The sequence below is a fragment of the Schistocerca cancellata genome, chromosome 1 (genome assembly GCF_023864275.1).
Source record: "Schistocerca cancellata isolate TAMUIC-IGC-003103 chromosome 1, iqSchCanc2.1, whole genome shotgun sequence".
Taxonomy (NCBI): Eukaryota; Metazoa; Arthropoda; class Insecta; order Orthoptera; family Acrididae; genus Schistocerca; species Schistocerca cancellata.
The window spans coordinates 851,844,382-851,916,470 of NC_064626.1; positions in this window are offsets into that span (position 1 = coordinate 851,844,382).

Genomic DNA, 72,089 nt, shown 5'->3' on the forward strand with positions numbered 1-72,089 from the left:
CCACCTCCATCATCCTTATCTGAACTGGTCACTATTTTGTAGGAAGAATGATATAAAATTCCATTGAAACCCATAATGGACCAATATTCAAGAAAGTTAGTAGGAGTAATCCACTAAATTACAGGCCTATATCGTTAACGTCGATATGCAGGCAAGGTCTTGGAACATATATTGTGCCAAACATTGTGAATTACCTCGAAGAAAACTCTATTGACACACAGTCAACATGGGTTTAGAAAATATCGTCCCTGTGAAACACAACTAGCTCTTTATTCACATGAAGTGTTGAGTGCTATTGACAAGGGATTTCAGATCGATTCCGTATTCTTGGATTTCCGGAAGCATTTTGACACTGTACCACGGCTTGTAGTAAAATTGCGTAGTTATGGAATATCGCCTCAATTATGTGACTGGATTTGTGATTTCCTGTCAGAGAGGTCACAGTTCGTAGCAATTGGCGGAAAGTCATCGAGTAAAAGAGAAATGATTTCTGGTGTTCCCCAAGGTAGTGTTATAAGCCCTTTGCTGTTTCTTACATATATAAACGATTTGGGAGACAATCTGAGCAGCCGTCTTAGGTTGTTTGTAGATGACGCTGTCGTTTATCGACTAATAACGTTATCAGAAGATCAAAACAAATTGCAAAACGAGTTAGGAAAGATAGCTGAATAGTGCGAAAATTGGCAGTTGACTCTAAATAACGAAAAGTGTGAGGTCATCCATGTGAGCGCTAAAACGAAATCGTTAAACTTCGGTTACACGACAAATCAGTCTAATCTACAAGCCGTAAATTCAATTAAATACCTAGGTATTGCAATTACGAACCACTTAAATTGGAAGGAACAAATAGAAAATGTTGTGCGGAAGGCTAACCAAAGACTGCGTTTTATTGGCAGGACACTTAGAAAACGTAACAGGTCTTCAAAGGAGACTGCTTACACTACGCTTGTCCGTCCTCTATTAGAATACTGCTGCTCGGTGTGGGATCCTTACCAGATATGACTGACGGAGTACATCTAAAAACTTCAAAGAAGGGCAGCACGTTTTTTATTATCGCGAAATATTGGAGAGAGTGTCACTGAAATGGTACAGGATTTGGACTGGACATCATTAAAAGAAGGGCGTTTACCGTTGGGACGGAATCTTCTCACGAAATTCCAATCACCAACTTTCTCCTCGGAATGCGAAAATATTTTGTTGACACCGACCTACATAGGGAGGAACGATCACCATGATAAAATAAGAAAAATCAGAGCTCGTACGGAAAGATACAGGTGTTCGTTCTTTCCGCGCACTGTACGAGATTGGAATAATAGAGAATTGTGAAGGTGGTTCGATGAATCCTCTGCCAGGCACTTAAATGTGATTTGCAAAGTATCCATTAGATATAGATATACAGGGTGTTACAAAAAGGTACGGCCAAACTTTCAGGAAACATTTCTCACACGCAAATAAAGAAAAGATGTTATGTGGACATGTGTCCGGAAACGCTTAATTTCCATGTTAAAGCTGATTTTAGTTTCGTCAGTATATACCAATTCCATGGCCTCCACGCTCTCCTGACGTCAACCCTCTTGACTCTCATTTATGGGGGCATTTGAAAGCTCTTGTCTACGCAACCCCGGTACCAAATGTAGAGACTCCTCGTGCTCGTATTGTGGACGGCTGTGATACAATACGCCATTCTCCAGGGCTGCATCAGCGCATCAGGGATTCCATGCGACGGAGGGTGGATGCATGTATCCTCGCTAACGGAGGACATTTTGAACATTTCCTGTAACAAAGTGTTTCAAGTCACGCTGGTGCGTTCTGTTGCTGTGTGTTTCCATTCCATGATTAATGTGATTTGAAGAGAAGTAATAAAATGAGCTCTAACATGGAAAGTAAGCGTTTCCGGACACATGTCCACATAACATATTTTCTTTCTTTGTGTGTGAGGAATGTTTTCTGAAAGTTTGGCCGTACCTTTTTGTAACACCCTGTAGATATAGAGACGTGAATTTGGTCATTTCGAGAGTGCTAGAAGGTATTTTTAATTCCAGTAAGTTTCCTTCAACCGTATTAGGCATGGTAATGTGTTGTGCTTTTGATGTTTCCATATTTTTGTGCGTCCTCTGTATTTAGCAGTAACAGAAAGAAGCGATGTGAAAGGGGCGACCACGTAAAACGAGTGTTAGGAAAGGCGAATGGAAGGCCTAGATTTCCAGGAAGAATTCTAGAAAAATGTGATCCGTCTGTAAAGGAAATTGGATACTTGACACTAGTGCGGCCAATCCTAGAGTACAGTGTTCCAGTGTTTGGAATCCTTATCAAGTAAGCGTTATAACGGACGTGTATCGAATTCAGAGACGCGCAGCTACCATCGTCATAGGTCGGCGGAACCCACAAGAAAGTGTAACGGAAACGCCCGAGGAACTTAAAATCAAATCGTTGGAAAAAGAGAATGTAGCTCACCGGAAACCCTGTTGGGTAGATTTAAAGAGTGGGTATTCGAAGAAGACTCTGAGACTTTTCGTGCTGCCGCCATAGCATGTTATGTATAGGGAACATGAGGATTAGAGATATTATGGCGCCTCCTGAAGCACGTAGACAGGAATTATTTCCTAGCTCGATACGCTAAGAGGACAAAACATCAAAAACATTCGTACGACGTATCCTCCGCCATGCACTGTACAACATATTGCAGAGTAAATATACGGATGATATAAAATTCGTATTATACAACCTGTCGATGAAGAATAGATTCATCGAGAGAAGGTGATTACATCACAAAAACCTGGTCTTTTAATACTGGAGACATCTCGTACACCTCTAACACAATCAGCGAGGCCCAAGTATTTACATGCCGTGTAGATAGTATGGACAGGAAACCGCTTGAGGGCGCAGCCGCCCACGGGCGCTCTGCAGGGCCCCCAGACCCTCCTGGCAGGGCTTGGAGAGCACCGTGGGTGTGGGAGGGGGGTGAGGGAGGGAGGGTGGGCAGGGGTGGAGGGGGAGGGAATGGAAGGGAAGGGGTGATGCAGAAGTTGGCCTGTCGCTCGCGTGAGCGTGCCGCATTCAGCGGAACGGGCCGATCAATACCGAGTGATACATCGGCCAACAAGAAGAGAAACTGTATTTTGTGCCAGACCAGAAATCACTTACAAAATGGGAAAATGGACGCCGTTTAATATCCAGCTCTGGCTATAAATCGAACAAACGACACACTTTGTCGATGTAATCAAGACACCCAAGAGACCTCTAAAGTTATAAAGCGATTGCTACTAGCAATATATTACACGTTATTCCCGAATATAAAATGGCGTGTTTCTGCCAGAAAGCTGCTCAAATTATATATCACGTAGTACGTGTAATTTCACATCGAATAAATTCAGCGGGCAAACCTAGTCGGTCTAAAGTCCATGAGGTACATTGTAAAAAGCTACGAACCCACGGACTGTTCCCACAACCTATCGCATGATAGTACCCACCCACTACATAGAGGCACAGCGAAGTTATATGAGGTCAAAAGTAATATTAAACAACCTAAAATAAAAAAGAAATCGGCACTGGCAAATATATAGAGCCAAAGCAGACATTTTATGACCTGTGTAAATTTGTACATTTATTCTATACTACTGGCCATTAAAATTGCTACACCACGAAGATGACGTTCTACAGACGCGAAATTTAACCGACAGGAAGAAGATGTTGTGATATGCAAATGATTAGCTTTTCAGAGCATTCACACAAGGTTGGCGCCGGTGGCGACACCTACAACGTGCTGACGTGAGGAAAGTTTCCAACCGATTTCTCCTCGTGTAAGGAGGAGAAACGCGAACCACCACGTTTCCGACTTCGATAAAGGTCCGATTGTAGCCTATCGAGATTCCAGTTTATCGAATCGCGACACTGTTGCTCGCGTTGGTCGTCATCCAATGACTGTTAGCAGAATAGGTGGATTTAGGAGGGTAACACGGGACGCCGCGCTGGATCCCAACGGCCTCGAATCACTAGCAGTCGAGATGACAGGCATCTTATCCGCATGGCTGTAATGGATCATGCAGCCACGTCTCGATCCCTGAGTCAACAGATGGGGACATTTTCAAGACAACAACCATCTGCACGAACAGTTCGACGACGTTTGCAGCAGCTAGGACTATCAGGTCGGAGACCATGGCTGCGGTTACCCTTGACGCTGCGTCTCAGACAGGAGCGCCTGTGATGGTACACTGAACGACGAAGCTGGGTGCACGAATGGCAAAACGTCATTTTTTCGGATGAATCCAGGTTCTGTTTACAGCATCATGATGGTCGCATCCGTGTTTGGTGACATCGCGGTGAACGCACATTGGAAGCTTGTATTCGTCATCGCCATACTGGCGTATCACCCGGCATGATGCTATGGGGTGCCATTGGTCAGACGTCTCGGTTACCTCTTGTTCGCACTGACGGCACTTTGAACAGTGGACGTTCCATTTCAGATGTGTTACGAACCGTGGCTCTACCCTTCATTCGATCCCTGCGAAACCCTACAGTTCAGCAGAATAATGCACGACCGCTTGTTGCAGGTCCTGTACGGGCCTTTATGGATGCAGAAAATGTTCGAATGCTGCCCTGGCCAGCACATTCTCCAGATCTCTCACCAATTGAAAACGTCTGGTCAATGGTGGCCGAGCAACTGGTTCGTCACAATACGCCAGTCACTACTCTTGATGAACTGTGGTATCGTGTTGAAGCTTCATAGGCAGCTGTACATGTCCACGCCATCCAAGTTCTGTTTGACTCAATGCCCAGGCGTATCAAGCCCGTTATTACGGCCGGAGGTGGTTGTTCTGGCTACTGATTTCTCAGGATCTATGCACCCAAATTGCGTGAAAATGTAAACACATGTCAATTCTAGTATAATATATTTGTCCAATGAATACCCGTTTATCATCTGTATTTTTTCTTGGTGTAGCAATTTTAATGGCCAGTACTGTAGTTTCCATAAAACTCAGAACGATATTCTTGGAGCCCACATCTTCACATCCTGCTGTATAATAGCTGAGATCTGAAGAAAGTACTCTAAAAACACGATAAAAACTATTTTAAGACGTGGTAATGTTGTAGCACAATCAGAATTGCAATCAAGTTGCACAAACACTACATGTGATGTCGCAAGCGCTTGTTGAAGGGATGCGCTCGCTTCCGTAGCGGAGGTCACTATCGCACGCTTGTGCGGTGGAGGTCAACTCGTAACTAAACTGGTTCGAAACCTGATAGCGGAAGCAATTTTCACGACCACTATTTGACCAGCGAGGGGAGGACAGATGGTGGTGTAAAGTCCCTGATCACCACAATATTCGCGAAAGTTCTGGATTTAATTGCATGTGACACAGTTGTGGTGTCTGTCGCCTGTGGGCGTTAAGGGCGGCGGCTCATTGGTGGTAATCGAGAGAAGACTACCAGAAGGCACGTTGCATCTAAAGCTAAGGCTGCTGTCTATGGAATACAACACGATCATGATTTAATTATGTGTAGAAAACACGCTGTTTTGTACATTGTTAACGAAGAATATTGATTGCTACGCAACTGGAGACTGCTTCGTATACCGCGGCCGTTGAATCTTTTTATACGAAAGTGAGTAATGGTACCTGCTTCATGGAAACTGTCCGCAGTAAAACAATGGTCACAATGTAACCTCCGATAAGTACAACTTATTACAACTAGCAGAGACGTTGGCTGGATGCCACTGAAACATGCACTTCATAGTAATAAGCAACCTAGCAATGCTTTTAGAGAGCTCCTTTGTCGCATCGAAAAGAAGTTCATTGGAAATGAAATAACATTGGCTCTGAACAAATAATAATTTCATAGCACTACAACCGACCTGAAACGTGATATTATTGCTGTTTAAATAGAGGTACTGAAGTTCAAAAATTTTCAAATGTGTGTGAATCCTTACGGGACTTAACTGCTAAGGTCATCAGTTCCTAAGCGTACACACTACTTAACCTAAATTATCCTAAGGACAAACACACACAGCCATACCCGAGGGAGGATTCGCACCTCCGCCGGGACCAGCCGCACAGTCCATGACTGCAACGCCTTACACCGGTACTGAAGTACCAAAGCTACAACACTCTAATAAGGTAATCGAAAAGTGCTACGGCAAAGTGCTATGTCATTAATAATTAAATGTACTAGGCGAGGAAGAACTGCAATAGTTATTTATTCGAAATTAGTACCTGGTTCAGTTTTTCATTACTTAAATCATTAATGACACAGTTGCAGGTTTTCCTGGAACATCGAGTATAATGCACAAAACTAAATCTAATATACCTTTATACTGTTATTTTTGTTAGTGTAGGGAGAGAGCAAATGAACATTTAAAGTAATAAGTATTTCGGCTTAGTCGGGCGATACAGCACTGCTTAAAAAACATAATCACTTTCGCTTGTGAGACAAATCTGCCTGCGCTTGTCTCTGATTGGTTGCCGTTTTATGGCGTATGCCCAGAAGCGTGCCTTTTCGACATAGTATCAGGCTGTTTTTGTACGCTCTGTAGAATCCCTACAAATGCAGTGTCTGACAAGGAAAGTAGGGCAGAGAAGACATGGGTGGAGTTCATCGTAACTTCATACATGTACACACCATCGATAGATATCGTAAATTATTAGAGCTGCACTTCTGTAACAGTAAGAGTGGCCACCGAAGTGTATTAGAGTTGTTCGTGTTTAGCGTTGTTACCAAGACTGGAAGGGGATATAAGAGCCGTGAACAGGTTCAGACGTTGATTGATCACTGGGACGGAGTCGGAAACGCTGCGTACTCATTTGAGACAGCGTTATCAGCACCCGACAAGAGTTTGAAAGAGGCTTCACTGAGCGTCTACAGTTGGCCACGTGGTCGAATCGTTCAGAATGTAAATCTGTAGGGCAATCTGATAGGATAATGACCCGATGCTGGACTGCACAGGAACGGCAGCGGAGGCATACTCATCGTCAGGTTTTCGGTTGACCACGTCTGACCACCACCACGGACGATCGCAGTATTGCGCACCAAGCGCGTCGTAACCCTTTCACATCAGCGCCTGCCTTCCAAGAACAATTAATGACGTTGCTTCTCTTCAGCACTATTTTTTCAGAACTGGATGAAAATGGCCTAATACACTCCTGGAAATTGAAATAAGAACACCGTGAATTCATTGTCCCAGGAAGGGGAAACTTTATTGACACATTCCTGGGGTCAGATACATCACATGATCACACTGACAGAACCACAGGCACATAGACACAGGCAACAGAGCATGCACAATGTCGGCACTTGTACAGTGTATATCCACCTTTCGCAGCAATGCAGGCTGCTATTCTCCCATGGAGACGATCGTAGAGATGCTGGATGTAGTCCTGTGGAACGGCTTGCAATGCCATTTCCACCTGGCGCCTCAGTTGGACCAGCGTTCGTGCTGGACGTGCAGACCGCGTGAGACGACGCTTCATCCAGTCCCAAACATGCTCAATGGGGGACAGATCCGGAGATCTTGCTGGCCAGGGTAGTTGACTTACACCTTCTAGAGCACGTTGGGTGGCACGGGATACATGCGGACGTGCATTGTCCTGTTGGAACAGCAAGTTCCCTTGCCGGTCTAGGAATGGTAGAACGATGGGTTCGATGACGGTTTGGATGTACCGTGCACTATTCAGTGTCCCCTCGACGATCACCAGTGATGTACGGCCAGTGTAGGAGATCGCTCCCCACACCATGATGCCGGGTGTTGGCCCTGTGTGCCTCGGTCGTATGCAGTCCTGATTGTGGCGCTCACCTGCACGGCGCCAAACACGCATACGACCATCATTGGCACCAAGGCAGAAGCGACTCTCATCGCTGAAGACGACACGTCTCCATTCGTCCCTCCATTCACGCCTGTCGCGACACCACTGGAGGCCGGCTGCACGACGTTGGGGCGTGAGCGGAAGACGGCCTAACGGTGTGCGGGACCGTAGCCCAGCTTCATGGAGACGGTTTCTAATGGTCCTCGCCGATACCCCAGGAGCAACAGTGTCCCTAATTTGCTGGGAAGTGGCGGTGCGGTCCCCTACGGCACTGCGTAGGATCCTACGGTCTTGGCGTGCATCCGTGCGTCGCTGCGGTCCGGTCCCAGGTCGACGGGCACGTGCACCTTCCGCCGACCACTGGCGACAACATCGATATACTGTGGAGACCTCACGCCCCACGTGTTGAGCAATTCGGCGGTACGTCCACCCGGCCTCCCGCATGCCCACTATACGCCCTCGCTCAAAGTCCGTCAACTGCACATACGGTTCACGTCCACGCTGTCGCGGCATGCTACCAGTGTTAAAGACTGCGATGGAGCTCCGTATGCCACGGCAAACTGGCTGACACTGACGGCGCCGGTGCACAAATGCTGCGCAGCTAGCGCCATTCGACGGCCAATACCGCGGTTCCTGGTGTGTCCGCTGTGCCGTGCGTGTGATCATTGCTTGTACAGCCCTCTCGCAGTGTCCGGAGCAAGTATGGTGGGTCTGACACACCGGTGTCAATGTGTTCTTTTTTCCATTTCCAGGAGTGTATGAAGGCTGCAATCGGTAGTGAACTCTGTTGTGGTTGTGACGTCTTATATAATGTTTTGTGGTTCCTGGCTGGATGAGGCGAGGGTGGTATGACAGGTGGGTGGCCGGTTTCCTGTCACTACAACACAAAATGCACACGTGGAAAATAGGAAATTTGTGGTAAGGACTCTGGAACCAAACTGCTGAGGTCATCGGTCCCTAGGCTTACACACTAATTAAACTTTCTTTCTTTCTTTCGCTTACGCCACAGTCCCGCAGCCATCACAGGGTCGGCGTGGCTACAACGGATTTGGAAAAGTTAGTTTTAGGGGTGGCCGGATGCCCTTCTGGCCGCCAGCCTGTACCTCCTGGGACGGAATTAGTGTACCGCTGCTGTCTGCGTCTAGTCGAATTCATAGAAGAGTGCGAATGTGTTCAGATATCTGCGAGTCGTGTAACTGAGGCGGAACCTCGGGACCAGCCCAGTATTCACCTAGCAGGATGTGGAAAACCGCCTAAAAACCACATCCAGGCTGGCTGGCACACTGGCCCTCGTCGTCAATACGCCGGGCGGATTCAATGCGGGGCTGGCGCGCCTACCCGAGTCCAGGAAGCAGCACGTTAGCGCTTTCGGCTACCCTGGCGGGTTTACAAACTAATTAAACTCATAATGTTACTTAAAATCCGTCTTGATTGCAAATTTCTTTATTATTCATATGACCGGTTTCGGTTCATTCAGAACCATCTTCAGATCTGATATTTCAGTTACAGGAGTAACCCGTCCAAATCGGCAACTTTCACATGCTACGTCACATCAATATATGTGACGTAGCATGTGAAAGTTGCCGATTTGGACGGGTTACTCCTGTAACTGTTATATCAGATCTGAAGATGGTTCTGAATGAACCGAAACCGGTCATATGAATAATAAAAAAATTTGCAATCAAGACGGACTTTAAGTAACATTATAAAATCACTGATTGCGGTTATCCCGTAAGACATTATGTCTGTTTTTGCATAATTAAACTCACTTAAACTAACTTACGCTAAGGACAAGACACACACCCACGCCCGAGGGAGGACTCGAACCTCCGACGGGGGGAGCCGTGGGAACCGTGACAACACGCCATAGACAGCACGGCTACCCCGCACGGCTGCACACGTGGTTAAATACACTTTATTAAAGCAACCAATTGAGTACTTAACTTCAACGATGTCCAGTCTGAAGTTCTGTGGTTAACAGCAACGGAATTTTGTCCGTGTCGATATCACAACTATATACAATGACTAATGTTCCCTCACAGCTAGCTAAGGTGCGAAGCGACGACTATCACTGTGGAAAACTACAGCACAGTGCGGCGTATTGACGAGGATTGCGAACTGAGTTGCGATGCGCCATACTGTGATGCTAAGATTAAGAGACTGAGGCAGCTCGGTCGTCGACGGCAGCCTGTATGCACGCTACCCAGTGGGCGTTATCGGCACGTAGTCTGGGGGCGTGTATTGGTCTTCTCTTGCTATACAATGTTTCCTAGTGCCGACCGGTGTGCTGGCGGAGGCGTAAGCCAGCACAGACTCAGCATAGCTCTCAATATTTTCTGGCATGGTGATAACATTCTGTGTCACCCCGCACCATTGGTCAGAGACTGGCTACAGCTGGGCTAGGGAAATACCACCACATGCCTAGGCTGCCGTTACCACCACAACACAGACAGCCGTGTTTGGAGTGTTGCCGTGACCGGGAAGCGTGCAGTGGCGACCTGGACGAAGGTCCCAGTCTTCCAAGGTTGGGAGAGCCTTAGTGACGCTGCTCTCGGTGTCGTAGTGTGGGGAGCCATCGGGTTTGCCTTCAGGAGACGGCTGGTTGTGATTGAGGGAATTCTGATGGCACACAACTGTACGTCACGGACAACCTGCGTACTCGTGTGTTACACATCTCAAGCGACTGTATAGCATCGCTACTTTTAACAGAACGACGCTCGTCCACACACGCCGCATGTTGTTGTTGTTGTGGTTTTCAGTCCTGAGACTGGTTTGATGCAGCTCTCCATGCTCCTGTGCAAGCTGCTTCATCTCCCAGTGCGTACTGTAGCGTACATCCTTCTGAATCTGTTTAGTGCATTCATCTCTTGGTCTTCCTCTACGATTTTTACCCTCCACGCTGCCCTCCAATACTAAATTGGTGATCCCTTAATGCCTCAGAGCATGTCCTACCAACCGATCCCTTCTTCTAGTCAAGTTGTGCCACAAACTTCTCTTCTCCCGAATCCTCTTCAATACTTCCTCATTAGTTATGTGATCTACCCATTTAATCTTCAGCATTCTCCTGTAGCACCACGTTTCGAAAAATTCTATTCTCTTCTTGTCCAAACTATTTATCGTCCATGTTTCAGTTCCACACACGGATACACTCCATACAAATACTTTCAGAAACGATTTCCTAGCACTTAAATCTATACTCGATGTTAAGAAATTTCTCTTCTTCAGAATCGCTTTCCTTGCCATTGCCAGTCTACATTTTATATCCTCTCTACTTCGACCATCATCAGTTATTTTGCTCCCCAAATAGCAAAACTCCTTTACTACATTAAGTGTCCCATTTCCTAATCTAATTCCCTCAGCATCACCCGACTTAATTCGACTACTTTCCATTATCCTCGTTTTGCTTTTGTTGATGTTCATCTTATATCCTCCCTTGTTGATGTTCATCTTGTATCGTCCTTTCAAGACGCTGTCCATTTCATTCCATTCCATCATAATGTTGTTGTCAAGTACATCGCCATTGTATAGACCCTTTGTATACTTCTTCCACCTTTCTGCGTTCCCTTCTTTGCTTAGAACTGGGTTTCGATATGAGCTCTTAATATTCATGCAAGTGGTTCTCTTTTCTCCAAAGGTCTCTTTAATTTTCCTGTAGGCAGTATCTATCTTACCCCTAGTGACATAAGCCTCTACATCCTCACATTTGTCCTCTAGCCATCCCTGCTTAGCCACTTTTCACTTCATGTCGATCTCATTTTTGAGACGTTTGTATTCCTTTTTGCCTGCTTCATTTACTGCATTTTTATATTTTCTCCTTTCACCAATTAAATTCAATATTTCTTCTGTTACCCAAGGATTTCTACTAGCCCTCGTCTTTTTGCCTACTTGATCCTCTGCTACCTTCACTATTTCGTCTCTCCGAACTACCCATTCTTCTTCTACTGTGTTTCTTTCCCCCATTCTTGTCAGTTCTTCCCTTATGCTCTCCCTGAAACACTGTACAACCTCTGGTTTAGTCAGTTTATTCAGGTCCCATCTCCCTAATTTCCCACCTTTTTGCGGTTTTGATCTACAGTTCATAACCAATAGATTGTGGTCAGAGTCCACATCTGCCTCTGGAAATGTCTTACAATTTAAAACCTGGTTCCTAAATCTCTGTCTTACCATTATACAATCTATCTGATACCTTCACATACACGCCACACATATATATATATGAATTGTCAAAGTGATGTTTAGTTCCCCATATCCTGATCCATCATGTGCAGAATCAGCCTGGTCGCCAACTCTGTCCCAGTTCCAGTATCCAGAACATCAAGAACCAGTTACAATAATTGTGTGCCATCTTGCCTGTAGAGAGGATACAATGGCTTTACGATACCCTTCGCAAACAAATTAATGCATCCATAACAAACAAATATGACTCGATTTTGTGATGACTCCAAAGAACTATTAGCATTCTGTTTACAGCAAATTTTCGGCCCATATAAATACGCATCCCACTATCATTTATGTGGCGACAACAGTTAACCTTCGCAAGCTTAATAGAAAAAAGAGTCTTGAATATCAAAAGTAAATAACTGAGGTTGATAATGATTACTTAGGTCTATGAATAAAGTAAGTGAACCAGGGAGAGCAAATTTAACATTTTAATGTTCGTATAATAAGTTGCCGTCTCTTTAATCTAAGAATAGATTATCAATGCAGCTAGCCGCTATCTCTGTGTAATGTCTTATCTGTATAGACGTGTGTCTGTCGTCTTTAAGATGCTTCACCTTCACACATAAGTCTATACAGTAAAGTAAGGCCCTCCCAGTTCTTGGCTGATCCGTGATAAGACAGGCGAGAAATTAGACTAATGGAGGATTATTAGTATTATCTTTATTTTCATTCGCTATCTCTCTTTCTCTCCTTTATCTACGTATGGGTTTTAGTATAAGATTTCATTACGTGATATAGTGATAAAAAGAATCAGCCAAATAGAATCTTTGGTGGAGTCCTTCGTCTTGGTAATCAGCGGCTGGCTTGCTGTAAGAGATCTTTACATTTATTATTACTGTTAAACACTGCAGTTAGTCGGGAGAATCAATCGTTTGGACAATTTGTTCCTTTTAGGAAAGATTGCGAATTCCAGATGTGTACGAAGCCTTTTTGGACGATTTAAGACAGACTCAGTGATTGCAGGCTCTCTTCGACATAGCTCAAACTTCCCCACTAATTATAGGGCCAACGTATCAACAAATGATTCAGAAAAAACTCATTCCTTCATTCACTCCAGAACAAAAAACGTCGCAAACCTTATTTATGGAGGAAATCGTGTATTAAATCCATCTCCATTCTCCATTGCATGTCCAGATCTTCGGTGATTCCACGCCTTAATTATTTTCCTTTTACAATCTCTTTCTCTTCAAAACAAACCGCTAGCGGCACAAATGTTAATTGGCTCGCTTTAGCGAGAATATGTATCTCTCAGAAACATGTCAATCCCTCGACAGATACTCCAGAAGCTGTCCTAGTTACCCCTCTAATAACCATGGAGAATGCATATATGCATCTCTGTTATTTCAAAGAATAAATTCACTAGAAAATACTTTGGCGTCGACGAGCTGTCGCCGCATATATTACGAGAAAATGAGATCAGATAACTTTTCCATAGTGAATGAATGTGGATGGTTTGATTGAAAATGATTAATTGGTGCGTAGTAGAGGGTATTTGCTGTGGGGACATTACACAAAGATTACGAATTCTTAGTTCATTGGAAGCATCACCCGTGGCACGCACATATTTGCGGCAGTTTGTACAATGTGTAACAACTCTGAACATTACTTGAGTACATAAGCACTAATATCTGAATAAAAAACGAGTTTCTATGTGATCAGTGGTGAGACCTTCTCTATAGCAACTGCTGGATGCACTGCCGCTTTAACCATCAGTCCACTGTGTGACTAATAGCCTGAAAATTCTGTAAGTCGCGTAATATGTAATAATACACCTAGTGCTGTGGAAAGTGCACAATACTTGTGAGCCGTAGTGTAGTTAAGCAGGAGATCGGACCACAGTACGGTCTGTGACAGATTGTGATCATACTTAAGCACGTGGCTGCAGAAAAAAGCAAAGGAAGCTTCGGAAAAACAGTCATATGGACGCCAGGTTTGCAAATAACCTGCAGTGTTACTATAACCACTCCTTTTACAGAGTAATTTCAAGTGCACTGAGCGTCGTCAACCAACATCGACATTCGAACCAAGTGCAAAAAATACATCATCTTACAAGACACATAAAATAATGCAGAGATTTGGACTGATTTGCTACTTAATGAGGGGAGGAGGGGGGGGGGATGATCAAGGATGGCAACGGAATGCATGAGTATACCTGTTTACTTGTGCACATGACTTAAACATATACACAAAGAATTAAGTTCTGTTTCCAGTTAGAAATGTGGAATGCCAATGTCCTCCAAATTCGCTAACGTTAGGTTCCAGCTGGAGATTAAACATGAATGTGCATCCGCACTGAAGGTTGTAGATTCGTTGTCCATTGAGGTGAAGGAATTGTATGAATGAATGGTGTATTTTGTTTCTGTCCAAAAGACATTAAATTACAGAGCACAGAGGTCATGGGCGGTGACTCGAGATACATGGCAATGCATGAGAATGTGGGTCGGCTGAGGGGAATGCCGAGATGGTACATGCATTAGTGATAAACATTGCATCTGGGTGTCTCAGTGGTTAATGCAACTGAAAGGTGGCAAGCCACTCTCTCACATTAACTACTCTGTCGGTCAGATTAATATTCATATTTTAGGTCATGGCCTCCGTGTTCTCCAGTACTATGTTTGATATGTGTGGCTTATGACTTTTTTACATGAGGAAGCTGTGAGCAGGCTGTTCTTATATCTGCACGTGTAGCCTGTAGGAGAACTTGTACCCAAGGGGCCTTAGTGGAGGCGACGGAGAACCGGTAGATTGTGGGCCATAAATGTTGTGTCCAGCAACCTGGCTGTTCGAGTGATTCAGGGAAGGAGCGCTCTGCGAATTGTACCTCAGAGGGCCCTCAGAGCGTAGCACTCCACCCTTCCCACGTAGGGTCAGAGCAGGAGGGCGTCCACTCGAAGTACATTTTACGTGGGCCAGCCGACAGTCAGTCGCGAAGATGGACGATGATGGAAAGTGTGTGGAGGAAGCCATTTAAGAGAGACTACTGTAATCTGAGCTTTTGTGCAAACGGTGGGACAGTCATAAAACTATAAGCATACTCACATTAGAAGCTGGGACGATGCGATCAGAGCGGCTGGTGCACATCTTTAGTAGGGGCAAGACTGTAGCTCCCCTGATGCCAGGGAGTCGCCAGGTTCTTTCAGCGACAGAAAAAAAACATATTTCACAGGCACGACTGTCTGGGAGGCTTAATAGCCTTCTTTCACAAACTAAAAATGGTCAGCGTGGAAAGATTAGATCTTTTCGTAAATGAGGTAGAGTGATCCCAACTAGGTAGTCGTTTTTTGCTGAAACATGGCCATGCTTAACGTGAGAACAACACCTCCCTCGTCTAAAATCTTCTTTTTTCAGACAAGAGGGATTCTGAGCCGCTGATTGGCTCCCCTAAGGATACGCAAAGCAAAGGCTTGGTCCCCCAGTGTGGGAAACTGGTGCTGCATCTGCATTTGCTACCAGGCCATCAGAAAATCCAGGAGGGGAAATTCAATGGATGGAGGACAGTTCGATTGGTTTTTACAACTTGGAGACGTTTTTCTCCTTCTAATTCGGCCCCTGTACGAGACTTGGTGGAAGTTGTTTGTGATTCTTAGTTTACAAGCTTTCGTGCGCACGTCAGAACATTGCAGCTGCAGCCTTGCTCTGCTCCTTACTCACAGCATGCCGTTTTCTGCTGTTCCCTGAATCAAAGTGAAGGGGCAAAGTACTGCTGTACTGGCGTAGGGTTGTTAAATGATATTCACAGCTCCCTGTTCTCCGTGAACCACAGTTAGTGGTGTACCTGGTCGTAGTTGATTCCATTTGAACAAAATCTTGCCTCACAGTGGATTCATGAAAACAAAGTTTGATAACAATGTCAAAGGGATCAATTCAGGAAAGCACTTTTATAGTTTCACCCCAAAGAATCATTTGCCAATCAAGTACCATTCCTTTCCAGATTTATAGTTGTAATATTTTTGTAAGACTATCAGCTCCATTGTTTTTATTTTATTGTGGTATACAAGGGTACAATAGCAATTCAGGATGCAATCGCAGTATATTAATTAACTTGATAATTAGTTTAAGTTCTGAAAGTGACTGCAGACTAAGACAACAAAAGTGGCATAAGAAAATTCACTAATTTGAAATATAAGAAACAATGGTGTAGCTCACGATTTGAAGATCGTTGAGGAGATAATACTTTTCTATATGTAAAGATAATAACATTTAGTATCACATGGACATATATTAACGAAAAAGCAATCGAATACTTGCACAACTTCCTAGTAAGCAAGTGATCATGGGTTCAAGAACGGATCTTGCACACATTTTCGTTCCTTTTGTTACTCCATATCCTCCTTCAATTTACATAATATGTATTTCAGCTGGGGATCCCACGTGTGTCAGTCCTTTGAAACATTTTTGAAAGAACGGACACTGCACACTTATATAAATGGTCAGCTATGTTTCCATCTCATTGTATAAAAAAGTTGTTAATGGGTTGTCTCACCAGACACATCTGTAAATTTACTAGGAAACTATATACCACTGATGTTGAAATATGAGAATCAATATAAAACATACTCTCCATAATTAGTCAAAAACCGACATTTGCTTATGCAGTATATTTAATGAATTAGTCGTAAGCACGTAACTGCATAGGTTTCTGCAGCCAGAGAAGGTTGACATTAAAGTTTCCTGGATATGTACAACATCATGTTGTGTTACTGGTAAAAGATGAGTTTTACTCTGAATACTACTCCAAAAAACTTCAAAAATGTGAAATAAAATCAATTACTGTATTACACTCATTCTGATTGTTATCGCCAACAGATAGTTGCCTGCACTTGCAAATCTTCAAATTTCGATTACTGTACTATAGCGTAAGCCACAACAAAGCCTTAAATTAATCATTGTCATTTGATATGTAAAATATTTGCAAGAAGATGTCAGTGACACAAAAAGTCTAACATTTGCCTCAAGTATCACGAACTTACTTACCATAAACATATGCACACACACTAACGTTGGCATGTTTTCGCATGCACTTCCATCTGTCGAAATGGTGTCTAAAACATGATAATGTATTCCAAAGTCTATGCTTTCCAGTGTTATTTTCATTCCTAAACACAAGTGACTAAAAATAACATGTTAGACAGGTACACTTCCTAGGGGTTGTGACAATGAACGTAAAACATTGTCTACATAAATAGTTAAAAACGAAAAATAGATTAAGTAATGCAGTTAATGAATTAGAAATACATGGTGTCAAAGACAAGTATTACTTCAAATACTATATCGCAGATCTTCAAAAAAGCAAAATGAAATTAACTGCTGCTTTATGCTTCTGTTGTTTGATGTGACCAACAGAGGACTGCCCTTGATAAATATAAAAAAATCGATTATTGTGCCATAGTATCAGGTACAACAGAGGCTCAAATTAATTTTTTCCATATCTGTGAAGCTTGTCATGTATGACAATTTTCTTTGTAAGTCTAAAGTGGCAGTAGCGCAAAACTGCAAAATGTTTAGGCCTAGTATCACTATGTTATCCATCATGTACAGACACACACATATCCATCAAATTGTCGTCTAAATCATGATTGTGGAGCCCAAAGTATGTGCCCCAATGATGTGTCCATGGTTCAGATAACAGACAGTTGACATTTCAAGTTAGACCTAAAAGATCAATGCCAACTAGCCCAGGCGCAAAAAATGTGTTGGCTATAACACTGGACAAATACACATTCAAATACTCAACCTGGATGTAACTAATTAGTCCTAGTCCTAGTGGAAGTCTTCATGCAGTCTCACATTAACTATTCCACACCTGTAACTGTTACAGTGGTATCAGATTATGTGGTGGGCATTGCCATTTCAATTTGATGCTGTATACTGTCACCTAACGTTTTTCAATACCAGTCTAGGAGGGAAGAAGATAATGTATCACTAGAAAAATAGAACTGATGACATAGATTGACGTTATTGATTTGCATTTCAAATGATTGGAACTAGTTGAGATTAATTACAATACTGTCTTATGAGATATTTGCAAATGGGAACTATGTTCTCAAGGCTGTCACAAGCATCTACCAATCCTAATTATGGTGACAAGTCTATCCAAAACGTTTATCAGTTGGAACCAAGGCGCTCTAAAACGTTTGAAGACTGTATTTCCTGTAATAAACTACTAAATATCCCAACACGTAAAATAACCATTCAATGCAAAACATGACACAAACAACATAGCCAACCACCTAATTGTAAAGGAAGGAAGAATATTATTTATTAAGATGTATCACATAAACTGAAGAGCATTTGCTTATTTACATACAGACAATAACAAAAGATGATTACAGAGATTGAACTTCTCCAAAGAAGATGACAGAGTCATTATCTAAAAAGTAGAATTAATTAACACGTACAAAAAATTCATATATACTGCATGCAAATATATTACAGATCTCAAAAAGTCAAACTGTGAATCAAAATAAGATGATACAGTTTTATGGGGAACATTTATACAGTTTTGGTGGTAAATTGATATAGCTCTGAGACAAGTTGATACAGTTGGGCAGCGAGGGGGGGGGGGATAAGCTAACACGGTTTGGGGTAAGATGACATATTTTCAGGACAAGCTGATACATTTTCAGGGAATTTTGATATTTTGATATAGTTTTGGGAGCAAGTTAATGCAGTTTACATGTGCATGCAAAATCTGAAAATTATGTGCAATATTTCTACATGTGCGTCAGCATCATCACTGTAATCAGCATCAGAAGCAGCAGGAGCACCAAATTTCATCTCCCTCATTTATGCAGCACAGTTAATTGACAGGATAAGTCCCAACTCGCTTTTGCCTATTGAGTCAAGTCACAACTTGCCACAATAAGACTCATCTTATACAGTCAGCACTGTCATTAGATCTTCTGAAGTCTGCTTATGTGTACTGATACAATTTCCTGCCAGCTCACGTTTCTCTGAGTACGGGGCAATATTTATCTGTAACCAATTATAGAATATTGACATATGGGCAGTTTGATGCAGTTTGTTGCCATTTGTTGTGGCATAACCCTAGATTTTTCTTGTGAATGCAACATGAGAAATTGCAAAGAAAAGTCAAACAGAGGCAAAACACCAAAAGAAACATGTAGCAAAGCATCAAATGAAATAATTAATACCTTAATCATTGACGAAAACCATTTATAAATATGGAAATCATCTCAGGATGTTACAACGATTCTGTAGAGAATTGAAACTGATTCTGCTGGTAACAATATTTGCAAGTACACATAATTCCACAGTTTAATAAGCAAAGGAAACATTTTATTATGGGCAGCAATTGAGTGGATATTTTAATATGAATTAATTTTCAAATTCTTTGTCATTATCTACAACATACACGGTGAATCAATGTGTAAAAGAACATTAAATACGATAATTATAGTCTCTTACAATGATTTAATGAAGATATTAATGAGATATATTATTCTCAGTTTCATACCCTTATCCAGCTGTGCTTAGTGTTGGATACAAATGTTCTTGCCTGATTTTGTCACAGGAGAAGATGCAATTCAAGAAGCAAGCACTTCAAAATCCTATCAGACCCATTTTCCAGAGGGTGTTAGAGAACGTCAGTTGTTACAAACCGAGACAGATAAAAACGGAGCAGACAATGAAAACAAAGTGTTTATGGAAGTGGAGAATAAGAAGTTGTGATGAAGATGATGATGACAAGGAGAAGGATGAAGAAGAAGAGGAGGGTGATTATGTTGATCATTATTATGTTTATGATGGTCCGATGACGTCCACGAATGGGAGATGCTGTCCAACAAAGAACGAGTGCTTTACACATTCAGAACAATTTGCTCTGTATAGGAAAAGTATAAATGTATTTATTACAATGTAACGGTTCTGTTCCAATATAGCAAAATGGCTGATTGTTATACTAAGCATGTGTCATTCGTATTGTATACATTTTGGTCACAAAATGCAGCAGAAGACGGAAAACATTTTGTACCGTAATATGCAGTTAATACTCTAATATGGAGTCACTGTCCTATTTGGCTGACTTTCAAAGCCGGCCGGAGTGGCCGAGCGGTTCTAAGCTCTACAGTCTGGAGCCGCGTGACCGTTACGGTCGCAGGTTCAAGTCCTGCCTCGGGCATGGATGTGTGTGATGTTCTTAGTTTAGTTAGGTTTAAGTAGTTCTAAGACCTCAGATGTTAAGTCTCATAGCGCTCAGAGCCCATTGAGCCATTTTTTGATGGTTACAAACGCAAGACACACCATTCACGCCAAAAGACATTACAAGCCCATGTGTTCTGTGACAACTGTTTGGTTCGGTGGTGAACGAATTCCAGAGTTCCGAAATCATTTACACCGATGCACCATGCAGATAGCAGAACGTGATACGTCTTCGCACCTACAGACGTCAGCGAACAAGATTTACAACCACAGGAACGTATGTTTTTACTGAGTATTTCTTAGTCGGCATGACTCTCTGTGCGGTTTACAAGCCATAATCCACTGCTAACCAAAGAAACACCGGAAGATAGGTGGTATCTCACCACCTGATTCTGCCGATTCTGTTCCATAACCGGCTCCTGCAGATCAGACGCAAACATTGTGGGTCTCGCTACTCGGCGCTCCAGAGGGCCTTCACTTGTATCCGGCCTGGATATTTCTCCTACATTATGGCACTTTTTCTTTCCTCAATAACTGATTTTATCGTTCCCAGACTTACTATAGGTATTAAATTCTTTATATCGTACAGAAACAAGTCACAAATTGTTTTAAGTTACTCTATTAAAAAGTACCGTTACTGTTTACCAATTATACACCGGTTTCCTGTGAGTTGCCGTGAAATGTCCATCGCGGCATCTCACAGGATACCATTGTACACTCCTGGAAATGGAAAAAAGAACACATTGACACCGGTGTGTCAGACCCACCATACTTGCTCCGGACACTGCGAGAGGGCTGTACAAGCAATGATCACACGCACGGCACAGCGGACACACCAGGAACCGCGGTGTTGGCCGTCGAATGGCGCTAGCTGCGCAGCATTTGTGCACCGCCGCCGTCAGTGTCAGCCAGTTTGCCGTGGCATACGGAGCTCCATCGCAGTCTTTAACACTGGTAGCATGCCGCGACAGCGTGGACGTGAACCGTATGTGCAGTTGACGGACTTTGAGCGAGGGCATATAGTGGGCATGCGGGAGGCCGGGTGGACGTACCGCCGAATTGCTCAACACGTGGGGCGTGAGGTCTCCACAGTACATCGATGTTGTCGCCAGTGGTCGGCGGAAGGTGCACGTGCCCGTCGACCTGGGACCGGACTGCAGCGACGCACGGATGCACGCCAAGACCGTAGGATCCTACGCAGTGCCGTAGGGGACCGCACCGCCACTTCCCAGCAAATTAGGGACACTGTTGCTCCTGGGGTATCGGCGAGGACCATTCGCAACCGTCTCCATGAAGCTGGGCTACGGTCCCGCACACCGTTAGGCCGTCTTCCGCTCACGCCCCAACATCGTGCAGCCCGCCTCCAGTGGTGTCGCGACAGGCGTGAATGGAGGGACGAATGGAGACGTGTCGTCTTCAGCGATGAGAGTCGCTTCTGCCTTGGTGCTAATGATGGTCGTATGCGTGTTTGGCGCCGTTCAGGTGAGCGCCACAATCAGGACTGCATACGACCGAGGCACACAGGGCCAACACCCGGCATCATGGTGTGGGGAGCGATCTCCTACACTGGCCGTACACCACTGGTGATCGTCGAGGGGACACTGAATAGTGCACGGTACATCCAAACCGTCATCGAACCCATCGTTCTACCATTCCTAGACCGGCAAGGGAACTTGCTGTTCCAACAGGACAATGCACGTCCGCATGTATCCCGTGCCACCCAACGTGCTCTAGAAGGTGTAAGTCAACTACCCTGGCTAGCAAGATCTCCGGATCTGTCCCCCATTGAGCATGTTTGGGACTGGATGAAGCGTCGTCTCACGCGGTCTGCACGTCCAGCACGAACGCTGGTCCAACTGAGGCGCCTGGTGGAAATGGCATGGCAAGCCGTTCCACAGGACTACATCCAGCATCTCTACGATCGTCTCCATGGGAGAATAGCAGCCTGCATTGCTGCGAAGGGTGGATATACACTGTACTAGTGCCGACATTGTGCATGCTCTGTTGCCTGTGTCTATGTGCCTGTGGTTCTGTCAGTGTGATCATGTGATGTATCTGACCCCAGGAATGTGTCAATAAAGTTTCCCCTTCCTGGGACAATGAATTCACGGTGTTCTTATTTCAATTTCCAAGAGTGTATAATTTGTTTTAATGAAAGCATGAAAAAACCGTTTGACGATGACTTGCGAAAAACTCAAAACCGGTACGGTACTTTTTAAATAAAGTAAACTAAAACCAATTCGTGGCTGGTTGCTATACACTATCGACAATTTATTTCATACAACAGCCACTGTCTCCAACCATGTCTTAGTTTGACAAAATTGCACAAAGTGTTGTAGGTTGTCTGGGATAATTTTATTGATTTGACACTACAAGTTAGAGAGACCAATGATTAGTTTGGTCCCTTAAATCATCAGTCCAGTCCCATATTAACAGAACAATACCATTATGGTACTTTTAAAGTAATTTATTTAATAATCAACCTTTACCCAGTAAACATCAAAGACAAGTCGCATCTAACGTAATATGCCGTAGATAGGAATTTAAGTTCGCCTTTGTTTGTCTGTCCATGTGAAACTATTATGTTCAGCTAATTTAGTTAGTAACTGCTATCTTCAACACAATGTGTATTAGCTGCGGAAGTTTGGTTAAAGGCACACATTTCCACTGCGTCGTCGCTGACTGCTTGACGATTTATAGCTGTAGCTCCTTCTGACTAATGGTTATATTCTACATCCCCTACCCTGTTGAGACCTAGAAATTAGTTTTGTCTTCTCTCCGCCTTGTATGTGATCCACAGCTCGCAAAATGACGAGGGCGTGCTGAAAAGTAATGCCTTCGAATTTTTAAAGTAAAAATCCTTAAAGCATTGTCAATAAAACGAACGTTATTAACGTTCTTTATTCTTAATATCTGTATATCTTTGCAGCCATCTGCCACTAGAGGCCTCTGAATTGGAGCGTGTATCAAGGCGAAGTGCAACGTAGCTATGTTGGGGCGTGAGAAACAGAGTGCTGTAATCGAGTTTCGGATTAGAAGAGTTGGTCCACACAAGGGTTACCCTCTCCTTCAGCGAAACAAAGCCAGATCACACATGAGCGCTGAGGCATCTGCAACGATCCGATTTTCATCTGTTTCCAAAACTTAAAGGACATCTTCCAGGACTTCACTTTGACAGAGATGAAACGGTGCAAGCAGAGGTGAGGTTATGGCTCCTTCAACACTACCAAACATTTTACAGTGACAGTATGAACAAATTGGTCTCTCGTTGGAAGGAATGTTCGTCTCCAGGGCAACTACGTTGAGAAATAAATATAAGCGCTAAAGATGTAAAATGTTAATAATGTTCATTTTATTTAAGAAGTTTAACAGTTTTCCCACAAAAAATTTGAAGGCATTACTTTTCAACGCGCAGTCGTACATCTAATTGTCTTATCAACTTAGTAGCGAGCAGTCTGCAATTAAGGACGAAAAGAATGCATTTAAGCCAAAATCCGCACCATATAGGAAGGTGGCCCAAATTTTAGCCCCCTCCGTTAATCACTGGCAGCCAATAAGATTCATTCTCTTCCTGAGAGGCTAGCCCAAGGGGTGACGGAAATAAACGTGAAATAGTTCATAAGCAGGTGAGGGGGATTACTTACCGCATTTCAACGTAAATTTTAAGGCGGGATTCCTACTGTTGACATTTGAAGACACAAGAACGGACTGCGGAAGCATGTCGTGTCGGTAACAGAATTGTAAGGAGAACTGTACATCGAAATCGCAAGAAAACTGTGACACAAATGGATGGTTTTGACGATGCTTTAAAGCGCTGCATGTGAATGGTGAATACTGGACGTCACAAAAACTTGTTACAATTGTGCATGAGAAAATTTGCTTCAAAGGCAGCGCTTCGTTAATGTAAAGAATTTTAAAAGACACAGCTTGTAGTTGAAAGAAGTGACATTGGTGCAGCGCGTACCACACCCCTCATAAAGACGCACGAAACAAGAGAAGGAGGTAGTTGAACAGTGCATTATACTGGTGAAACAGGGGTGAATCACAATCATTCCAGGAAGACCAGCTGGAAAATAAGCAATGATAGAGAGGTTTTAAAGCTCCCATAGGAACAGATTCACGGATAATTACTCTACATGCTGGCTCTTCTTCTGGTTTTGTTCCTGAGAGTAAACTTATATTTAGCTGTAAGAGAAACCGTTGTGACTACCATTCTTCGAAGTCTGTCACTGTAATTATCATACCAGTTATCATTTAGCTGTTAGAGAGAAAACATCAAGTACAAACACCAGGAAGCGAATATATAGTCCTAGCTTAAAAATAAAAGTATTTCGCACAGTATATACCAGACTCGTCCCGAACTCCTTCACCTCGTTAATTTATACAGGGTGGTCCATTGATAGTGGCCAAATATCTCACGAAATAAGCTCGCGTGCGGTTGAAGCGGTATTGAATAGCATATATCATGACAGGTGGATTGGTCGTCGAAGCACCATACCGTGGCCCGCACGTTCACCGGATCTGACGTCCCCGGATTTCTTTCTGTGGGGAAAGTTGAAGGATATTTGGTATCGTGATCCGCCAAAAACGCCTGACAACATGCGTCAGCGCATTGTCAATGCATGTGCGAACATTACGGAAGGCGAACTACTCGCTGTTGAGAGGAATGTCGTTACACGTATTGCCAAATGCATTGAGGTTGACGGACGTCATTTTGAGCATTTATTGCATTAATGAGGTATTTACAGGTAATAACGCTGTAACAGCATGCGTTCTGAGAAATGATAATTTCACAAAGGTACATGAATCACATTGGAACAATCGAAATAAAATGTTCAAACGTACCTACGTTCTGTATTTCAATTTAAAAAAACCTACCTGTTACCAACTGTTCGTCTGAAATTGTGAGCCATACGTTTGTGACTATTACAGCGCCATCTGTCACAAAGCGAAAAAAGTGGTCCAACCAAAACATTCATATTTCTTTACGTACTACACGAATATGTAATAAAAATGGGGGTTCCTATTTAAAAAAAAAAGTAACCAGTTGATATCCGTTTGACCTGTGGCATCGCCATCTAGCGGGCCACCCATAGCGCCATCTGGTTTCTCCCTTCAAGCTAGACAAGTTTCGTTCTATTTAGTTTTTTCGTTTGACGCTTATTTCGTGTGATATTTGGCCCGGTCACGATCAATGGACCACCCTGTATAAGTCACGCGACGGAATCTACAAACCTGATCTTCTTGCACGTTTACCCACACGTGACTGTCAGTATAATCCTATGGAATTAATTTGGGCATAGGTTGAAGGCTATGCTGGAGAAATAATAAAACATTGAAAACAACAGACACTGAATCGCTTATGTATGAACGGATAAACAAAATTCCCCCTTCAGCGTGGGCATTCTTTCGTAGAGAGGTGGAGATGGATAAAAGCCTTCTACTTAACATTATAAATTTACAGTTAGATGGCTCGGACACAGACTCAAATAGCAGTGACGATGGTATTACGATGTAGACTTTGGAACAAACTAAAGTAATAATATTTCAGTTTTAAAAATTGAGTACATCGTATATGACATCTTCCTAGGGTTTTTTTTTTATTAGAAATTTGTATCCTATGAAGTACGCAGACTACAGTGTTCGACATATTGCCCAAGAAGAAGTTAATCTTTCCCCAGCGTGTCATATCCTCTAATATTTTGCGAAAATGCGACCGGATAAATTCGTAAGAGCCTCCGATATTTCCACAGATAAGTCCATCTCATTTTCAAGGTACTAATTGGAAAATGCCTCAAAATGACATAGGCGGTTACTTGTCGAGATATCGGTGGTTTTTGATGTTATCGGCGAGCATTCCCTCGAGTTATTTGCAAAAGATGGCTAATTGTTTGCATGTTCAATGGATTATACACTCCTGGAAATGGAAAAAAAAACACATTGACACCGGTGTGTCAGACCCACCATACTTGCTCCGGACACTGCGAGAGGGCTGTACAAGCAATTATCACACGCACGGCACAGCGGACACACCAGGAACCGCGGTGTTGGCCGTCGAATGGCGCTAGCTGCGCAGCATTTGTGCACCGCCGCCGTCAGTGTCAGCCAGTTTGCCGTGGCATACGGAGCTCCATCGCAGTCTTTAACACTGGTAGCATGCCGCGACAGCGTGGACGTGAACCGTATGTGCAGTTGACGGACTTTGAGCGAGGGCGTATAGTGGGCATGCGGGAGGCCGGGTGGACGTACCACCAAAGTGCTCAACACGTGGGGCGTGAGGTCTCCACAGTACATCGATGTTGTCGCCAGTGGTCGGCGGAAGGTGCACGTGCCCGTCGACCTGGGACCGGACCGCAGCGACGCACGGATGCACGCCAAGACCGTAGGATCCTACGCAGTGCCGTAGGGGACCGCACCGCCACTTCCCAGCAAATTAGGGACACTGTTGCTCCTGGGGTATCGGCGAGGACCATTCGCAACCGTCTCCATGAAGCTGGGCTACGGTCCCGCACACCGTTAGGCCGTCTTCCGCTCACGCCCCAACATCGTGCAGCCCGCCTCCAGTGGTGTCGCGACAGGCGTGAATGGAGGGACGAATGGAGACGTGTCGTCTTCAGCGATGAGAGTCGCTTCTGCCTTGGTGCCAATGATGGTCATATGCATGTTTGGCGCCGTGCAGGTGAGCGCCACAATCAGGACTGCATACGACCCAGGCACACAGGGCCAACACCCGGCATCATGGTGTGGGGAGCGATCTCCTACACTGGCCGTACACCACTGGTGATCGTCGAGGGGACACTGAATAGTGCACGGTACATCCAAACCGTCATCGAACCCATCGTTCTACCATTCCTAGACCGGCAAGGGAACTTGCTGTTCCAACAGGACAATGCACGTCCGCATGTATCCCGTGCCACCCAGCATGCTCTAGAAGGTGTAAGTCAACTACCCTGGCCAGCAAAATCTCCGGATCTGTCCCCCATTGAGCATGTTTGGGACTGGATGAAGCGTCGTCTCACGCGGTCTGCACGTCCAGCACGAACGCTGGTCCAACTGAGGCGCCAGGTGGAAATGGCATGGCAAACCGTTCCACAGGACTACATCCAGCATCTCTACGATCGTCTCCATGGGAGAATAGCAGCCTGCATTGCTGCGAAAGGTGGATATACACTGTACTAGTGCCGACATTGTGCATGCTCTGTTGCCTGTATCTATGTGCCTGTGGTTCTGTCAGTGTGATCATGTGATGTAACTGACCCCAGGAATGTGTCAATAAAGTTTCCCCTTCCTGGGACAATGAATTCACGGTGTTCTTATTTCAATTTCCAGGAGTGTATGTGCGGTCTCTCACTGTAACGTCGAACGAGTTAGTTTAAAGCGTAATGCCCGTTGAAAGTGAAAATTATGTCAACATAATGACCCTTTCTACGATATCTTTTACATTAAGATTTTCTATCAACTTAACTACAGTCCGACACACACACATACACGCCTTATACATATTTTTAAAAATTATATGGATTAGAAGCAGTTGCCAAGCAAATATAATGATTTCGGTTCGTGCTTGGAGTTAATTTTCTTGGGCGTTTCATTTTTACTTGCAATATTGTCCAAATCGCTATAAAAGACAATTATTACAAACAGTTTCAATAACTTTGTTGTGAGACAACTGTGTTTTTGAGAAAGATTGTACGTGATGTCTTCACAAAGATCTGTCAGCTGTTGTCGCCTTCCGGCGTCACGCGGACTGAAGCTGTAAAGCGGTGGATGCGTGAATTTCTCTCATGACGGTTGATGGAAATCGGTTTTAGAATTTATTAGTTTCCTCATACTTTTGGACGTATAAGACGATGTACCGTAGGCAACTAAATCTGCCTGTTTTACTGAACAGCTGTGCAATGTTAACTTACTTCAGTACATGTTTTTCTTGTTTAATAAAATATTATGCGACAGAAGTAATGTCAGTGATTCAGTAAGTTCATGCACGTAAGGAAGAATTATTTGTTGTGTTAATGCCAGCTGCTTTCAATTCCTGCTATAATTTCATCCACTGGAATCTGTCTTGATGCTAACAACAGTGGTAGCAACAATGGTCAAAAGGACATGACAGACTTGTTTCCTTCATCAGAAATTTACTGAACAATCTTTAATTTTAAAACATCGAGGTTTTTTCTTGACTGCGAACCCGTGCGTGAATGTATAACAAGGAACTAAATCTAGAATAAGTGATCTGTTCAGCGATTTCTAAGAGAGCAGAAGAAATCTCTTAATACTGAAGGACACGATAGTTAAGTTGAAGATCTTAACACAATATACATATCCGCACTGTGAAAAATACAGAAAACAAAGCAGTATACTACATTCTTTCCATGAACATCAAATAATGTAACTTGAAGAAATTGTAATATTTATCAACACAAATACAGCAACTAACTACCTACTCAATGATGAAATTGAACTGAGAAACAAATATCCTGCACAACTTTGAAGATCTACTACTTCAAAACAAATAACCACTCAACGAACTCTACATCGCCTCCCCATCCCCACCCCCCAAACGACCCCCGCTCTCTCTCCTCACATCCTAACTAACACCGGTGCCAATGTAATATCCTACCACAGAATAAAACCTCTACTATATTTTTAAATTCTAAAGCCCTCTACCGCTAACATTAATCAGTACTTTTATACATATTATTTCTAGCTGGAACAAACGGAAGCTGCCTTTACCAATTTCCAGATCACTTTAATGTTGGAATAAAAATAAGTCAACAATTAAAGAACTTTTGTTCATGGTTTTTAAATATACAGTGTACAGCCATACAAACAGCTTTAGTCCATTACAATCACTATAACATTTATACATATACCTTTAGCTAAAATAAACAGAATCTACTCTTGCTAATATCCCAGATCATGTTAACGTAACAACAGAAATAAATCAACAGTTCATCTGAAGGTTTGTTATTAATTTAAATTTAAATATAAAGGTCCTAGTCTAACAGACAGCTGCATCTCACTGCGATACAATAACTCTGTATCATTGATTCCTGGGTATTCATGTTAATGCCGATCACGTTTAAATAAAAAATAATCTGTAAACTGCCTGTATTATACGTAATATACAAATAGAAATTAGAAATCAGATCACCCGAAGTTGGTTCTCGTAGTAATTTATTTATTTCATTTTGTACTCTCATGTTATCGCCAGTCTGATTAAAATATTTGCCCTTATATCGACTTTAATACATGTGAAGAAGAACAAATTACATCTCTGTGCAAAGTAGGCCTATGTCATATCTTTCTGTCAAGATCTTTATTACAGCAACAGTTGTAAAGCGCATGCTGGATGCAGGAAAAGTCTCGCTGTCAGAGCGTAAATTAATATAGTTTGTGTGGAAGTGTGTGTAGTGATATAGCAACTGGACATCAAAATGGAAGCAGACAGATGGACATTGACGGAAAAAAGCCGCCTATACTGTCACAGTAAGTAAGAAACAAAACTTACATCCATATCCACAGATAAGCTATAATCATAGCGATACATTAAATTGTGTTCCATCTTTTTGTCATAGAGCGAGCACCCAGGATTATGCTAGCAATAATGACGCAACTTCCTGAAACCATCTGAAGATGAACCCGAAAAGGTTCGAAAACCAGTTCATGGAATAAAACGTAATTATTCAAAAAAGTGACTGGTTTCAGTTTTGTATAACTTATTTACAAACAATAATTTAACTATTTCAGAAAGAACAACTGTACATACAACAGTATGTCGTCTTTCTTTTGTTGTAGCATTACAGAGAGAAAGAAAAAAATGTGGAATGTGGAAGGTAAGACTATTAATTTTAAATGCGCTGTGTCGAGCAGCATGCTACGCAGCTGTCATGAGAAAATTTATGTCGTCCAGTCGTGTAGGTGTAAAAAGAGGCGTGCATTGAGAGCGGTTCCGAGGAATGCGAAGTCGACTCGTAAACTCTGCGAATCACTATGTAGCGCGTGGCGAACGGTACCTTTTATCGTTTTTAGGTTCCATCCGCGGATATAGAGTGGTAGTGATGGCTGTTTCTATACCTTTGTGAGAGCTGTTATTAACTAATTTTAACTTCACAAAGTACGTTTTCGATACTCAGCGGGTTGCCGAATTATCGATTTCCGTCATGAAAGTTTATTCTCGAAGCTCGCCAACTGTTTTTTTCAGAATCCATTTGTTCACTAGGAACGGATTAATAGAAATGTTGATATCTATGTTTCGGTTCTGACACACATATTTTTCCAGAGTTTCAGCTTCTTACTTCTCAGAATTCTTGACGGATTCCTTTCAGCTACTTATGAGGCCACAGGGAAAGTCAACGGGTATAGCAGCGTTCATTGATCGTTTTTGTCATCTGACCGGTTTGCTAATTCTAGAAACTAACGTTATGGGGAAGACAATGAACTTAAGTTCGGAGAGTACACCGTTAGTATCAACAACCGACCACTTTAATTATACTGCAGTTTTCGTAAATGACTTGAGACGTATGCCTGGACAGTTCCTTCGTAAAGCTAATGACCAATTTTGTCTTGATCTATGACCACTTGTGCTATTGATCCGCTTCTAAAGTCGTCTGCGAGAGTTTATAACTACTATTTTCTTACTTTTCAGTCGCTTTCCTTCTGATAAGGAAATGTTATACAAAAGAGTTTACAGGCTGCACAGATGTCTTGCTGCCGACCATAAAGTTTACCAAAACCACTGTAGTGAAATGCTGAAGGCGTTCAGAGTATCTAGGATTGACGCTGGGGATGCAAGGTGACCCTGAAAGTAAATATATGCACTTTATTCCGTGTAACTAAGCCAAAACACGCATTACTGACCGTTCACAACACTGGCAACTGAAAACTCGAGAAATTAACAATATAAAATACCTAAGAGTTACCGCCCGAGCGGCCTACAGTGGGATCACCACTTACAACTAGTGTTAGGAAAAATACGTGTCAGGTCGAGGTTCATTGGAGGAATCTTAAGGAAATGTTTGTAATTCACCCACGAAAGAAGAGGCTTAAAAAACTCTCGAGCGACCGATTCTAGAGTACCAGAAATTACTTAATTGTTTAGGGAATCAAACTCTTATGTATGAAAAAGCATCAAACGTGTGATTACTCAGTTCATTATTCTACACTGTATGAATATGGTCTATTAGAGAAACGCTAGCTTTTCACGTATCTCACTGTTCATGATGACATAACTCTCGAACTATATGCAATACACTGATATAAATTTGATGCCCATTAAGTACTATACGTGGATACCATCTGCAAAATCTGTTGTGATTAAAGTTAGTATTAAGTTTTACTGCATCAATCTTATCCTCTTTTTATATCCATTTTTGCTTCTGGTAACACTAAGATGTGCTAATCTAATCTATATAACCCTCACAGCCCTTTACTATTATTATTATTGTTATTAGTATCACTTACTATTACTATTATCAGTATTATTATTAATATCAGTATTGGTGTTATTAATATTGTTATTGTTATTATTATTACTGGTTGGTTGGTTTGTGGGGTTCAAGGGACCAGACTACCAGGGCCATCGGTCCCTTTTTCCACGAACTTGAAACACCCACAGAGAATAAGAACAAACGATGGAGATGACAAGAGACGACACTGGACAAGAAACACACAGACAGAGACCAGAAAAAAGGAATTAAAATCACACCGAGTGAGACAGTGATTGGCCGACCATAGAAACAAAAAAGGAAAAGCCAACCACCAAGAAACGCACTAAAAACCCCAGTCTAAAATCGTAGGCCAAAGGCCAGACTCAACACAAAAAAAAGGACAAACACTTAGATCAAGCTATAAAAACCCCCTGCACGAATAAAACTCAAAACTAAATCTGCCATCGCAACGTCATCTGAGTTAGTGCAAGAATCGTATCAGACAGTGCAAACGTCTGACTGAGCGGAGTTAAAAGCAGGCAGTACAACAAGATGTGGACCACCTTTTTTTTTTTTCACTAGCTGCTTATATTTTATGACCCACCGTCTAATTTCTTATGGTGGGTCGTATATTGCCACTTAGCCGCTGTGACTGGGTCCGGGGTCCGCAGTGACTGAAAGTAACACCACACCGGCTCCCGTCCCCACTCACACCGTTGCCCGTGTCCCGCCACGTGGAGGCGGGCTCTGTTTAGATCCATTTGATATCTTTTTTTTTGCAGCATTAGAAAAACGTATAACTAATACAAAATCAAGTAAGATATTAATAAACAAAACGAAATTAAATATTTGGAAAGAAGGAAGGAAGAGAACTGAATAGAGAAGTTATAGGTATAATATTGCCCGTCACCTGGTTGTGGGCGGCGGCCCGGGTCTTGGAATGAACCTCAAGACGCTGGCCGTTGCTCACCATGCCTTTAACATCTACTATCCTAAAAACTACCTTAACTAGAAGAGATTAGGGTACGTTAAAGCTAGAAACTAAGACTAAGACCTCCATGTCCAGCCTACTAATCTATTTACGATATACAATAGAGAGGTAACTGATTTTGTGCTTGGCTCAAAGTTGCTAATGAAAGGGTACTTGTAGTAAAAGTAATAAGGTAATGACGCTAACGGTTTGTGTTGAGCCTACAAGGCTCCTAGTAGAGTACATCAGGCGCAAGCACCTCCCGGCCCCGCCGACAACACGACCTGAACGGTGGTTTTCCCCGATCTACCATAGGTATCCGTCGGGTTGGGCTCAAAAGAGAGGAACCACAATTAAGATCCTTCCATCCAGGACGTGCGCCGCCTCTTACCAGGGGGGCGTGGGTCCCTTGAAGAGGTGCCCAACTTTAAGCTTCAGATGAGAAGTTCTTAGTATAGTGGAGGTTGAGGTATAGGCTGTGTAGGTTAGTTGTACAAACAGTTCACACTGAGCCAATGAGACTTACAATGATACGTGGTGTGGCAGTTAGCACCTTCCGGCCCCGCCAGCAACACAGCCTGAGCGGTGGTTTTCCCCGATCTACCATAGGTATCCGTCGGGTTGGGCTCAAAAGAGAGGGACCACAATTAAGATCCTTCCATACAGACTGTGCGCTGCCTCTTAACGGAAGGCGTAGGTCCCTTGAAGAGGTACCTAGCTTTAAGCTCTTATTGAACATGGAGATGCTGTTAACTGTTTATATATAAGGTGCAATCTGTTTTTAGGATTGTGTGTGACTTGTGCACCTCTTGCCGGTTGTTCCACTCTATTCTTTGAATTTAACTTGGTTGACACTATGGATCATCCGCGCTGGACGCTTCAATATTTGTGTTGGTGTCCTGGTCTGTATCTGTTTCTTCTTCATCACTCGCGGTGCTAATCATATCTGTGTCCCCCTGGGCATCGTGACGTCTGTTTGGACCGACTTGCCTTCGGTAGGGTCTGTTGCGCAAGTATTCTATTTGTTGGATCTTCGAGATTTCGTCCGTTAGTTTGTTGAGTTCAGTCCACCTTTCCGGGTCGCGTATTATGGCATGTAGTTCGTTCTGTGTGTTCAGGCGATTTATGTGTACTGTGTGTCTTATGTTCGTGCGTTGTCCGCAGAAGAAGACAGTATGTTCAGGGGAACCTTCTTCCCCGCATGTGCATCTATTAGTCTGCTGCAGACTCACGCGGTACAGGTGCGTGGGATAAGGGCCATGTCCTGTGATGAAATGTACCATACCGCGGCTGGGATCAATATGTTTTAGTTTTAGTCTTTCCCGGATGTCAGGGAAGAAGTTGTATACACGGCGGCCATTATCGCTGTTGGCCCACTCGATCTGCCAGGTATCCACTCGCCATGCTCTGAGTTGGCGTGTTGTCTCAATCGGTACACCAGTGATCTGCCGAACCTGGTCTATTCTCCCCATCCTAAGCCAGTACATTGCTGCGCGGTACCTGATGGTGATATCTATGGGGAAAATTCCCATAACGACACATAGTGCGTCATTTGATGTTGTGTTAAATGCCCCTGTTAGTCGAAGTAGAACACTTCTTTGGCCTCGACGTACAATGGTTCTGTTGGTTGAGAGATTTAACCTGTGGGCCCACGTACTGGCAGCAAAGCATAGTACTGACTCGAAGAGAGCGCAATGGTGTGTTCGTGTCACTGACAGGGGTAGTCTCAATTGTTCCGAATTTAGCCTAGCCAGTTTGTGTAGTATCTTTTCTGCTTTGTTTGTGCATATTCGCATGTGTTCGTGGAAGTTCAATCGTTCATCAATGTATACTCCTAGATAGCGTGTGACTGCTAGTCTTTTTATGTTAGTGTCCCCGATTTTGACTATTGGGTTCCTGCGCAGGACACCCTTTAGCAATGTATAAGTTGTTTTGTTTCCTGCTATCTTTAATTTATTATCTGTGCACCATTGGGTTATTGTCCTAAGTGTTCCATTGGCTCTTTCTTCTAGCTGGGCACGGTTGGTTATTTGCTGAAACTACGACGAGTAGATCATCAGCATAAGCGACAGCTCCATCTGTCAAGATGTGCTCCTCTAGTAACAGTAGGAGCGGTTCTATAACTATGTCCCAGAAGATGGGGCCGCAGATCGACCCTTGTGGACAGCCTTTTGTAATTCGTTTAATCACTTTCTGGTTGTCCATTTGCCAAACGACCGTTCTGTCTCTGCAGTAGTCCATGAAACTATTATACAGAGACTCCGGTACCTGCAGGTGTCTGAGCCTCTTGAACAAGGCCGGCCACCAGAGGTTGTCGAAGGCACCTGAGATGTCTATCATAATTGCAAGTGTGTATTTGGAGGGTGTGTCGTGTACTATTTGGAGTGCTCTGTTAATTGCGTCGTCTATAGATTTCCCTTCCCTGAAGGGGAAGCGTCAAAGCGTCAAAGCTGACCGGCAGCGACATAAAGGTGGGTCCTCACGGAACCATAAATAGCTGTGTGTTATCCAGGTGTGGCCAACGCACAGCCGGCAGAAGACAACAGAATCCTTGCGAGAGACCCGCAAAGATGAGCGCCACGCACCGGTAACCTCCTTGATGGCCCAAACTTTGTTGGGTGAAGGAAGGGCCATTCTTCACCCCAGGTGCGAAGTACCTTCTGGCACAAAACTGACCTGAGGTCACTCTCTGAAAGTCCAATCTCCAGGGTTGGTGCACTGACAGCCTGTTTGGCCAGTGTGTCAACACATTCATTTCCCAGGATGCCGACATGACCCAGGGTCAACACAAAGACCACAGAGCAGCTACAACAGTCAAGAGTATGGACGGACTCCTGGATAACCACCACCAGACGATCGCTAGCTTGTATACTGCTCAAGGAGTCACTACAGATAACGAAGGACTCACCTGAGCAAGAGCGGATATACTATAGGGCGCGAGAGATGGCGACCAACTCGCCAGTGAAAACACTGCAGCCAGCCAGCAATGAGTGTTGTTCATAATGATCCCCTAGACTAAGAGCATAACCAACACGACCAGCAACCATCGAACCGTCAGTATAGACAACGTCAGAGCCTTGAAAAGCGGCAAGGATTCAAAGAAAGTGGTGGCGGAGGGCCTCAGGAGGGACTGAGTCCTTCGGGCCCTGTGCCAAATCGAGCCAAAGGCATGGACAGGGCGCAAACCACAGGGGTATACGCAGAGGGGCCCGGAAAAGAGGTGGAAGAGGGAAAACCTCAAGCCCAGAGAGAAGAGCTCTGACGCGAACTGCTATCATACACACTGACCGGGGCCAATGTTCCGGAAGATGGACGACCGACTGAGGGAACAGGAGATGATAATCGGGATACCCGGGCATGCTACAAACGTGTGTAGTATAAGCGGCCAGTAATAGTTGGCGTCGGAACCGCAATGGAGGGACATATGCCTCCACAAGTATGCTGTTGACAGGGCTTGTCCGAAAAGCTCCAGTGGCGAGTCGCATCCCGCTGTGAAGGATGGGGTCAAGCAACTGCAATATGGAAGGTGATGCCAAACCGTGAGCCACGATCCCATGATCTAGGTGGGACTGAATTAACGCCTAGTACAGCCGTAGAACGGTAGACCGATTCGGCACCCCAGCTGGTGTGACTCAAGCAACGAAGAGCGTTAAGATGCTGCCAGCACGTCCGTTTAAGTTGCCGAATATGACGGAGCCAAGTCAGCTGTGTATCAAAAACCAATCCCAAAAACCGATGTGTCTCCACCACAGCAAGATGTTCGCCATCAAGATAAAGCTGTGGCTCAGGGTGAACAATGCATAACGCTGGTCTTGGCAGCCGAAAACTGGAAGCCATGCGCTACAGCCCAAGGCTGCGCCTTGCGGATCGTGCCCTGCAGCTGCCATTCAGCAGCTGCAATGCCAGTGGAGCTAATGTATATGCAGAAGTCGTCAGCATAGAAGAAAGCTGAGACAGACGTTCCCACCGCCGCAGCGAGCCCATTAAATGCAATTAAAAAGAGGCAGACACTTACGACAGATCCTTGCAGTACCCCATTCTCCTGAACTTGGGAGGAACTATGGGAGGCCGCAACTTGCACGCGAAGAAACGAAGCGACAGAAAATTTTGTATGAAAATCGGGAGAGGACCCCAAAGACCTCAACCAAGAAGCGTAGAGAGGATGTGATGTCACCAAGTCGTATCATATGACTTCTGCATGTCAAAAAAGAAAGCGACCAGATGCTGATGGCAGGCAAAGGCCAAACGGATGGCAAACTCCAGGCACACCACATTATCGGCGGCAGAGTGGCCCTTATGGAGACCACCCTGAGAAGGAGCCAGAAGGCCCCAGAACTCAAGAAGCCAACTAAACCTCCAGCTCCCCATGCATTCGAGCAAATTGCAAAGAATGTTGGTCAGGCTAATGGGGCGGTAGCTGTCCTCCTCCAGTGGGTTCTTGCCAGGTTTTAACATGGGGATTACGATGCTTTCCCGCAATTGCGACGGGAACACACCCTCAACCCAGATACGGTTGAAAAGGTCTACAAGGCGTAGCTGGCAGTCCACCGTGTTTGAGCACCTGACAGTGGATATGATCTGGCCTGGGAGCCGTATCAGGGCAAGCGGCTAGGGCACTTAGGAATTCCCACTCACTGAACGGAGCATTGTACGATTCAGGGTGGCGCATGTGAAATGAAAGGCTCCTACATTCCAACCGTTCCTTCAGGGAGCTGAAGGCCAGTGGGTAATTTGCAGAAACGGAACTCTGAGCAAAATGCTCCGCTAAGCGGTTTGCAATTGTGCTGGAGTCAGTCCAGACTGCTCCATTCCGTGAAAGTGCAGGTACACTGATGGGGATCCAATAGCCATAGAGTCGCCTAATCTTGGCCCAAACCTGTGATGGAGGGGTACGGAGGCCAATGGCGGAGACATACCATTCCCAGTACTCCTGCTTGCATTAGTAAATGAGGTGGCAGGCGCGCGCATGGAGCCATTTAAAGGCGATGAAATGTGCCAATGAGGAATGCCACGTGTGATGCTGGAGTGGCCACCTGCGATCTTTAATCTCCTCAGCGATCTCGGGCGACCACCAAGGCACAGTCCTCGGCTAAGGGGACCCAGAAGAACAGGGAATGACAGATTCTGCGGCAGTAACGATGCTGGTGGTAACTGAGTGAACCACCGCATCAATGGCGTCATTGTAAAGACGCTCAATAGTGGCAATGGAGGTGAACAAGTCCCAGTCGGCTCATTTGCAGGGGCGCCCAGAAGACTGATGCTGTGGCAGTGACAGAAAGATCGGAAAGTAGTCACTACTGCACAAGTCGTCATGCACACTTCATTGGACAGATGGTAATAGGGTAGGGCTGCAGATCGAAAGGTCGATGGCTATGTGCCATGCACCACACTGAAATGTGTGAAGGCACCAGTATTTAAAAGATAAAATAAAGGTCGAACTGTGCCAATACATGCTTAATGATGCTGCCTCAGCCTGTTGCGACTGATCCACCCCACAGAGAGTTGTGGGCGTTGAAGTCGCCCAGTAACAGAAATGGTAGCGGCAATTGGGCTATCAGCGCAGCCAGGACATGCTGCGGGACATCACCATCCAGTGGAAGATAGAGACTGCAGAGGCGTCCATACCCGGACAGCGACAGCCTCTAAAGGTGTTTGTAGAGGGACAGACTCGCAGTAAAGAGAGTGAAGGACGTAGATGCAGACACCACCAGATACCCTCTTATAAGCTGCCCGGTTCTTTCAACAACCCCAATAGACATGGAGGGCGGGGGTTAGCATCGCTGGAAACCAAGTTTCCTGAAGTGCAACGCAGAGGAAAGGGTGAATGCTCAGAAGTTGTCAGAGCTCAGTAAGATAATGGGAAAAACCGCTGCAGTTTCACTGGAGAATGGCATTGTCCATGGCCGAGAAAGGTCGTGAAGGGACCGAGGAGGCAGATTACGCCACTGGGTCACCTGCTGCCACTGATTGAGTAGCGACAGGAGTGACACCCATCATGTCTGAGGGACTAGTGAGATCTAGGTCCTCAGTGGATACCAGAATCTCCACTGCATCCTCAGACGCAGAGCTTGTAGGTAGTGGTGGAGTAGGTGCCACCGCAATTTCCTTGGTCTTAGGGGTCTCCGATTTCGATTTCCCACACTGTTCCTTTGGCTGCCCTTGCAGGGAGGGCTTCTCTGATACAGGACTTCAGGACTGAAGAGGACCGCAAAGACCTATGACCATCTATCTGGGGCTTCTACAGCCCCTGGTGGGTGTCTGGTTTGCCACTAGTAGGAACCTGGGAAGGAAATGACCCAAGGGATCCCTTCCTATTGAGAGAAGCCGAAAAAGACTTACACTTCTCTGGCTTAGAATTGGGGACTGGTGTCCCCGACCGTTGGGGGGGGGGGGGGGGCAGGTGCTGCTCCCAAGGTAGGTGGTGTGGGAGCAACAGGGAGGGAAGTGTACCACCATCAAGGGGGCAGATATGGTTCTTCAGCTCTGAGCGCTAACTGTATGTGGTGCAACGGATGGAGCTGTAACAGGAGTGACAGTGGCGGCATAAGGTGACGTCATGCACATGGGATGAAGCCGTTCAAATTTCTGTTTAGCCTCACTGTAGGTCAGTCGGCCCAGGGTCTTGTATTCCATTATTTTCCATTCCTTCTGTAGAATCTTACAGTCCAGCGAGCAAGGGGGATGGTGCTCTCAACAGTTGATACAGGTGGGAAGTGGGGCATATGGAGTATCGGGATGGGATGGACGACCACAATCGCGACATATGAGGCTGGAAGCACAGTGGGAAGACATATGGTCGAACTTCCAACACTTGAAGCACCACATTACAGCTTGACATCACAGCTGTAGACCATCACCTTCACCTTCTCGGGTAATTTGTCACCCTCAAAGGCCAAGATGAAGGCACCGGTGGCAACTTGATTATCCCTCAGACCCCGGTGGACATGCTGGACAAAATGGACACCTCATCACTCTAAGTTGGCGCGCAGCTCGTCAATGGGGGTGTACAAGAAAGTCCCTGTGGGAGATAATGCCCTGGACCATATTTAAGCTTTTATGGGGCGTGATAGTAACAGAAACATCCCCCCCAGCTTCTTACAAGCGAGTAATGCCCATGACTGGACAGACGATGCTGTTTTTATCAAGACTGACCTGGACCTCCCCAAAGTTGTCCTCTAAATGCTCTACGAAGAACTGAGGTTCATGAACACAAAGGATTCCCCATCAGCTCTCATAAAGACTAGATACTGGGGCAAATACGTCTTGTTGTCATACATAGCCTTTTGTTCCGCCCATGGTGTGGCCAGGGTGGGGAACGATTTGGTGTCATATATGTTTGCGTTAAAGTGAGCCCTCGAATGCTTAGAGACTGCTGGTGGTTGGCCACCAGCAAGAGAAGATGTGCCACACTACATTGCATGTCATCCACCCTGATGCCACCTACTCCGAGCAAGGGCCCTCCCCACGGGCGCCAACCAGACACAGCAAGGGCCACCTGGCAGGATGGCCATTGCCGGGAGTCCCAATGCCCCAGGGAGATAGGCATCTACTCCTTGGCATACCTGGGGAGTTAATGGCGCAGGCATCAGTAGAGCGATCCCTGTGTTGTCAGGGGGCTACAACCAACAGGGTACATAGTGGCCCCACTACAACGGACTGGCTACCCATACTGGATTTTTAGGTGGCAAGTGGTCCATGGTCGTCGTCAGCACATAAAGCGACACTGCAGAGTGTATGGCGGAAATCGCACCCAGTAATGTATCCTCGCCCAAGAGATGGAGAGCGAGCGGAACTGCAATGCAACAATGAATATGCTGACTAAAGGTCTCAGTGCATGATGGACACAATGCACCAAGTAAGGCAGCCTTCCCCAATTGGCTCGCTCTTCGAAATAATTTTGAAATATGGTGGTCAAACCAAAGATGGGGCCAAAACGTTGGAGATTTCTTTTAGTCGCCTCTTACGACAGGCAAGAATAACGCAGGCCTATTCTTACCCCCGAACCCACAGGGGCTAACTCCTTTGTTATGTGTTTTGCCTGAGCAGATGTAAGAAAGAGCCTTAAGGCTCTACTCTGATCAATCTATAAAAGCAATAAATAAATAAATATAGTAAGTGATAAACTTTTCCCCTTCCTTATTTTGTAGCAGGTGACAGTGAGAAAAAGTTTAGGAAGGGTTTGACATTATGTACAAAACTTGCAGGAAGCCATTAAGTTCTCTCATTCTCAAATACTAGATGAATAATTTCCGAATAATTTGCTCGCCATCAGTTACCTGGCCTCAAGACATATCCATAGTTTCTAACTTTCTTAATGTTACATTATACCTCTCAATTAGTAGAATATGACAGCATTTCAAACATTCAGATTCGATCAATAAGTATATGAAATTTTGCCTGTGGTTTCGCCCGCCTACACATGTATATCAAAATATTTCAGTTCTTTGCTGTACTCATTTCAGATATTTTTAACATATTTAATACAAATTTGTATACCTATTTCATCCATATGCCTAAATAATTTGGTCCTGCATTTTCATCTGAATTCCGAGGAACTGTAATTCTGTCAGTAATTGATTGTTGTTCCCAGATTCCATTTTTTTATTGCAAAATTATTGATTCAGTTTAGTGTTCACTCTCACAATATGGATGATCCATTAAACAACACAAACAGCATACAGATTGCGCTTCATACTTTTTCAGTATCCCAAGTCAGCTAATTACAGGAAATATACTATCAGCTCATTCACCCATTATACCACTACCGTTTATTACTAAATTAGCAATACACCGATATTGTTACTCCTGTGAAAGGATATTTATTTGACCATGGGTGTGCATAATGGAAAGGTATCGGACTATTTTTGTTTCTTTACAAATTTCTATAGAAAGTGACTAGTAGCAGAACAAATGGGAATTGAATCAAGGTTCTATTAGTAATCAAGTAAATTGCAATTACGTAAAAGATGATGATGTTTGGTTTGTGGGGCGCTCAACTGCGTGGTTATCAGCGCCTGTACAAATTCCCAACCTTTCCTCAGTCCAAACTCGCCACTCTCATTAATGATGGTGAAATGACGAGGGCAACACAGACACCCAGTCATCTAGAGGCATGGGAAAATCCCTGACCCCGCCGGAAATCGAACCCGGGACCCCGTGCTCGGGAAGCGAGAACGCGACCGTGAGACCACGAGCTGCGGACAGTTACGTAAAAGGAAACGATCGCCAATCTAATTAGGCAAAGTTGTACCAAGTACTAGCGTGGCTCATAAAGAAAGTTAACTGTTGAGATTAACTTCATTTGATACTGAATTTTGTTTTGCTGGTAACATAGAAGACAGTAACGTAATTAAGCAAGTAATGTGTCATTGCTTTGACGTGAAGTACACAGGAAGAGTTGTTTCGGCAACAACTGGCTGTCAATAACAGTTAATATCTGTACATTACAGTAGGAAGCCAATGATCATTATAGGTAAATGGTTACTAATGTGGAGCGCTACTAACTTGAGCAAGGGGTTTTTCTGTCAATTTAATTATAAGAAAATTATTGCCATTGAAATAGTTATGAAGTAATTGTATCTTTTGCGAGATTTTAACAATCCTTTTAAGAAAATTACTTGAAGTATTTCAAAACTTAAGCTCAGTAAATAATTATTTACATTACAACACCACAACGTTTATTAACTTCTGTTAAGGAAGAAAATTGCTTTTCGGTTCCGTAAAACAGGATACTCGAAATTATCGTAGCACATAGAATAGGGCCCTGTCTAGGTAAACAACTAAGGATAAAATACGATGGCTCAACACAAACTTTACAGAACACAAAACAATTATTGAAAAAGAAGCCACATAACTGGTCCACGCCGTAATACAGTACTCAGCATATAATTTAGTATGAATGTGGTGGCAGTGTTGATCTCTTGTATTATTCAAAAAAGGCAGAAAAAGTATCCATTGCTCTTGCTCTGTACAAAGCTCTGAAAATTCTCGTCTTAGCATCCGATTTTCGTAGTACAGAGCTAATCAAAGCATGCCATGAATAATAAGCGAAATTAAGTCTTCATGCGATGCTATATTATATAGTCTAGCAGTTGTTTTGCCCCGTTCAGTTCACAAGATGCGAACGCTTTGCTCGCTCGGCACCGACTGACTCATGCCACAAGGGAGCTTTGTAGTTCGATCGCGAGATCCATCTGATCTATTCCCGCCAAGGTAGTTTCGTTGCGGAGGGAATACCCTCCAAGTTTTACATGTTTGCAGACTTACTTCCCCTACGCATGAACCAGTACTACAAGTAAATTTTTAACATTTTCGTTCTCTTACAGTATATTACTTTTGAAATTAGGTTCAATAGACTGATTAGAATTGCGTACATGGTAATAAATAGGGAATGAAACAGTTATACAGATGTTACATCAAAGAGTATGGTTATACAGAAGTCTCATTAAATAAAAACAGAAAGAGAACTGAAATAAAACCATTATAGGTGACATCGATAATAGTGTTACGCCCTTTCCACCCCAATCCCCACCGCTAGGAATAGTACAGGTATCTTACCCCCACAATATTTCATACAAATCATATACCAAATCTGATTCAATTTCTGCAAACGTTTTTGAGTTATGCTTTTATGTCACGTGTCTTCATCCCAAACCCTCAGCCGTAGGGTTACTTGGTACGTCTTACAGTTATAGAAAAATTTTTCCACTTGGCAAATGATAAGTTTGCCAAGTTTGGTAAATTCCTTCACACGGTATGCTGATATTTTACTGTCCTTGCAGCTTCCCCGCCCTTTACTCTCAACTCTAGTGGTGAAAAGTTGTCATGTCTTTCACCAATAAATCTTGCGACCCCAACATTTATGAAATTGATACCAATATTGGTGAATATCGAGCGTTTTTACATGACAGGTCATCTCACTCCATTCCCACAGAGAGGGTGGGTCGGGATATATTATCCCCTCACAATTTTTAAAAAAATATTCTACAAATAATGAGCCACACAATCACAAAATTTGATTGAAGTAGCTCCAGATGGTCCTGGTTTGTCTTCTTCAGTGCTACCCCCTTTTTACCCCTACCCTTGTAGGGTGTCCACACAATTCACCACACTTTCATCACAGTCGTATGAATGGTATGACAACGAATAGAATATGTACTAACAAATATTCATTTGACACTGGATAGGTCAATATTCCTAATACAGAGTGAAAATGTGTTGTAGATGGGGCTCTGGACAGCAATATTTGGAAGTTAACCCATGTCCAGAAATGCACTACTTGGAAGATAAACGAATTTGAACGATGGAAAGCAATACACATTGACAGAGTTCTGTGTCTCATGTCCTGTGATATCTTTTTATGACATGATGTCACGTGTCGTCAGAGAAAAACAATTAAGTGAAGTGCATGTACATCAGTAGCTACTGAGTGATCAAGAAAGATGGCGCACTCCAGAACGGCAGTGTGCCCGTGAACTGAGTACACCAACATGTTACTCATCTGCTGTGAAAGTAGGCGAAAAGGTCCATTAGTGGTCCGCAGCTCGTGGTCGTGCAGTAGCGTTCTCGCTTCCCACGCCCGGGTTCCCGGGTTCGATTCCCGGGGTCAGGGATTTTCTCTGCCTTGTGATGACAGGGTGTCGTGTGATGTCCTTAGGTTAGTTAGGTTTCAGTAGTTCTAAGTTCTAGGGGACTGATGACCATAGATGTTAAGTCCCATAGTGCTCAGAGCCATTTGAACCATTTGTTTGGTCCACTAGCACAACGATTCTACCACAAACTATTTCTGGTAAGTGCCCGCCGTCCATCACATGCCTTCTTTGCAAGATTGGGATAATGGCTTTGGGAAACCGGCACCTTAAAGACTAATAGGGCTGATTGGGGTCATAGCCGAATGCACCACACTGTTGAAGCTTAAGAGAAAGTCCTCCAACTGGTCAATGAGAACTAATCATCGAGGATCCAGAAATTGCTGGCTTTTAGGATGTATCTCAGAGCAATGTCTGGCAAGTTCTCTCTGAAAAGCAGCTTAACCCATACCACCTTCTGGTAGTGCAGGCATATTGATGTCATGGTGGAAAGTTCAAATTTTGGTGCCAAAATAGGTCAATTGTACTACCTTCACTAACCTAACCCTCTCTACCTCCCCTCCATCCCAAATAAAAGGGCAGAAAGTTCAAATTTTGGTGGGAGAAGTCACTTGCACTGCCCCCACTAACCTAAGAAAATAGTAGGAAAATTTTGGCAGGACAAAAGGTCACTTGGGCTACCTCCACTAACATAAGTCATCCAACCACCGCCTCTTCCTTGGAATAGGCGGAAAAGGACTCAGACTGTGCAGTGCTGCTGGATAGGATAGATGGACTTCTTCATTTTGCATGCAGTCTTTATTTAAACAGTTTGGGTTGTCATAGATAGTAGCTCAATCCACTGTGTTCATCATGAGGTTCGGTGTCCAAGTGACCTAGTACACAGCACTGCCACCAGAGAGCACTGTCATCCCATGGCGGTGTGGGAAAAATGGCGAGAAAAGGACTCATTCTGTGTCCAGCTACTGGAGAGAGGAATTACTTTATTTACTTTATATGGGAAGTTGGTACAATTCATTTAGGGACGATCTTCATGTAGCCATTTATGACACTGATACAAAACACTCTCCTTGGTGTGCTTGTGGTCACAACAGATAGCCTACAGACTAGCAAACTACTCGTAAATCACCGAAATAATGCAGTACACTTATGTACAGACTCACAGACAACTCGTAAATTGTCTAAATAATGCATGTATAACACTCTGCAAATTTTCTCAAAACGCTTAAACTGCTGAGAAAATGCAGTGCTCAAAAACTCATTGCATGTAAAAACGCTTTCTGAGTATCGTTAAGAAATTCGTCATAACATATCAGCGAACGGTTCCCTACAGAATTCCAAGGAGGAATAATGACTGAATGCATTCTTCCTAGCGATCCTAACAGGACAGCCCATCCCACATGTGAGACACCTCATCCTGCGCACATGTTTACCTAGCCACCATGGCTGACGTGGCTTTCATAGCTGCGAGTTCACTGCTGAGTGAGAGTTTGCATAGTAGCACACCCTCGCAGGTGCAGATAAAAGGTTGTCAGTGTTATACTGATGTCACATGTCTGTATAAATAAGAGCCAGATCTCCCTCTCTGTAATTGTAAGGTGTCGCAGAAATACATAATGGTCGCTTTTTTTGTAGGAGCTTTCTTGATGTCTCAGCTTATCTGCATGGCAATTCTTGTCTTAACAGGACCTGTTTACGAGAATAGTCCAGAATAACACTGACTGCATTCTCCTTGATTGTCCTAACGATGCACCTAATCCATCACAGGAATCGTAACATCCTGCTTTCAATATACCTCTCAGAAACAGAAAACGTTCTCACCACTGAAAGCCTTCATCGTGTCTGTGCATGCTAGCGAAAACAGTGTTAATCATAAAAACATTCTTTTTGTTGAGAAACAGAGCACTGTCTAAGCACAGACGGGAAAATCAGAACAATAGTGGTGGATGAGGGACAGCATCCCGGCAAACATGGATGGTCTGCTTCAACTTGTCTTTGAACATCTGAACAAAGAAGACATTACTTACGCTCAGAACTTTCTGTAGATAATTTGTCTCCTTCTAGCTAAACGAGCCTGTAGAGGCTCTTATATCCAAGCATAAAGAACACCTTGTGCATGAATGGAGCATTCTGATTGGGCCTTACTGAATTTATCTGCCAAATTACTGATGCTGCTGGTGTGAGAGCACTGTCCGCCTTTTTTCTGCAGACCGGACTTCCAGGGGCATAACTATGTTGTACAGATCGCCATATTTCAGTGATAGTTAAACCCTGAAAAAGTGATCTACAGATCGTCAAATACGAGAAGACACTTCCTCAATTACACTGCTCTGCCATTGACGATGGAAGCTTGAATATTTCAGCCTGAAACCGATCTCCAACCAGGGTACATGTCACCACATACCGTATCGATGTAGTAAAGGCACAATTCGTATCCTGCGCCATATAAAATCACTACTTCTGTAACCTGCATATAGCTATCGACCATCAGACACTCGTACATAAACTGCGAAGACAGACAGCATAAGTACATGGACTGTATATAGTCCTAGCAGCACTAGATATATCCCGCAAGCTCGGTTGGTCATCCACCACTGCTGACACTCGCATGTCACCTGCCCCCACACACACACTGGGCCAACATGTGAACAGAGCATCCTCCATGTGCTGAAGTCAGTCTCCAAATTGTTGTACAAAAGCTGGGTCGGTTCCCCTCTGCACAAAAGCGTTAGTGTTTCTGGCCCCAACCAGCTTGCTTGCTGGCTTTCTGCGCCCATCTCCAGACTCTGGAGCTACAAGAACATATGTATTTTCACATGGTTTATCAGAATATCGTACCATTTTCGCAATCCTTCTCGATATGAAGCACATAGCGATATCGCTTGCATAGTAGAATTGCCTGCACAGTATAATACCAAAGATGTAGACTGGAAATTATTTCTCTAGAATACCGGAAGTTAAGCGAAATGGAGCGTGCTGTAAACCATTAAGTAACTAGAGACTTATCTCGTCTGTGAATACCTCTGCGTGAAAACTCCAAGAAAATAGAGCAAACTGACATTTCCACTCGCGAATACCGACATTGGCGATATAACAGATTCCAAATCATTCTTATAACGTACAAAGTCAGCTAAGGTGTTTCTCATGTCTAGAGAAAATGTGTCTTCTACAGGTCTTTCACGTGCTAAATGCACACAACATACGCCACAATCGATATTCTCAAAACCAAATAAAAACGGGAAATTTGCAGAAGCAGTCAACCAGACAATTTACATGGGAGGGAATAATGCTCCAGCGCAAACACACGTCCATACTGTATCTTCTCAAATTTCCACAGAGAACACACGCGATCACAAAGGCTGTTCAACACACACTGATTATTAGTTCGCTATTCAGCTCTCTAGAGGACGACACAGTTAGGTCAGCTACATTCCTGTACCCCAACAGGCCTTTGCATTCAGACAGCTCCTGCTATTCGCCGGCAACGTGTATTATTCCCACTACAGGCCTCCGCCGCTGCGCACCGCACATCCTCAGACAGAATTGTCCTAGGAAACTGGTTACATATATATTTGATCACTATACTTACAATTCAATATTACGATTGCGGTCTCAATTGGTCGACATTCGACAATGAGCGAAGTATCGCAGATACTCCCTGCTGACGGCTGTGGCTCTGGAAATAGAAATACCTGTACCATTCTTATGACTTGACATACTTTCCTAAGTAAAAAGAAATCTCTCATTCCCTTTGCTATTCCACCTCCTTGGTAACTATGCATAGTTACCAACCATGCACAGCAGGGTGACGACTCCAGCGAGCGACCAAATGGTGTAAATTGCTCTGAAGATGACCCCATCGCGGGTTGAAAGCGGTTGGCGGCAAAATAAATAAAGGGATTGTGATTGTCATTTTGAATAATTGATAATAAGTAAATTAATCGCTGTTTACCTCGATACAACTACGTTGTCAAAAAAATAATTGGCTCTACAGTTGTCGGTCAGCATTGTAAGTGCGTCTGCGATTATCAAGACTCTCAGATATGCAAAGAGGTGCTCACGATGTGTTCGATGTATGCTCACAGTGGACCATAAGATTCAAAGAAAGGCCATCTCATCTAAATTGCTGGAGCGTTTTCAGACCGATGGAGAGGCCCTTCGGCCAATGATCGTTACGGGGACGAGAACTGGGTGCACCATTTTGCGCTGGAAGCAAAAAGGCTACGCCTGTAGGACAAGGGCTTTTACCAACAGGGAATACATACTCTTCCACAACGTTGGCGTACGGCCATAGAACGTGATGGATACTACGTAGACAAATAGGACATGGACAAGACATGTTGATGTATATTGTCACCAAATTCTGGCTCTTAACAACAGATATTTTATGAGAAAAAAATGTGGGGCTTTAGTTATCGAACGACCCTCGTACTTCCTCCCAAATACGTCTCTCGAAAGACGATGATTAAAAAATTACACAAGTTAGAGTTCACAAGGAAGTTTACCAATAGTCGTTTTCACGTACCATTCGCGAATGGAGCAAGGAGGAAGGAAAATGATACTGGATCCAGAAGTATCCTCCGCCACAAACAGTAACGTGGCTTGTGCAGTATAGATGTAGATGTATATGTATGGTTATAGCGTAGCTTTACATCAAGGGTGCCCAACCTTATAGCTTACGTGGGCCACAATGAAAGAAGACGAGTATCTATGGCCCCGCGCATAATGTACTTAACACCTTAACACTAGTAACAATAGCACCTGAGCAAAACTAAGAAAATAGAATGAAAGAGAGATAGGATAGTATTATACGACAGGAGATTCAGTTCGGAAATATTCAATTTATCATAGCTTTTCATAAACAGAAAATACACGAAGAAGAAATGTCCTAAGACGTATAGTTTGTAATATTGGTCGAACCACCACCGAGATTGCCGGATACCTGAAACATACTCTCAGTGAATATGCGGAGAAGTGTGTTCGCCATATTCGCAACTCCACTGACTCTATACGTCGCCCCTGTCAACTGCGGTTACAAATGATGGATGTTATGGTCAGTTTCAATGTAGTCTCCCTCTTTAGGAAAATTGTATTTTCTGATTCCTCAGAACTAATCGCTGACAAGTGCGGCAGTTGTTTTACAGAACATGTTCTGACCTCAGGCTATTTCCTGTTCGGCGGAAAATATTACGAACGAACCGACGGCGTAGCATTGGATAGTTCTTCGTCGTTTGTCATGGTAGAACTATTGATGGAACACGGAACACTATTAAGCTAAGCCAAGTTGAAACAAAAGTGTTTGTATCGTGCGTGCATGACGCGTTTATAGTGTGGCCAGATGGCACAGAAAATCTTCAAGAGTTTCTGTAACATTTAAACTCCATCTCATGACGGAACATGAAAAAGAGGGCCAACTAGCTGTGCTCGACTTGTTATTTATGGTGAGTACCGACGGATTCGTAAGTCACAGTGTATATATGGTTCAAATGGTTCTGAGCACTATGGGACTCAACTGCTGAGGTCATTAGTCCCCTAGAACTTAGAACTAGTTAAACCTAACTAACCTAAGGACATCACAAACAGCCATGCCCGAGGCAGGATTCGAACCTGCGACCGTAGCGGTCTTGCGGTTCCAGACTGCAGCGCCTTTAACCGCACGGCCACTTCGGCCGGCACAGTGTATATAGATAACCTGCGCACACTGACCCCTGTCTTCACGCCAGGAGTCATCGTCATACGTCACAAAGAAATTCGGTGCTAAGAGCTCTGGTGTATAGAGATCAAATACTTTCAGACAAGGAGAGCCTCGCTGAAGAATTATAACACTTATAAAGAGTGTTGCGAAGGAATGGTTACTCATACCATCAAACTGGACAAGTGATGAAACCAAAATCAAGGACGCCGTGAATGAAAAGGAGGAAGAGAAGCCAGAAATGCAAAAAGAAGCAGATGCTGCCCAGGTACCCGGAAATGGAAATGAGTGTACGGCATTGTGGGGCGGGAGTCCCCCATTCAGGGAAGTTCGGCCACCGAGGGCAAGTACTTATTGCATTCGACGCCACATTGGGCGACTTGTGAGTCGGAGATGGGGATGAAATGATGATGAGGACAACACAACACCCAGTCCATGAGCGGAGAAAATCTCCTGTCCCGGCCGGGAATTGAACCCGGGCCTCTTGGTATGCCGCCGTGCTGACCACTCAGCTAATGGGGGCGAACAAGTATCCGGGAAGATCAGTAGACTCCTACAGGAACACAGTATCCAGTACATTTAGCTTCCTTCACCTAAGATAAGATGTAATCTTTGTAATGTTAAAGATGCGCTAGGTCTCCGAAACACGGGCGTGTATCGCATTCCACGAGAATCTGGCGCCGGCCGCGGTGGTCTAGCGGTTCTAGGCGCTCAGTCCGGAACCGCGCGACTGCTACGGTCGCAGGTTCGAATCCTGCCTCGGGCATGGATGTGTGTGATGTCCTTAGGTTAGTTAGCTTTAAGTAGTTCTAAGTTCTAGGGGACTGATGACCACAGATGTTAAGTCCCATAGTGCTCAGAGCCATTTGAACCATTTTTGAGAATCTGACAAGTCTTACGTGGGGAAGACTGTCAGAACAGTCAAGGAGAGACGGAAGGAACGTCAGCGACATACTCGATTAAAACAATCAAAGTAAATCAGCTTTTACTGAGCACCAACTCTAACTTAATCTTCTTCTTCTGGTGCCTTTGTCCCAAATCGGTACGAGGTCAACATAGTTGTTAATGGATCTGGCCGGCATGTAACAGTTTAAGGGGTGGCCGGATGCCCTTCCTGTCGTCACACCGTTATCCTAAGTGTACTGATGTGAAAGTGAGTGAAAGTTTTCTAAATGTTTGCGAATCTCGTAAAAGAGGTGGGACTTGGGTACCAGCTGGGTATTCACCTAGAGGGCGTGGAAAATTCGCATCAAGACTGGCCTACACACCACCAGGCGGATTGATCCGGGGGATGCGCTCTCTGCTACGGTCGCAGGTTCGAATCCTGCCTCGGGCATGGGTCTGTGTGATGTCCTTAGGTTAGTTAGGTTTAAGTAGTTCTAAGTTCTAGGGGACTTATGGCCTAAGATGTTGAGTCCCATAGTGCTCAGAGCCATTTGAACCATTTTTGATGCGCTCTCCCCATCCCTGAAGCGGTGCTTTAACGCACAAGGCTACCCGGACCGGTATTGTCTCTAATATAATCGTAAATGAAATAAGATTGTAAGGTTGTGGTTAGGTAGTTTCTTATTCTATGACTGAACACAACTGTGTAAGCTGTAATGACTTTGTTTAATATTGCAATCTTGTCACAGAAATACACACTTTTACACAGTTTACAATGTGGCAATGTTAAGACAGTTGTCAAAATGACGCATCTCGTCCTCTGAAAGTGAACTAATCCTAAACACAACAGTATTAAATTTTAACTCTCAGAAAGTTAATTAATCCTAAACACAACAATATTAAACTTTAATTAGAGGTTTCTTTACAAAATTAGTCTTACAATTACGTTATGATGTTGGACAGTGCTATGATAAATTATACAATTCCTGTTCAAAGTTTGGTACTATTTTTTGGATGACAATCAAGTCTACAGAGTACGGTTAGTTTTGTGACAGGTTGAGCAAAAGATTACCCAAGGTCACTCAAGTTTACAGTGGACGCAAGCTGGTGAACCAACAAGTTTATGCCTCTGGTCACAGTATTTACCTTAGCTGCGACGAGCTGTCGTCTGCTTGGCTGCTCTCGCCTTCTGAAATTCCTATAAAACTAATCAAACATTTGCTGAATTTTCCACCAGAAACTCTCCCTATGTTTCTCGATATGCGAGAAAACATGAACTCGTCCCTGGTCTCAGACTATGCTGATATACACGTGCGTCGTGCATATTATAATGCTCTCCTAGTTCTTGCAAGAACAATTAAGTAACTGGCTGGTTCGTTTCTCCACAGCTGGAGCTCAACGATGCTATAGCTAATTTGTAGCTAGATGTCAGCCACTGTGAATGCAGTGGTCACACAAATTTCTCCTCTGCGTCGTACAGAGCATTATGCGCCCCGTTCTGCACTAGACGCCAGTTCAAGGAAGAGTCTCCCAAATATTTCCATCTTGTCTTTCTCATAGCCGAACTGTCTCCCCACCTGGGTTCTTTCGTACTCCAAGTCATGGCTTTTTTCGACCAGTAGGAGCGTTCCTCTTATTTTGTGGATTGTCTCTCTATCGATCGCAAGGGTCCTCCCATTCAACTGCGTCGTAATCTCGGCACTTTACTCCTTCCCAGTATGGCTCCGCCAATCAGACGTTTTGTGCCCGCTCCAGACGCCTAAAAAGTTAGATGTGTCTATCACGTGCATACCATGCACAGTTCGTGTGATCGAATGCGTCATTAGTTTTGTTCGTATCCATTTGAAATTCTGAAATGCAGCTCTCTAAAGCTTTTTCTGCCGTCCTCCTGCTGGCCCAGCCTATTAGTCTCTCTCCCGTCTGAGTCACCTGGTCGGTCGGTCGTTGACTCCTGCCTGGGACGCCCCTTAAGTGGTTTCCATGGTACCCCGTGTGCTGCAGCATTCACCTCTGCTTGCTCTTGCTTCCAAACCAAAGCGTTTCCTCTCACTGCTTCTTCCACCTTCTGCTCATAGACATACATTATATAGGATTGGTGTGTTAATACCGTCGATTGAGTGTCATCCCTTTTTGCATTACATACTGATAGGCAAATTTGCTCATTACTGCCGAATTAAGTTAGGTGTCGTATTCACCTTCCCATTGCGATGTATAAAGTTCTTATGTAAGGCGCGGAACTGTCCTTCCTTTATCCTGCCACCTTACAAGATGAGAGCAGTATCGTGCTGCATACGCCATCTTTCTGGGGCAGCATAACTAACGGGTCCATCGAAATACAGACGTCAGAAAACCTAATAAACTCTTGGTTTCCAGCACTCAGTTTATTAAAATTTCGCCGGTCGTCAAATCTACCAGAGTTGGAAAACGCTAAGAGAATCTGCATGTCACAGAATATCAGCACGAACATTGAAAAAAAAATAAAAATTCAGAGGGCGTAGTGGGCTAGTCTGGTTGGAGCGCAGGCATCGAGTACACATAACGGAAATACTCGTAGCACCTGAAGAAGATTGCTGGACAAGTTGTCGAAATATACGCATAAAATGGAAACAACAACATCCCACAACACCCAGAAGTACACGATTAATCAGTCGCGCTGAAAAATCTTTCAAAATCTTGTAGAAAAATTATAAGTAATGCAGAGTTTGCCTGGAGGGTAAATTCTCTACCCCTATTCTTCTACGGAATCCGCATCTACCAACTGTACACAATATCCAATTGATGGGATCAACACCCCTATTGATCAGTAGAGGTCCCCTGGATTATTTTTTAGAGGACATTTGAGGAGTGTGAATTATAGAACTTCTGTGGAGTCAGATGACAATTTCTGTGGCAGGCTCAGCGCGTGAGAGTGCCCCATTAAGGCACCCGAAATTGACTGAGTGCCTGTCTATGGTAAGCGGAAGCCAAGCGATCTGCAGCACTTGGTGCTGGCACTGCGAATTTTTCTGCGATTTTGTTGGTCTCCTCTTAGCACGAGTATTAATAACAGCGATTACTACTTCATTTTTATTTTTCATGTTCCGTTCCATTTTGTCTCAATTCTTTAAAAACTTGCCCTACGACTGACGTTAGTGAACAGTGTTAATTTTCTCAAACGCATACTGCTATTTATGAATCTCGACTCACTGCTGTCTGAATTAATGCCAAACGTTGCCCCTCATATTCCCGCTGCTCTGCGGCGTCTAAGATGAGTCTTTCAGATGTAGTTCTTGCAAGCATTTTATACAATACCTCCAAGAATGGCCATCGGCAATCGCACAGACAGTGCATAACTACTTCGATTTTACTTCGTTCTTTTTACTTGTTTATTCAGACTGTTTTTGGAACATAACTGTTTACTGACTAATAAAGATCACGTGATTCACAGGTGGCTGACAAGTAGTTTGCAACGTTTATCTTCCTCGCGAATTATGTCTAGCGTACATCTAACGCAGATGATTAGCACACAGTCGAAAAGCTACGATTTTATTGCTATTTCTCTGTGCTGCGCATACCGTGATCTCATCTAAAAATTATGAGAAGGGCTGTTACGTGCAGCGAAATTCGTAGACAAGGACCTAATGCGAAGACTTTCACTTGACACAACACCTACAACTTAGCATTTTCTAAATTCCTGCAAGGTGGCTCGATTGAGGTTCGAGTCCTCCCTCGGGCATAGGTGTGTGTGTGTGTGTGTGTGTGTGTGTGTGTGTGTGTGTGTGTGTGTTGTCCTTAGCGTAAGTTAGTATAACTTAGATTAAGTAGTGTGTAAGCCTAGGGACCGATGACCTCAGCAGTTTCGTCCCATAGGAACTTACCACATAGGTATCACCTATGTCCAACGCCTGAACGTCTAGATCTGTAAGATTAGAAAGATCATCTTAATTAATTCTGCACAAAGTACATAGTTCAACTGATATTCAACTGTTTAATACGGAAATATTTGCTCTTTGGTCCGATATTATTTGGCCATGCGTCGTTTGTTGAGTGCTTGTGAATAACGACTGTTAGCAAACCTCCATGTGAATTTATGTAATTTTTCTCTTCGTGGTCATTTCAAAAAAATTGTTCAAATGGCTCTGAGCACTATGGGACATAACTTCTGATGTCATCAGTCCCCTAGAACTTAGAACTACTTTAACCTAACTAACCTAAGGATATCACACACATCCATGCTCGAGGCAATATTCGAACCTGCGACATTCGGGAGGACGACGGTTCAATCCGGTCTCCGGCCATCCTGATTTAGGTTTTCCGTGATTTCCCTAAATCGCTTCAGGCAAATGCCGGGATGGTTCCTTTGAAAGGGCACGGCCGATTTTATTCCCCATCCTTCCCTCACCCGAGCTTGCGCTCCGTCTCTAATGACCTCGTTGTCGACGGGACGTTAAACACTAATCTCCTCATCCTCCTCGAACCTGCGACCGTAGCGGTCGCGCGGTCCCAGACTGTAGCGCCTAGAACCGCTCGGCCACTTCGGCCGCAGACGTATTTTGGAGGAAGGAATGTGGTTCCAGACTATTCTTGGAACGTAAGCTCTCTGCTGGAGAGGGTTCATTTATTGAAATTTCTTTTTTATAAGGGACAGTCAAATGACAACGAGACCAAAGGAAAAAAGTGAGTAAGTTGTTTATTATTTCAAAAGTAGTCGCCATAACTACGAGGGTAATCCCAAAAATAAGGTCTCCTATTTTTTTTTATAAGTACATAGACCTGTTTATATCTACAATGGTTTACATCAGCTTACAGCTTGAACATTTAGCTATTTTTCGACATAATCACAATTTCTGTCGATGCATTTTTGTAGACGCTGTTCCATCTTTTGTATGACCATGTCATACCAGCTCGCCGCCACGCTGTTTAGAAAGTTATGAACCTCTTCTTTCACCTCGTCGTCGGAGCTGAATCGCTGGGACCACAATTACCGCTGAGAAGTACTGTGATACACTGAAAATCAAACGGGCAATTCAGAACCGGAGAAGAGGAATGCTGAGCAAGGGCGTACACATTCTCCATGACAACGCTCACCCATACATCGCTCGGCAAACCGTTGTTCTCCTGCAACAGTTTAAGTGGAACATAATCACCCACCACCCAACATTCCTGACTTGGCGCCCAGTGACTATCACCTGTTCCCTAGGTTAAAAGGACATTTGGCCGCAAAGCAATTCAGTTCCGACGACGAGGTGAAAGAAGAGGTTCATAACTTTCTGAACAGCATGGCGGCGAGCTGGTATGACATAGGCATACAAACACTGCCACGTCTACAAAAATGCATCGACAGAAATGGTGATTATGTCGAAAAATAGTTAAATGTTCAAGCTGTAAGCTTGTAGACATAAACAGATCTACGTACTTATAACAAAATAGGAGACCTTACTTTTGGGATTACCCTAGTATTAAGAAATTTATCCACTGTGAGACAAGACTCAATGCCTCCATGGAAAAATGTTTGCGGTTGCCTACCGAACCATGATTGTACCCATGCGAGCACAACATCGTCTGATGCAAGTCGACGGCCACGAATGTCTTTCTTCATGACTCCAAAAATATGGAAATCGCATGGGGGAGATGGGACTGTATGGAGGATGTGTAGGGCTTTCCAGCGAAACTTCTGATGCTTTGTCGAAACAACCTTGGAAACATGTGGGCCCGGTCTCTTCCCATTCGATATCCATTTTTTTCGAACTCTGAAGAAGACATTTCGATGGCCGTTGATTTGCTTCGGATGAAGATGTGCGCACCTGGGTACAAAGATAGTTCCTTAGGCAACCACAAACATTTTTCCATGAAGGCGTTGACCGTCTTGTCTCATAGTGGGATAATTCTACTAACAATTAAGGCGATTATTTTTGAAATAATAAACGGTTTACTTTTTTCATCTGTCTCGTTTTCAGTCTACTGCCCTTTCTATTAAAATTGCGTTATTTAAATTAGAAACAACGACGAAGTTGACCGGTTTTTACTGCTAAGCTGTTTGATCAAACAATTTTAATAAAAGTATATTTACGTAAACCAGTTTACGTACTGTAAGGGACAATGTCAGCTTCCTTGGAGTTTCTTCAGCATTCTCGTAACGCTCGCGCATTTACTAAACAATTCCTTATAAAGGTGTGTGTGCAAATTTTCGTCGCAATATTTCATGTTTTTGATGTGTGGATGGTTTTGATTCCTCAAACATGCGCGCGCAGCCTCGGCAGAGAGGCTGCGCTGCATAGAGTTAAGTTAGAGGTGATGTTTCCACTGCGCCAGCCAGGAATGTCTTTCTTCGGACTCCAAAAATATTGAAATCGCATGGGCAGAGATTGGGACAACATGGAAGCCATATTTATACGATGATCGCGAGGAGAGGAGACAAACAATAGTGTTTTGCTGTTAGAAGTGAACAGTCGAGTTTTGGTTTAATAGCAGTAAGCGGGAAACAATGGAGATTTTTGGGAATAATTTTATGAATTAGTGGAAGATTTATTGTGGAGGAAAGAAATTGATTTTTACGTTGGTATAATTACCCTTTTCGGAAGAAGGGATTAAAGGGAACGATTAAGTTGGTTTTCTATGCAGTGGTTTGATAATGCAGCATCTTGGTTGATTTTCTTCGGATTTATCGTTCATTCTGAGAGAAATGGATTCAAGAATTAAATTCTGCAATTTTGTTTAAGGAAAGACTATACATGTGAAGTTACGTTTTTGTAATACAATGGACTATAATTACGATCTCAGATAAGCTTAACTTTTAAAGTTTCATAAAACATTAATAAGTCAAATGACATGAGCCTGCTACTGAATCAATTTAACCCACAGTCATTGTCTACATCTCCAGAGGCAATCGATTTATAATTTACTTAAAAACATTATCAAAAATTGTGAACCAAGGATGATAGCAATGCTTTTAGATAATGCTCTCACCTTTTGCAGCTTTGTTATCGCGACACACTGCAGTTATGAGAGCAGTTTGCACGGCGTTATTCAATGCCACCCAGAGAATCCATGTAGTGTAGAAAACAGATCGTTTCTTTACGTTTCACAGGGTACAACTTTAGTTTCAAAGTAAGCAGGTTTTCATAGAAGTTCATACTAAGATTTTATGATAACAATGAACTCCCCACAGGGCGAGATTTTCCTAGAACTCATGCAGGTCGATATCTCTATGCATTCTCCCAGTTGAATTTCGTCACCAACACAGTAATTCAAGCTATCAAATAAGTAGTTGTGGTCTTCAGTCCGTGCAAGGTTCCTCATCTCCCAGTATGTACTGCAACCTACATCCTTCTGAATTTGTTCAGTGTATTCATCTGTTGGTCTCCCACTGCGATTTTTACCCTCCCCGCTGCCCTCCAATACCAAATTGGTGATCCCTTGATACCTCATAATATGCCCTACCATCCGATCCCTTCTTCTAGTCAAGTTGTGGCACAAATTTCTCCTGTCTCCAATTCTGTTCAATACCTCCTCATTATTTATGTGATCTACCCATTTAATCTTCGGCATTCTTCTGTAGCACCACATTTCGAAAGCTTCTATTCTCGTCTTGTCTAAACTATATATCGTCCATGTTTCACTTCCATACATGGCTACACTCGATACAAATACTTTCACAAACGACTTCCCGACACGCAAATCTATACTCCATGTTAACAAATTTGTCTTCTTCACAAATGCTTTCCTTCCATTCTCAGTCTACATTTTATATCCTCTCTGCTTCGACCATCAACAGTTACTTTTGTACCCAAATAGCAAATCTTTTTTACTACTCACATTTCCTAATCTAATTCCCTCAGCATCACCCGACCTAATTCGACTACATTCCATTATCCTCGTTTTTCTTTTGTTGATGTTCATCTTATATCCTCCTTTCAACACACTGTCCATTCCGTTCAGCTTCTCTTCCAGGTCCTTTGCTGTCTCTGACAGAATTACGTCATCGGCGAGCCTCAAAGTTTTTATTTCTTCTCCATGGATTTTAATCCCTACTCCAAATTTTTCTTTTGTTTCCTTACTGCTTGCTCAAAATACAGATTGAATAACATCGGGGAAGACTACAACCCTATCTCACTCCCTTCCCAATCGCTGCTTCCCTTTCATGTCCCTCGACTCTTATAACTGCCATCTGGTTTCTGTACATGTTGTAAATAACCGTTCGCTTCCTGTATTTTACCCGTGCCACCTTCAGAATTTGAAAGAGAGTATTCCAGTCAACATTGTCAAAAGCTTTCTCTAAGTCTACAAATGCCAGAAACGTAGGTTTGCCATTCCTTAATCTATCTTCTAAGATACGTCTTAGGGTCAGTATTGCCTCACGTGTTCCAACATTTCTACGGAATCCAAACTGATCTTCACCGACGTCGGCTTCTACCAGTTATTCCATTCTTCTGTGAAGAATTCGTGTTAGTATTTTGCAACTGTGACTTATTAAACTGATATTTCGTTAATTTTCACATCTGTCAACACCTGCTTTCTTTGGGATTGGAATTATTATATTCTTCTTGAAGTCTGAGAGTATTTCGCCTGTCTCATACATCTTGCTCACTAGATGGTAGAGTTTTGTCAGGACTGGCTCTCCCAAGGCCGTCAGTAGGTCTGATGGAATGTTGTCTACTCCCAGGGCCTTGTTTTGACGTAGGTCTTTCAGTGCTCTGTCGAACTCTTCACGCAGTATCATATCTCCCGTTTGATCTTCATCTACATTCTATTCCATTTCTATAATATTGTCCTTAAGAACATCGCCCTTGTATAGGCCCTCTATATATTCCTTCCATCTTTCTGCTTTCCCTTCTTTGCTTAGAACTGGGTTTCCATATGAGCTCTTGATATTCATGCAAGTGGTTCTCTTTTCTCCAAAGGTCTCTTTAATTTTTCTGTAGACAGTAATATGTCTTACCCCTAGTGAGATAAGCCTCTACATCCTTACATTTGTCCTCTAGCCATCCCTGCTTAGCCATTTTGAACTTCCTGTCGATCACATTTTTGAGACGTTTGTATTCCTTTTTGCCTGCTTCATTTACTGCATTTTTATATTTTCTCCTATCATCAATTAAATTCAATATCTCTTCTGTTACCCAAGGATTTCTATTGACCCTCGTCTTTTTACCTACTTGATGCTCTGCTACCTTCACTATTTCGTCTCTCAAAGCTACCCATTATCCTTCTTGTGTTTTTCTTTCCCCCATTCCTGTCAATTATTCCCTTATGCTGTCCCTGAAACTCTGTACAACCTCTGGTTTAGTCAGTTTATCCAGGTCCCATCTCCTTAAATTTCCACCTTTTTGCAATTTCTTCAGTTTTAGCCTACAGTTCATAACCAATAGATTGTGGTCAGAGTCCACATCTGCCCCTGGAAAAGTCTTGCAATTTAAAACCTGGTTCCTGTATTTCTGTCTTACCATTATATAATCTATCTGAAACCTGTCAGTATTTCCAGGCTTCTTCCATGTACACAGCCTTCCTTTATGATTCTTGAACCAAGTCTTAGCTATGATTAAGTTATGCTCTGTGCAAAATTCTACCAGGCGGTTTCCTCTTTCATTTCTTCCCCCCAATCCAAATTCACCTACTACATTTCCTTCTCTAGATTTTCCTACTATCGAATTCCAGTCACCCATGACTATTAAATTTTCGTCTCCCTCCACTATCTGAATAATTCCTTTTATCTCATCATACATTTCATCAATCTCTTCGTCATCTGCGGAGCTAGTTGGCATATAAACATGTACTACTGTGGTAGGCGTGGGCTTCGTATCTATCTTGGCCACAATAATGCGTTCACTATGCTGTTTGTAGTACCTTACCCGCACTCCTATTTTCCTATTCATTATTAAAACTACTCCTGCATTACCCCTATTTGATTTTGTATTTATAACCCTGTGTTCACCTGACCAGAAGTCTTGTTCCTCCTGACACCGAACTTCACTAATTCCCACTATATCTAACTTTAATCTATCCATTTCCCTTTTTAAATTTTCTAACCTACCAGCCCGATTAAGGGATCTGACATTCCACGCTCCGATCCGTAGGACTCCAGTTTTCTTTCTCCTGATAACGACGTCCTCTTGAGTAGTCCTCGCCCGGAGATCCGAATGGGGGACTATTTTACCTCCGGAATATTTTACCCAAGAGGACGCCATCATCATTTAACCATACAGTAAAGCTGTGTGCCCTCGGCTATAAGGCCCGGTAAACACACTGTTTAAAACAGGAAACCCGGAGTTTAGCATCTAATATACAATGTAACATTAAAAGCACAATTAACATTATAGATTCACTTTCACTGAAATAAATTTAGAGAGATAACTTTCACCGTGACGAACCGTTCTTCTGTTTCTTGTGTAGCGGATCGGGGATTCCAAGAGCGCTACTGCTTGGTGGGCGTGTATCTTACGAAGGCCCTGTACTCTCTCACCACTACTGGCCTTTCTACGGAAAAAAACGAAATACAGAAACAAATGTAGGAAGAAACAATGACAATAGAGTTTATTAATGACAGAAACAGAATTCTTAGTGAAAGTTATTGTCAAATGTCGTGTGGTAAATTGTTGACACTCCTGATGAATGACAGGTTAGGAAAAGCGTCATCCAAACATTTCAGAAGATTTGCATTTATTTGCTAGAGGAAATATATATTTGCAAATAAGTCAGATAATATGCGGCACGTAGTAATTAGCGCCTATTTGCTTTATCCTTTGTAACCTGTTTTCTTGCTAACTGCCAAACAATAATTTTGACATTTTCGCTATTGAAATAATTTTAATTAAACCCGCTTATCTATTTACGTTCTTGTAGTGCAGGCATTTTTCGCCTGTAAAACGTTGCCACGAAAACGAAGCAAACAACACAATAAAGAATAAGAAGACACGAAAGCCCAAAATCATATTCTGTAATAGGAGTGAGCTCGACCGGAATAGGCTATAACTTCCGATATTAGCTTAGGCCGCCATAGTCCTTTGATTCTGCGCATGTGCAATGTGCCAATATACTCGGAAGTTTAGATCTCCGCGCTCGGCACAATCTGTAGATTACTGACGTCATACACTAGCTCGCGACGTGTTCAGTTGCTGATTTACAAGCAAGCACGAAAGATGTACGCACTTCTAGTAGTCTATTTTGACCACAAAGTCTCTCGTGTGAAACGGGCTTCAGGCTGGTGAGGGACGTGGAGTCAGCTTACGCTGACCGCTTCTCAGCTGAACGCTTTGGTGAGTGAGAGTTTCTACTCGCCCCATCCGCTGCCACGTTCTGCCGACTGTGGCGCTTGTATTGGAGATTGTCAACAAAAAATTTCAACTAGTGCTAGTTGATAAGCAATGTAAAATGGTGTTTGTGTGGAAGGAAAGATTAAGAGCAACGGCGATACCGAACTGACAAGAGAAAAAACTACAACATAATGTCTGACACCTGGAAAACAATGCATTTGTTAAGAAAAGCTACCTAATAAACAACCTTGTAGTTGTTGTGGTCTTTAGTCTATAGGCTGCTTTGACGAGCTCTCCACGCTAATCTTACCTGTTATAACGTGATGTGGTCTGTGATGGATTAATAAAAGTGCTATATGGCTCCTCACCACCTCGAAATATTCAGTTATATTCTTTCTTTTTCTACTAATTTTAGAAAGCGGTTTGTGAAGGTTCCAATTTGTAATATGTAATGGCAGATCACAGACCGTACGATTTATTTCTGAAGCTGTTACTCGTCTGAAGTCAGTTTAACTGCGCTCAGTTCAACAACACGTCATATGCCGTCATATAACATTAATCATACTGAAACATCAAGAGCATAAAAACGTGGGACGAATAACTGGACTACATACATTGTTTCAGAACACGCATGTCTCTTGCTAGCGCGGCCGACCGACGACAGTGAGAAACTCGCCCACACTACTGTGCTATGCTAGGCGCACGGACGACACAACTGCGGCAACTTAAATACTGGACACGGCTTAACCGGCGGTAGCAGCATCAGTGCAATACTGACTTTGCAGTAAACTGACAAAATGTGAAAAAATATCACGAATATTCAGGCGGGGGAGGATACAGGAACATTACACTGTGCAAGTCTCCTTTTCTCTGCTTAACTGCTGGAGTCTACGTCTCTTAGAACCTGTGTGGTGCACACAAGTCTTGTCTCCCTCTAAAATTTTACGCCCAGACCTCTTCCCTAATGAGGAAGTTGACGATTCTTTGGTGCATTACGACATCTCTTATCAACCGACCACAGTGTTTATTCCCCCAATTCGATTCACTAACGTCTCACTAGTTACCCTGATCTGTCAATCTACTCTTTAACATTATCCGGTGGCATAAATTTCAAAAGATTTTTATCCTTTTTTCGCTTCAAATGTTTATCGTTCATGTCTCACTTTCGTTCATGGCTACACTCCATGCGGACACCTTTAGAAAAGACGTCTTAACATCTTAGTTTATGAAACTTCCTGGCAGATTAAAACTGTGTGCCGGACCGAGACTCGAATTCGGGACCTTTGCCTTTTGCTATTGACAGTTTCCATTTTATATCTTCTCTACTTCGGCCATTGTCATTTATGTTGCTTCCAGTCCCTCATTTACTAATCCAATTGCTTGTACAAAAAGAAACTTCTGTCGGCAAACCCGGAACCCGGACTACTTTTCGCACTAAAGTGTCATATAAATGAGAGCCGCCATCGTCGCGTTGTTTCGCCAGGCAGTGTTACAATAGTCACTGTTCCCATAGCACTAATCAGTGCACTGTAGGAATATAGCTAGTTTCCAGTGAGTCTCAGATCCAACCAGCAGACTGGCTGTTTAATCACTTCACCGTCACCGTGCGGTTTCTATCATCTCCGTTATTTACAACACAGTACTACAGCCTCAAGTCAAAAAGGAAAACATTAATTAAACACAGTAGCGATCGTTCTTGCTAACCTTAATATGAATCAGCTGTGGGGCACTAAATGACCAAAACTATACAAGAACTGCATTCTTCAAGTTTTCATTGGAGCGGAAGACAATTTACTGTCGTCTAACAACCGTCGCCAAGTCCGCTTCGTTCGTTAAACGACACCTCAGGCTCGATAATAGATCCACTCTCTGTCTCTCTGCGTTTCCTCCCAGACAGGGAACTACGTCTACCAGACAGGGACAGAAATTTGAAACAAGTGAATGATCGAGCCAGTAGCTGCGACAGAGCGCGGGAACGCACATGCGAACGATTTCGGAACTTTCCACTCTAGTAGAACCACCTCACTGGTCAGTACCAACTATCAGTAAAGGCTCTGCAACGTTAATCTGCCCCAGAAGTCACGAAAAACGTGCATCGTACATCACAGAGGGTTTGTTGGTCGACTCCTCGATTTGGCGACGTGCAGACCGCTCCACAACTGTGCTCCTCTAAGCGGAGAACGAATTTTAGGAGCGAATCAGGAACTTCAGTTTTGCTGGACCTATCCCGTTTCGTGCGGAGCAGATGACTGGATTATAGGCAACTCAAAAGTCGTAGCACGCTCGCATCTCAGGGCGTAATAAACACAAAAGGACGCCCAACGTCGCCGGGAAATGTCAGCGAAAATTCTGTCTGTTACGAAAGTTGTTCCGCATGATTTGGTCTTCATTTTAAGACAAAAAATGACGTGCCATGCAGGAATCATGTGAATAGGATGGAAATCGCTAGATGTAATGCACATGTACAGATAAACAAATAATTACAATTTTAGAAAAATTGGATAATCTACTCAAGAGAAAGAGCTTCACAAATTGAGCAAGTCAGTAACGCGTTGGTCCACCTCTGGCCCTAGCAAGCAGTTATTCCTTAGTTGGTTGGATACCTCTGCTCCAAGTCATCTGAATTGGGGAGGGACCTGGAGGCCTTTCCGGTCAAGTTAGAGTTTGGCAAGCACGAAGACAAGCGGCAGGAACTATCGCCGCATGCGGGCGGAAATTACATTGGGGAAATGAAAGCACAGCATGACATCCCATGAAGAGCAACAGGACGGGCTGTAGAATCTCGTCGACTTACCGCTGTGCTGTAAGGGTGCCGCGGGTGACAAGCAAAGGGGTCCTGCTATGAAAGAAATGGCACCCCAGACTATTACTCGTGGTTGCTGGGCTGTAAGGAGGGCGAAGGTCAATTTGGTATCCCATCACTGTTCGAGGTTTCTCCAGACACGTTTTCGGCCCGGAATGTCATTGGCTGGAGTACAACTGTGTTTACTTCCGCTTCGTGTTGAGAGCCAATCGACAGCGAAGATGTGTCGGGAGACGCCCCAGACAGTCGTAAGATACCACCAGCCTCACTGTCAAGTGGCGGTCTGGCATACGATTTCATTTCATAGCAGGGCGCCTTTGGTTGTCATGAGATGCACCTATGAGCAAAGCGATACGCCGACGGTATTCTAGCAGAACACCCTGCTTTGCTACCATTCATGGCAAGTCATCCTGGATTTATGTTTCAGCAAGTTAATTCCAGTCTGCAGAGGGTGAGAGTTTCTTTTGTTTCTCTTCGTGCTTCCCAAACATTACCTTGGTCAGCAATGTCACCGAATCTCCCCTCAATTAGACATAATTTGGCACGGTATTCATCAGGAGGACATCCAATAACAATGTCAATCAATGGCAAGCCGAATACCTGGTTACATAAGGGCCAGAATTGGATCAACGTTTTATTAAGACTTATTCTATTTCTGAAGCTCTCTCTCTCTCTCTCACTCTCTCTCTCTCTTTAATAAATCATTCAATTCTTATGAAATTGTAATCATTTGTTTGTCTTTACATATTGTAAGGGGTATGTGCTGCCTGCGATATGTAAGCTATAAGAGAATCTGAGACCAAAGAACAGTGTTGACTGCAGTACGAACTGTGTAGCAGTAGCAGTAAGTTGTGGCTAGCGAGCAGTCGCCTGTCTGCTCTAGTCAGTCCAGTGTGGTGTATCATGTTGGCTGGGCCTGTCGCGGTGCAGCGATGCCGGAGCCTGAGTATTATTGTATAAGGTAAAAAGCAGCCTCGCGCATATCCAGTAATGTTATGTGAAATTCCATGTAAATCTTTTAAAAATGTCCCAATAATAATCTTCATGATTTGAAGTAATTTCTAAAAAAACATTCATTTCAATTTAAAGAATTTACTAATTTCTTCAATCCATGATCATTCCTATTGTTGCAAAAGAAAAATCAGTTGCTTCCTTTCATAAAATCACAAATCTATCGGCCAGCATTGCACAGAGCTGTCCCGGAAAAATTTTATATAAGAGCAGATATATTCGCCGTTTTTATTGAGGTAATAATTTTTCCTTTTTTTTATTCAGAATGATCTTACAGGGCCATGACGCAGCGCTGCTGTCGTCCAAATTCTACCAGGTTACTGAATTTATTTTTCATTACGAGGTTTAGGAATTTTTCTGTTTCGAGCTTACATTAAATGAGAAAAGAATTTTGTGGGTACATTAAATGTAAATGCATTTCTATACGGAGATTATAAATGGGAACCAGTTTTGGTCTGAGGTTACAGTAAGAAAATTAGAATCATTATTCATATTATTATTTATAGAAAATTTTGTTCTGAGCTTACACAAAAATTAGATTCACTATGCATAATATCTATATTATTATTATTATTTTGTGAGGAGGGTACACTTGGCGACATCCGGCCAGGATCGTATTTCTTTGTGAATGTCTGAGAAGTAGTCATATATCTGCTCTTATTTACTTAAATGTAGTTTGCATCTGGCGCAACGCATTTACTAATTTGTCACTCTTTCTTTCACAGTTCATCGGCAATTTGTTGCTCTTTGTTGTAATTGTGTTTGTTCCATTTTTGCTTCGACTTTGTTTCATTTGTGCTTAATTTCGATTTGTGAAAAATGCCGCGAAAAACTGTTAACAGTACATCGCGATGTGCAATGAGTGAAATAGAGAACTCGAATAATCTGACCGATAATACTAGCGACACTCAGTGTCTTAATGATAGTCCTCCAATTACAGATAATCAGTGTGTGCCGATCACTAGTAACGGTTTTATTCCAGGTGATGAGCAAACAAATTCATTTATGTCCACACTTAATTTAACCGCAAATGATGACGAGGCACGTTCCATTACAATGAACGCTGCCCAGTTTGACACACCCGGTTTGCAAAATTTACGTAACGAACAGATAAATGTTTCTAACGAAAATGAACAGTGTACTCAAAGTACGACAGATTTACTTGATTCAGAGGTAGTGACTAACAGTGCACATCCAATTGGCAAACTTTTTCAATAATCAGAGAATGACCAAATGGTTACCGGTACACAAAACGTGACAAATGCATATACACCATCACACAGCACAGATGCATATACACTATCACACAGCACAGAGAATACAACACCTAATTTTGGCTTGGATCAAATTATGGCAGTATTGCTACAACAGAATGAAAGACAAGACAACAGTCACAAACAACTTAGTGAAAATCTCAAACAACAAATTAATGAAATTAATGAAAAACAAGATAACAATTCCAAACAGTTGAATGAAAATCTTAAACAGTTGAATGAAAAATACGACAACTTAAATGAACAGAACAAACGACTTAGTGAACAGATTACAGCCGTTGCCGTGCAATGTCACGATACTAAAGAACAATTACGTGAGGAAATTAAGGCTTGTGCTAGGAGCAGTAGTGAAGAAATTAGATCTGTGGCACAAGAATTAAATAATACACATGCAGCTACAACTAAATTACTTAGAGACGAAATTAGTGCAGTCGCTAAACAATGTTCTGAAAACGCAACACATTTACGCGACGAGTTTAAATTAATGTCAGCAGAACTTTCACGCACACTGGATGCGAAAGTAGATACGAAATTTGACCAGTAGAAGAGCCAAATTGACGAACGTTTTAATCACCACCTACAAAATAGTGAAACGCGTTACCGTAAATTTATACAGGAACAGAATAAAGTAAAGCGACATGTCATGGAAACAATTACTGCACAGAGACAGGAAGATAAGCGAAAATTGTTTACGAAAGCAAAAACATACGTAGACAACAATACTGCTACAATATCAGACGAAATTAATACTATCAAACAGTTGAACACCGAACTGCATGATGAAATCTCCGATCTTAAAACAAAAACAGACACACACATAGTAGACTTTCAGACAGTGACCGACAGACTTGAACAGTTAGAACTAATACAGGATCCCGATGCCATCAAAGCAGACGTTAAAAAATTGAACGAAACCACACGTAAAATACAAAAACAAATTAATGCTTGTGATACTAAAAACGATGCTCTGGTAAAAGCACTGACTGAAAAATATGATGAACTGGCCAGTCGTGTTGACGTTATCGAAAGTAATAATGACACCAAATCAGACGATACGTCACCAGTTTCGCTTAATAAAACACCCGAATTCCAAAATTTACAGCAGACGATCAGTGAGATAGGTTCGTCTAATAATACATTACGTAGAAAATTGTCAACTCTACAGCAAGAGGTAACAGAGATGAAAAATGTTTCAGCCTTTAACACATCACAGCATACGCCACTTTGCGAACATTTGTCAGACTCACACAGCCAGTATAATTTAGGTAATTTACAGAGAGTACGAGACTTAGATTCCGAACAGTCACAGACAAATAGATTCTCATACAATCCTGAACCTGTTCCGTCATACAGAGACGATAATTTTGATTACAAACAAACATTTTCTACCAGTAAGAAAATTTAAAGTATTTAAAAATGACAGAACACAGATTCACTCCCTGGATTGGATACAACAATTCAGCTTTGCTTTCCCACCGACTTGGCCTGTAACACATAAACTTGAATTTATTTGCAGTTTTTTGGAAGGCGAACCGGCAACTCCTATGAGACCGATCGCGAGACAATGCTATTCGGTAGAAGAATTTCAGAATGCTTTACTGTCAGCGTATTGGTCGAAGACGACACAGCACGGAATCAAGGATCAACTAATTAGTTTACCGAATTATGAGAACCCAAATTTTCCCACTGTCACGCAATTTTTTGAACACATGGTCCAACAAAACCAATACTTAAGTGAGCCATACAGTGAATCTGCACTTATCCAATTGTGTATTTCTAAATTACCACGATCGTTAAGAGTATCACTTTTAACAGGACAGCAGAAAGAAAATATTTCGGCATTTAGAGATCTGTTACAGCTTTTGGAAGTTCAGCAATCAGATTATTCCTTCATAAACAAAAATTTTTCACATCATAACCAAGGACAACCAAAATGCAGTAATTACGATCAGTCACGCTATTTCAATAGCAAAGGTAATAGACGGTCCAGGAACGACAACCACCAGAACTTTAATAACAGACAAAATTTTAATTATCAGTATCGTCAAAATTATCAGCAACAGGAGCCACATTTTGGTAACAATAGACGCTTTTCACCGCAACAGCATCAAAGCCAGCCGGTTAGCATACCTAACCAACAATGTAATGTACAAGGTCAACCAAGTTTTAATGTTTCGCCGCCTACACGCATAGCGTCGGCTCCACCAAATAGTAACGCACCGCAACAAGGAAACCAGTACGTACAGAAAACACATCATTTCAATTCCTATCGCAACGCGCCATATAGCAATGACTATCATGACAGACGTAAAAATAATGTGCACAATTTTCAGCGTACATTTTATAACAGTCGGTCTTATCAGCAGCAAAATCATCCGCAGCAACATATTATCATGAATGAACCAGACAGTATATATTATCCCGAACGTAATACGTCAGGAAGAAATAACAGAACAGTACAAATAGTGGAAATGCCACAGCATCCTCCCGAAAATAATAGCACGTCAGATAGAATTTGACTAGATACAGTACAGGTTGCATCTTCCAGCAACGCCAGCAATACTTCAGATACGCAGAATCTTGTTCACGAAAATGTTATTACTTTTGACAACATCCGAGACACTCTTTTGCAGGAAAAACGAGTTATTCAAAAAACCATTTCACACCCTGTCATTGAAGTAAAGACTGGATCATCTAAATTTTCAGCAGTAATCGATTCTGGATAACCTATGTCAGTTATAAATGAGGAAACTTTCAACGAATGTAACAAAGAGAATACCTATCCTACGTTACCATTAGGCAAAACTAAAGTAAAAGGAGCAATATCTGGTAAAGGAGTAGATGTAAAATTACAGACACATTTATCATTTTGTATTGCAGGTCATACATTTCACTCAAATTTTTGGATTGTTCCCTTATTGACAACAGACGTTATTTTAGGTACGAATTTTCTGGTACAACACGACGCAATTATTGACTTTCAAAATTCGTATTTAATGTTAAATGATGAAAATGTACAACTGGCTTTAGAATTTCAGCACTCTTTATCTGCAGAAGAACAAACAATTAATTGTACAGAGGTTATTTCCGCATCACGTAACATAGACTGTCATTCCACATTGTTCAGATACGTACGTACACGACTATAATACTCCAGACGAAGCCGACTATGATGTTTTGCAAATGATTTCCGATAAAGTTAAACAGAGCAGTGGAAATACAGACGACTAACGCACGCAACTACGCAAAATTCTTTTACAGCAAGCTCCAGTTTTTGACAACGTCCCTTGTACCATGTCCGGTTTTATGTATGAATTTCAAGTTAAACAGCACGACACATTTAAAGCCAAACATTATCCCATTCCGTATATTCACAGAGAACAAGTTAAGAAAGAATTGCAAGCTATGCTTGACCAAGGAATTATTGAACCGGCAGTTAGTCCGTACATAAACCCACTCCATATTGTTAAGAAAAAGAATGGTTCACTTCGCCTCGTACTTGATTCACGTCACATTAATGACATTATTATTAATGAAACAGATCGCCCACAGACACTAGAAGAACTTCTACAGAAATTTCATGGTACTGCTATATATTCCACATCAGATTTGAAATCGGGATTTTGGCAAATTCAGCTCCATCCGAACTGTAGAAAGTACACAGCATTTCTCTGTTTTGCCTGACTGTTACCAGTTTTGCAAATTACCGTTCGGTTTAACAATTTCTTCAGCAGCATTTATTCGCGGTTTGAATACTATACTTCCGACAGAACTTAAAGACAGAATCACAACGTATGTAGACGACATTATTATTGCAGAAGCTAACTGGTCTGAACACAATCTGATTCTTGAACAACCGTTACGAACTTTTCGTGCACAAGGACTCACAGTTAATCTCAGTAAATCGCACTTTGGCAAAACTTCTATCAAATTTCTTGGACATGTAATTTCAGCAGAAGGCATTGCGCCTGACCCGGAAAAACTTCAAGCTTTACGTGACATTACTGTTCCTACGACGAAGAAACAATTACTCAGCTTTCTGGGTTTAATTAACTTTTTTCGTAAATTTATTCATTACTCTGCTTTAGACACCCTTAGATTATGTCAGTTGACGGGTAAAAACACTATTTGGTCCTGGGATAGCCAAGCACATTCTGAATTTGTGAATCTGAAAGAAGCTTTGTTGAATGCACCACTTTTATCACATCCAGATCTTACTAGAAATTTTTCCATTGCCACCGATAGTTCTAACACCGCTTTAGGCGTACACATTTTTCAGGAAATTGAAGAAGATGGTTGTACAGTAATTAAAAACATCGCCTTTGCGAGTCGCAGTCTGTCACCTGCTGAACGCAATTATTCTGTTACAGAACTTGAAACATTATGTGTTGTATGGGCATTTACGAGATTTCGGCATTTTCTTTATGGAAAACACACTACCGTTTACACAGATCATAGAGCAATACAGTTTTTACTTTCCGCAAAATTTGCACACGACAGGTTAACTTTATTTACAGGAATTTAATTTTACAATTATTCACATTCCCGGTACACAAAATATTGTAGCAGACGCACTGTCCAGTTCTCTCAGCAACAATCAGCAAGTCATCGCAACCAACTTCTGCAAAGCAAATTTCAGCGTCATGTATATTCAACAAGTTGCATTTGAAAATTTCATTTCGTCGTCATTACGAGACATAGCACAAGAGCAGAGTAAAGACAACGTATGGAAAGAAATTAAACACCTTTGGCAAGATAGGAATAATGTTACCATTAGAAACCATTACACTGTACGCAATAATATTCTGTTTCGCCGCTCTCACCCTGACAGCAACAACTGGTTACTATGCATTCCTGACGAACTTGTTAACAAATTAATTTGGTATACTCATTTAAGTTACGCACATTACGGAGCCAGAAAATGTTTTCTTATACTGAGACAGAACTGTTATTTTGCCAACATGGAGAAACGTATTCGACGAGTTTTAGAGTCATGTAAAATCTGCCAGAAAGCTAAGTCAGATACGACTTCACATAT